The sequence below is a fragment of the Arachis stenosperma genome, chromosome 10, assembly GCF_014773155.1.
Source record: "Arachis stenosperma cultivar V10309 chromosome 10, arast.V10309.gnm1.PFL2, whole genome shotgun sequence".
Lineage (NCBI taxonomy): Eukaryota > Viridiplantae > Streptophyta > Magnoliopsida > Fabales > Fabaceae > Arachis > Arachis stenosperma.
In genome coordinates, this window is record NC_080386.1 from 68,667,411 (window position 1) to 68,739,499 (window position 72,089).

The 72,089-nt window shown below is 37.1% G+C and overlaps 1 non-coding gene across 1 annotated transcript; it reads right to left on the bottom strand.

Annotated features, from left to right (window-relative positions):
• Window positions 1–16,333: 16,333 nt before the first annotated feature.
• LOC130958638 (small nucleolar RNA R71) lies at window positions 16,334–16,441 on the bottom strand. Its single transcript, XR_009077750.1, has one exon. It is a non-coding gene; the product is annotated as a small nucleolar RNA R71 (small nucleolar RNA).
• Between the last annotated feature and the right edge of the window lie 55,648 nt (window positions 16,442–72,089).

Below are 72,089 nucleotides of genomic sequence, written 5' to 3' on the forward strand. Positions count from 1 at the left end.
ATACTTATGTAATTCATTGGTGAGAATTTCAGATAAGCGTGTGGAGATTCTTTGTCCCTTTCGTCTCTCTGCTTTCCTACTATCTTCATCCAATCCTTCTTACTCCTTTCCATGGCAAGCTGTATGTTGGGCATCACCGTTGTCAATGGATACAGTCCCGTCTTCTCAGTGAAAATGTTCAACGCGCTCTGTCACAGCACGGCTATTCATCTATCGGTTCTCAATCATGTCGGAATAGAATCCAGTGATTCTTTTACGTCTGTCACTAATGCCCCACAATCTCGAGTTTGAAGCTCGTCACAGTCATTCAATCCCTGAATCCTACTCAGAATACCACAGACAAGGTTTAGACCTTCTGAATTCTCAAGAATGACCGCCAATGGATTCTAGCTTATACCACGAAGATTCTGATTAAGGAATCCAAGAGGTACACATTCAAGCCTTGTTTGCATGTAGAACAAAAGTGGTTGTGAGGCACGCGTTCATAAGTGAGAATGATGATGAGCGTCACATAATCATCACATTCATCAAGTTCTTGGGTGCGAATGAATATTTTAGAACAAGAATAAGCTGAATTGAATGGAAAATAGTAGTAATTGCATTGATACTCGAGGTACAGTAGAGCTCCACACCTTAATCTATGGTGTGTAGAAACTCCACCATTGAAAATACATAAGAACAAGGTCTAGGCATGGCCGAGAGGCCAGCCCCCATGATCTAAGAACTAGACGTCCAAAGATATGATCTAAGATAGCATAGGACTGATCAAAGATATCCAAATACAATAGCAAATGGTCCTATTTACAGAGAACTAGTAGCTTAGGGTTTACAAAAATGAGTAAATGACGTAAAAATCCACTTCCGGGCCCACTTGGTGTGTGCTTGGGCTGAGTATTGAAGCTTTCATGTGTAGAGACTTTTCTTGGAGTTAAACGCCAGCTTTTGTGCCAATTTGGCCGTTTAACTCCAGCTTTTGTGTCAGTTATGGCGTTAAACGCCAGAATTCTTGAGCTGACTTGGAATGCCTTTTTGGGCCATCAAATCGCAGGCAAAGTATGGACTATTATATATTGCTGGAAATCCCAGAATGTCTAGTTTCCAACGCAATTGAGAGCGTGCCAATTGGGCTTTGTAGCTCCAGAAAATTCACTTCGAGTGCAGGGAGGTCAGAATCCAACCGCATCTGCAGCCCTTTTTAGCCTCTGAATCAGATTTTTACTCAGGTCCCTCAATTTCAGCCAGAAAATACCTGAAATCACAGAAAAACACACAAACTCATAGTAAAGTCTAGAAAAGTGAATTTTAAATAAAAACTAATAAAAATATAATAAAAACTAACTAAAACATACTAAAAATATACTAAAAATAATGCCAAAAAGCGTATAAATTATCCGCTCATCATTGGCATTCAACTTGCCTATGATGCAAGAATATGCACGCCCCTACACTAGAAGGGTCAACTTTGATCAAAGGTTGGACCAAGTTCTTTTGGACATATGTGTGGAAGGAGCTCAATGGAAAAGAGACTCAAAAGGCAAGCCGGTTCAATTAGGAAGACTGGACCTAAAGCCTGTGGCTAGAGGATGGTTGGAATTCATCCAACGCTCTATCATCCCCACTAGTAACCGATCCAAAGTTACTGTGGATCGGGCCATCATGATCAATAGCATCATGATTGGAGAGGAAGTAGAAGTTCATGAAGTCATCTCTCTTGAATTCTACAAAATAGCCGAAAAGTCCTCTACCTTGGCAAGGCTAGCTTTTCCTCATCTTATTTGCCATCTATGCTACTCAGCTGGAGTTATCATAGAAGGAGACATCCTCATTGAAGAGAACAAGCCCATCACTAAGAAGAGGATGGAGAAAATAAGAGAGCCTATTCATGAATCTCAAGAGACACATGAGGAAGCTCATCATCAAGAAATTCCTGAGATGCCTCAAGGGAAGCATTTTCCTCCAAACAACTATTGGGAACAACTCAACACTTCTCTAGAAGACTTGAGTTATAACATGGACCAACTAAGGGTGGAACATCAAGAGCACTCCATCATTTTCCATGAGATTAGAGAAAATCAAAGAGCAATGAGGGAGGAACAACAAAGGCAAGGAAGAGACATAGAAGAGCTCAAGGATATCATTGGTCCTTCAAGGAGAAGGCGTCACCATCACTAAGGTGGACTCATTCCTTGTTCTTATTTCTCTGTTTTTCGATTTTTAAGCATCATGTTTATCTATGTTTGTGTCTTTACTACATGATCATTAGTGTCTAGTAACTATGTCTTAAGGCCATGAATAATTCCATGAATCCTTCACCTCTCTTAAATGAAAAATGTTTTCTAATTCAAAAGAATAAGAAGTACATGAGTTTCGAATTTATCCTTGAAATTAGTTTAATTATATTGATGTGGTAACAATACTTTTTGTTTTCTGAATGAATGCTTGAACAGTGCATATTTTTGATCTTGTTGTTTATGAATGTTAAAATTGTTGGCTCTTGAAAGAATGATGAACAAGAGAAATGTTATTGATGATCTGAAAAATCATAAAATTGATTCTTGAAGCAAGAAAAAGCAGTGAAGAACAAATCTTGCGAAAAAAAAAGTGGCGAAAAAACATATATAAAAGAAAAAAAAAAGAAAAAGCAAGCAGAAAAAGCCAATAGCCCTTAAAACCAAAAGGCAACGGTAAAAAGGATCCAAGGCTTTGAGCATCAATGGATAGGAAGGCCCAAGGAAATAAATCCAAGCCTAAGTGGCTAAATCAAGTTGTCCCTAACCATGTGCTTGTGGCATGCAGGTCCAAGTGAAAAGCTTGAGACTGAGTGGTTAAAGTCGTGATCCAAAGCAAAAAGAGTGTGCTTAAGAGCTCTGGACACCTCTAGCTGGGGACTTTAGCAAAGCTGAGTCACAATCTGAAAAGGTTCACCTAGTCATGTGTCTGTGGCATTTATGTATCCGGTGGTAATACTGGAAAACAAAGTGCTTAGGGCCACGACCAAGACTCATAAAAGTAGCTGTGTTCAAGAATCAACATACTTAACTAGGAGAATTAATAACACTATCCAAAATTATGAGTTCCTACAGATGCCAATCATTCTAAACTTCAAAGAAAAAAGTGAGATGCTAAAACTGTTCAGAACAAAAAGCTACAAGTCCCGCTCATCTAATTAGAACTAATATTCATTGATATTTTGAGATTTATAGTATATTCTCTTCTTTTTATCCTATTTGATTTTTAGTTGCTTGGGGACAAGCAACAATTTAAGTTTGGTGTTGTGATGAGCGGATAATTTATACGCTTTTTGGCATTATTTTTAGGTAGTTTTTAGTAGGATCTAGCTACTTTTAGGAATGTTTTTCTTAGTTTTTATGCAAAATTCACGTTTCTGGACTTTACTATGAGTTTGTGTGTTCTTCTGTGATTTCAGGTATTTTCTGGCTGAAATTGAGGGACCTGAGCAAAACTCTGATAAGGAGGCTGACAAAGGACTGCTGATGCTGTTGGATTCTGACCAAATGGCGGGCTCTTAACGGCATTGGAAAATAGACGTCCAGAGCTTTCTAGAAATATATAATAGTGCATACTTTGTTCGAGCTTAGACGATGCAAACTGGCGTTCAACGCTAGTTCCATGCTGCATTCTGGAGTAAAACGCCAGAAACACGTCATAAACCAGAGTTAAACTCCAAAAACACGTTACAACTTGGCGTTTAACTCCAAGAGAAGCCTCTGCACATGTAAAGCTCAAGCTCAGCCCAAGCACACACCAAAGTGGGCCCCGGAAGTGGATTTCTGTACTTAGACTTTTTTCTGTAAACCCTAGTAGTTAGTCTAGTATAAATAGGACATTTTACTATTGTATTAGACATCGGAGATTTTGCATCTTTGATCACATTTGGGGGCTGGCCATTCGGCCATGCCTGGACCTTCATCACTTATGTATTTTCAACAGTGGAGTTTCTACACACCATAGATTAAGGGTGTGGAGCTCTACTGTACCTCGAGTTTTAATGCAATTACTACTATTTTCTATTCAATTTAGCTTATTCTTGTTCCAAGATATCCGTTGCACTTCAACCTGATGGATGTGATAATCCGTGACACTCATCATCATCCATCCTTATGAACGCGTGATTGACAACCATTTCCGTTCTACCTTAGAACGAGCGCATATCTCTTGGATTCCTTGATCAGAATCTTCGTGGTATAAGCTAGAATTATTTGCGGCCATTCCTGAGAATCCGAAAGGTCTAAACCTTGTCTGTGGTATTCTGAGTAGGATTCAAAGATTGAATGACTGTGACGAGCTTCAAACTCGCGATTGTTGGGCGTGATGACAAACACAAAAGAATCAATGGATTCTATTCTGACATGATCGAGAACCGACAGATGATTAGCCATGCTGTGACAAGAGCATTTAGACCATTTTCACTGAGAGAATAGGATGTAGCTATTGACAACGGTGATGCCCTACATACAGCTTGCCATGGAAAGGAGTATGAAGGATTGAAAGTAAGAAAGCTGTATGTTGCAGAGATTCAACAGGGACAAAGCATCTCCATACACTTATCTGAAATTCCCGCCAATGATTTACATAAGTATTTCTATATTTATTTTATGCTTTATTTATTATTAATTTCGAAAACTACTATAACCATTTGAATCCGCTTAACTGAGATTTGCAAGATGACCATAGATTGCTTCATACCAACAATCTCCGTGGGATCGACCCTTATTCACGTAAGGTATTACTTGGACGACCCAGTGCACTTGCTGGTTAGTTGTGCGATGTTGTGACAAAGTGTAATTCCTGTTTGAGAGCGGTACCAAGTTTTTGGTGTCATTGTTGATGATCATAATTTTGTGCACCAACATGCAATGCACTAACTACTAAGCAAGAGATAAATCCATGGGTATTGAAAGGAAGAGATTGTTACCCATGGAGATCGGTCGAACGACCTCCCCACACTTAAAGTTTAGCACGGTCCTCCATGCTACAAGCAATGCGCAAAGGACGGTCGGGACCGGAACCGTCACTATTCCCTTCATCAGGGCTCCCATCAATTGGGTTTGAGGTGGATGTGGATATTTCGGGTTCTTCCATGCTAGGGGTAACACAATGCAGAAGCTTTTTGATATGAGTGTATCGGCGGTGGTTGTGCCGCTCATATCTATCAATCTTCCGATGCAGATCTTCTATCCTTTGATGTATGGATCTTAGCAGTGGTGGTGATGATGAAGTAGAAGGGAAACTAAGTGGCGGGGCCATGTCAAGGCTTGAGTTGTTCATGGGAAGATGCAAGTATTTCCTGCTTGGGACCACGTCACCTTTAGTCGTAACTATAATCTTCATATCTGTGGGTTCCCAAGGAACACCCGCAGCAGCAACAAAATCAGTTACTAATGCTGGAAATGGCAAATTGCCCCGGTCGTGGATTTGACCCATCGCTTGCTTAACAAGAAGCGGAATATTCACCGGTCTCTCCGTAAGAACACACCAAACAAGCAAGGCGAGATCCGCCGTGAAGGACGACTTGTGGGTGCTAGGCAGCACATAATGAGATAGAATCTGGGCCCAAGCTCTAGCTTCTACAGTGAGATAGAGAGCGTCAACCGAACTGTCCTCACTGACATAAGACTTCTTGGTAGCCATCCATGTAGCTTGGTACCGGTAGGACATTAAGCACTTGCTGAATAGCCTCTTCTGAAACTGAGACTTGCTTCCAGCGTATGTATACCGACTGAAGAGAGGGAAGATGGTAATTAGTGTAGAATTCTTCCTCCCAATAGAGGTTGATCTCCCTTGGTTTTCTCAAAAGAAACTCCCATCCTCGCTTTTCAATGCGGGGTAGAATGCAAGGAGCAACCTTGTCCGGTGAAGCGAGTAAATGCTCAGGATGATAGTTCCTCTCAGTTATGAAGGAGAACATAAGTTCACAGTAGCGGTTGGGGAATCTTGAAGAATCTTTTGCCATTTTGCTCTTTTCCTTCTCATTAATAGGAGTGGGTGCCTTCACCTTCCTAGATAGGGGTTTGGCTCCTATTATAAGGTGCGCCTTAGAGGTTGACCCTTGGGGTGCCCTTTTTGTGGCAGGTTTTGTTGGAGCTTTCTCTTTGCCTTTCTTGGTGGCTATCCTGAAAAAGGGAGGGAAAGAGGAAATCATTAAACCCAAAGAATCATCTTAACAAAAACATGCAAGTGAAAGATAGTACTTAAAAGAAGTGGTAAAACAAAGTGATCATAGAAGCACGGGTGATACACTTGACATGGGATGCAAGAGGAAGTACAGCATGCAATGGCATGAGAAGAGTGATCTCAAGCATCCATAACAAAGAGCAAGTCAAGCAATTTCTAGGCAAGTGGCATTCATAATTGGCAAGTATACCTTCTAAGCAAATGAGGGTACGGGTTAAGAGATGGATTGGGATCTTGTGGGTCAAGGCGGATGCCAGATTATTTGACTGGAGCAATGAAGGGTGGTACCTGCAAAGAAACTCCGACGCTCAAGTCAGAATGGATCTGAGAGGTATAAAGTGTGAGGAATGAATGAATACCTGGAGGGACCTGGGTCCTCTATTTATAGATGATGGTGGCTATCTTATCTTAACTTGTTTGGCTAAGATAAGAGAGACATTTGAATTCGAAAGTTGGTTAGGGGATTTAGTGGGTCGGTTCCAGGCCTTCTAGAGGGGCGAAGCGGGTCGGACCCGGGTAACCGGGTTCGGGGACCATTCCGGGTGTAAGATCCGTGGGCCAGATCCATAACATATTCATTTTTTAAATAATTTATGTATGATAAAAAATATGTTTACTTGTTTAGAGTATAAATTTTATTATTATATTTGTAAGTTCATGATTTTAATTATACTTTTAAATACTCTGAATAGATTTATTTTATTATATTATATTTTACATATGAATATATGTTCCATCATGTAATTAAATAAAGATATGTTTTTTTAATGAAAATATTTAATAAGAAAACTAACCATGAATTATGTTGGTAAGGAGTGATCCACGGCAAAAGGAGGGATCGAGTGAAAGAACAGGAGATAGTGATGAGGTTGGCGCTGGCTATACTGGGAAGGACAGCGAAGTTACGCCCACAGAAATTTGATGACGTCGTTAAGGGGCAGTAGATCGCAACGACGTTGGCACTTCTTGTCAAGACCGCGACGGTGATGCTTGAAAGGATCGAAGCTACATGATGAAGAAAGAATGGAGGAGTGGAAATGTGCTTCCATTAACAACAGTGGAATTTTGACATTTTAAGAAATTATATCATTATCTATCTCAAATAATAAATTATAAAATAATCCAACTATGGTTAAAATAATGATAAATTAAAATGTGATACATCATGAAAGATAACTTACATATTATTTTAAAGGGGTAGATAGAATTCACCCTAAAAAATATGCATTGCACATGATATATATTTTTTGGAAATTTTTTTAGTCAAAAAATAAATTTCACTTTTTACCAAAATTTTCGTTTTCATTCTAGTATTATTCTGTTTAAATGTTTAAAAAAGATCCTCATGCCTCCCATTTATTTAAAAAGGAAGAAAGAAAAGAACACTAATTCCCCACCAAAACCTTTAACCCTTGGTTTCACTTGGAAAGATTTGGTATTGACTACTGGCTATCACTAAATTCAGGAGATGTTTTGAACTTTTCAATTTTTAACTCGGTGTATTCTTGAGTGAGCCTATCCACTCATTCTTTGAAACATTGTTTCAAGTTTGAACTTAAACTCTCTTACTATTATTCCCAAAATAAGGCTAACCCACTCATGCTACTTACTTTCTGTTTATATCTCTCTTTTGTAACAATCAAGGTGCTCTCATAATTCAATTTAGTTATTTTGACTCCCTCTCCTCTTATATGTGTAACTGAAAGGGGTATTTTTTTTGTGTTCTGAATCTTTTGGCTACTAAGGTGTGTCACATAAGATTTTGTCATTGTCTTAGAAGGTAAAAGTAAAGGTGAATGTGAAGATACAACACTAGAAATAGATAATGAACCAGACAAACATTACAATTAACAGCGTTGTTAGTGCAAACAAAAAGATGCAATAGAAACTCCACAGGTTTTGAACAATCCAAGAATCTCTAAACTAAAGTAAATATTTTACATAGCGTTGCCAAATTTTATTTTAAAAAACAAGTTTAAGCACCCAATCTCGTCCTCGATTTTCACTACACAAATGCATCCCTCACTGTCAAACAAAAAAGACATTAATCGTCACATATATATACATATTTTGCTAGTTCAACTCGCCTTTTTTTGCGAGTTAACTAATTGTTTTATGAGTTTCAACTCCTTTTAATGACTCTAATTATAGGCAAAAGTATACATATAAAAAACTTAAAATGATTGATCATAAAAGTTACTATTTTACTGGTCAAAATAAAAAATCTAATGCAACCTAAAGAGTGATAACATCTTAAAAAATAGTTAGAAATTAAAAAACTTGGGTATATCACATCATGACACAATCGACGATATCCTTGTATCAATTGTTTAACATGATATTACTTATCTCAATGGTATTACTTATGCAAGAATAAAACAATAATAAGGTTGTACTGTCAAGTTAAGCCATACCTGATTCATATTTGAAGTTGTAAAATTCATTCATCATGTCTCTAAACCAATCAAAGCATTTTTGCTCTCTTGTTATCAAATATATGCTTCGAGTGAATCCTTTGTTAAGTTATTGCATCATCTAAAACTACTTTATTACAAATATCAAAATTTGGGTGTTTACTTAATGGAAAAGATGGTATTCAAAATGAATTTTAGAATTATACACTCTAGGATCAAGAAAATAAAAAGCAGACTATATATATAAAATTCCCAATATGATCAATGTGTAGTAGTTACATATTTATGGATGCTAATGGAATTTGTGGCTCCAACACCAAAGTCAGTCAGTAGTCAGTTCCACAATGCCATACTCCACAACATGGTCTTGAGAAGCAGAACCAAAAGGACTATCTATACATAACTTTGGACAATGAACTGATCTCTTTACGGTATAATGGAGATATATCACATTCTTGAGGTCCATTCTCACCTTGAAAATAATCTTGATTTTATATTTTTTATTCAAATATACACATCAAAATATAAAAGAAGTAGAAAAATAGAATGAACAATGATCATCAACACTATAAGCAAGCACCTTGACAATAATTTGGCATAAGGTAGAAATCTAACCAAAAAAAAAATTGGAAAAAGATACAGAACAGGGTGTTAATTAAAGTGTGATCAAAGTCAACCCTAAACAAATTAGCTTTTTCTTAGTGGAAAAGTCACTATTTTTTTTTAGGAAAATCATAGTGTTTCTTTAAATCATTGGAGCTTGTGGCACATTCAGTAGGGAAGTTGCACCAAATTTTTTTCAAAATCCTAATAGTAACTATTGTTCAAATACAGATTTTCTTGTTTCAGGAGGCAAAACAAATTTTATCAAAAATTACTTGATAGATATCTTTTAGGAACACTAAAATGTAGGACCAGTGAAGGAAATGAAACGCCTGCTTGTACATTTTACCTTATGTATGTATTTGCTTTTAAAGGTTGGAAGTGATTCCAAAGTGACTTTTGATTATCCAATCTAAAGATTTCTTTACATTTTTTACCCACTCCTATTCTATCTTCTTCAACAGACACAACCTGGATGTCATTTACTTCCAGAATTATAGCGAGAAGTTTTAGAAAATTAAAAGGCAATAATAAACCTAGGAATGAAATCATTTTGGCAAGCACATATATACAAAAAAATGGTGATATATCAAAGACAAATGCAATGCACTGATCATAGTGAATATCTCATATCCTAGTTCGATATGTATTGATCTATATGATTAAAATGGAGACTCAGATCCAAAAGCATTATTACCTTATAAGTTTATGGGGACTCTCAAGCCATCATGAGCAAGCTGCACTCAAATTCCTTCCCTAATCCCAAAATAGAGGATTCAATTGTATCGATTGCTGAAATTCACAACATACCTTATAGTGCAAAGATAGATCTAAGAGAATCGCATACACCTTACTCAAACTACTACCAATCCATCAAATATGAAGTCTAAAAAAATTCATAAAAACAAAAATGCTTTTGTCCAATGCCCAGATAAGCAATGAACAAACCACTACAGCTGTAACATTTTCCTTCATTCAAGAAACCAATTTGCAAATAAAGTAGCATTTTTTCACAATAAAATTCACTTGAAAGAAGTCATAACATATTAACATATGAAGACAAAAGAATTATTTTGGAGCAGATCATACTACCTATCTGATTTTCTCATTTCCATCGGCAACAATGAAAGAGTCTATAGTTTTCCCACATCTATGAGAAGTTACCACTCTCCAATGTACTTTTTTTACCTACTTCACCACCTCAATGACCTCTGTTACAATTCTAACTTGGTTGATCTACATTATAATAGGGTATATAAAATGTATGAGCTTTAGATGTGAATATTACGATATGTGCTTTTGGTCACCACAATCATTATCACTATTATAAAACTGGAACTGGATGTATCAAGTCTCTGTAGACTTGATAAAAATTAGGTGAGAAAAGAATAAAAACAACAAAGGTCTAATTTGCTTTTAATATATACTTTTTGTGACACAAACTTACAGGAGAAACAGGAATTGCATGAAAGATTATATGTAAATTTAAGAAAACAGTAAATTCATACTTGCGCTTTTCTCTCATGATTTTTAATGGAAATAGAAGACATAAAGAAAAAAATAGCAAAAAATCAATTAAAAACAAACTTATCAACAGAGGTAGTAGCCATTACCACGAAATTAAAGTTTGAATGAAGGAAAGTGTTGCAGCCGCAGTGGTTTGTTTATTGCGTATCTGGACATTGGGTTTTTCACTTCTTCCTACAACCTTACAACGTACATCACAGCAAAGAGTAGTTTTTGTCTTCTGCCTAATTAGTTATTTTTGAATTTTGCTCTGTATTTATAGTTAATGTAAAAATTAAATTAAGTTTATGCAAGTTTAAAGAAAAAAATAAAAAGACAAATGTATTGATAAAAACAAAATGCATAAATAAAATACTATAGAAATCCATAGCATAGGAAGAACGGCAATAAAAAATAGCAAAATAGCAACTAAAGACATTTGCACAAAGAAGCAACTTTTTTCAAACTCCTAATATCCAAATACTTCTATTAACAAAATAGGATTAATTCTATAAAAAAAAGTAAGAACAATTTTAAACTAAACAAAGAAATCCCTTCAAAGTTCATTTAAATTATAATTCCCTACCTTAAGAAAAAGAGCATTACACGCATACTTTAGGTTTTTAAGTGCTCATTAACTCATCATTATTTAAGTGCACAATTTACTTGGCTTATTTTTCTATCTATTTTATAGAATAACTTTTACCAAATTATTCTAATTTGTATTCACATAATAAACACCCAATTGATTTTTCTTTAAAAAAATACAATAAAATTTAATATATGTATAATCAATTTTATATACTTCTTCTTAATAAATAAAATTTTTTATTATGTGAAATTCAGCCAAAAGAACATATATTATTTAAAACGTTAGATTGTTTATCATTATTGTTATTCTATTACTTTAATAATTTGTCTAAATTATTATTCAATATCTTCAAGTTATTCATAAACATAAAAAGAAAAAAAGTGTATGCAACTAATAGCTAATTAATTCTTTTATTCATTGTTTTAACATTCCAAACTCTAGGAACTTATTATTGATGCAGACATTTTTTCAAAAATATCCAACAATTTATTTTCTATGAAACAATGTAACTAATTATAAAATCTTACAATAAAAAACAACAATATTACTCTTTCAAGAGCTCTAATGTATACTAAACCCAATATAAATTAATTCATCACAAAAGTCATTGTCTCATTTTCGTTGAGAGTTTTAAAGCTTTGGCTATTGTTATTGATGAGTTAGTTATGCTTTAGTACATACATGAAAAAAATCAATCATAAAAAACAACACTTTCTAAGTTTTTTTTTTTACATGCGCTTGCTAAGCAGCTATGTACAATAAGGGAGTTAAACCTCAAAATGGTTCTTGAGATTGACGTCGTGTACTAAAATCGTCTCTGAGATTCCAATTGCAACAATTACATCCCTGAGATTGAGAAAGGTGCACCATATTAGTCCATAACCCATTTTCCCTTAACGACGTGATGACATGGCATGATGACATGGACGATAAGTGACACGTGTCACTCTATGATTTGGCCATGTGTGATGATATGATGATGTGATGACCAGTGACACATGGCATGCTGATGTGGATAGTTGTGCCTCGTGTCACAATGTTATTTGGCCACGTGTCCGTTTGTGACACGTGTTGCAACAGTATTCGTCCACGTGTCATCCATTATGTCATCGTTGTAGATGCACCAAATTAGTCCCTCACTTTGCCTTAAGTGACTTAATTTAGTCCCTAAAATTGAATGTTGATGAGTGGATAATTTATACGCTTTTTGGCATTTTTTAGGTAGTTTTTAGTATATTTTAGTTACTTTTTATTATATTTTTATTAGTTTTTATGCAAAAATAACAATTCTGGACTTTACTATGAGTTTGTGTGTTTTTCTGTAATTTCAGGTATTTTCTGGATGAAACTGAGGGACCTGAGCAAAAATCTGATTCAGAGGCTGAGAAAGGACTGCAGATGCTGTCGGATTCTGACCTCCCTAAACTCAAACAAGTTTTTCTGGAGCTATAGAAGTCCAATTGACGCATTCTCAATTGGGCTGGAAAGCTAACATCTTGGGCTTTGCAGAAATATATAATAGCTCATACTTTGTTCGAGTTTTGATGGCCTAAGCCGGTGTTAAACGCCAGCTAGAGACCCTTTTCTGGCGTAAAACGCCGGAACTGGCACCAGAACTAGAGTTAAACGCCCAAACTGGCATCTAAGCTGGCATTTAACTCCAGAAAAGGCCTATGCACATGTAAAGCTCAATGCTCAGCCCAAGCACACACCAAGTGAGCCCCGGAAGTGAATTTCTGCACTAGCTGCACTTAGTTACTTATTTTCTATAATCCTTACTAACTAGTTTAGTATGAATAACACTTTTTACTATTTCATTTGAATCATCTTATGCCATTTTTCACATTTGGTAGGCTAGCCATTCGGCCATGCCTAGACCTTTTTCTCTTATGTATTTTTCAACGGTGGGGTTTCAACACCTCAAAGATTAAGGTGCGGAGCTCTGCTGTTCTTCATGAATTAGAAAGTACTATTGTTTCTCTTTCAATTCACCCTTACTTCTTCTCCAAGATATACTCTCGTACTTAATTTAATTAAGTCAGAATGAAGGGGTGACCCGTGACAATCACCCACTATCTTCGTTACTCGCTAAGCCAAGATCTGCGTGCCTGACAACCACAAGCGGTCTACATGATGTTCAACGTAGTCAATGGATGACAGCCGGAGTATATTCTCTTGGGTCTCTGATCAACGGATTTGACTTGCCTCTCATTTCAACAGAGCATTCGAATCTGTAAGATTAGAACCTTCGTGGTAGAGTCTAGAACTAATTGGTAGCATTTCCGAGATCCGGAAAGTCTAAACGTTGTCTTTGGTAAATCGAGTAGGATCTAGGACGGGATGACTGTGATGAGCTTCAAACTCATGAATGTTAGGTGCTGTGATAGTGTGCAAAAGGATAGAGAGATCCTATTATGACACAAGTGAGAACCGACAGATGATTAGCCGTGTGGTAGCTGTGCATGGTATTTTTCATCCGAGATGAGAGATCCGATAGTTGATTAGCCGTACAAAAACCGTACCTGGACCATTTTCACTAAGAGGACGGATGGTAGCCATTGACAACGGTGATCCACCAACATACAGCTTGCCATGGAAGGGAGAACGCATGATTGGATGAAGACAATAGGAAAGCAGAGGTTCAGAAGCAACAAAGCATCTCCAAACGCTTATCTGAAATTCCCACCATAAGTATCTTTATTTTAATTTACGTTTTATTTATCTTTCAATTATCAAAACTCATAACCAATTGAATCCGCATGACTAAGATCTACAGGATGACCATAGCTTGCTTCAAGCCGGTAATTTCCGTGGGATCGACCCTTACTCGCGTAAGGTTTTATTACTTGGACGATACAGTGCCCTTGCTGGTTAGTTGTACCGGAGTTGTGAAAAGTGTGATCACAATTCCGTGCACCAAGTTTTTAGCTCTGTTACCGGGAATTGCTCGAGTTTGGACAACTGACGGTTCATCTTATTGCTTAGATTAGGTAACCTTCTTTCTTCTTTCAACCTTTATTTTCTTTTCAAAAAGTTTTAAAAAATAATAATAATAAAATAAAATAATACGAAAAAAATTTAATAAAATCATAAAAAAATTTTTGTGTTTCTTGTTTGAGTCTTGTGTCAAATTTTAAGTTTGGTGTCAGCTGCATGTTTTTTATTTTTCTTAGATTTTCGAAAATTCATGCATTGTGTTCCTCATTGATCTTCAAGTTTTTCTTGATGATTTTCCTTGTTTGATCTTTAATTTTTCTTGTTTTGTGTCTTTTTTTGTTTTTCTGATGCATTTTCGAATTGTTAGTGTCCCTAGTACAAAAGTTCTTAAGTTTGGTGTCTTGCATGTCTTTCTTTTCTTAAAAATTTTCAAAAATATGTTCTTGATGTTCATCATGATCTTCAAAGTGTTCTTGGTGTTCATCTTGATATTCAAGGTGTTCTAGCATGCATTATTTGTTTTGATCTTAAATTTTTATGTTTTGTTTCATTTTGTTATTTTTCTCTCTCCTCATTAAAAATTCAAAAGTAAAAAAATATCTTTTCCTTATTCTTCTCATAATTTTCGAAATTTTGAGTTGACTTGGTCAAAAATTTTTAAAATTTAGTTGTTTCTCATTAGTCAAGTCAAAATTTCAATTTAAAAACTTTATCTTTTCAAATCTTTTTCAAAATCAATTCTTTTTAATTTTTTTATGATTTTTGAATTTCATTCTTAAAATTTTTCAAAATCTTTTCCTTAATTTTATTTCATATTTTCAAAAAATCTTGCTAACAATTAATGTTTTGATTCAAAAATTTTAAGTTTGTTACTTTCTTGTTAAGAATGGTTTAATCTTTAAATTCTAGAATCACATCTTTTAGTTTCTTGTTAGTCAAGTCATCAACTTTAATTTTAAAAATCAAATATTTTTAATTTTTTTTTCAAAATAAATTTCAATCATATCTTTTTAAAATTTTAATTTCAAAATCTTTTTCTAACTTCTTATCTTTTCAAAATTTATTTTCAAATCTTTTTCAAGTAACTACTTGACTTGTTTGTTTTAATTTTAAAAAGTTTACTATTTCTTATCTTTTTCAAAACCACCTAACTACTTTTTCACTTCTAGTTTTTGAAAATCATTAACCACTTTTACAAAAATCTTTTTAATTAACTAATTGTTTTAGTTTTTAATTCTCTTGTATTTTTTTCAAATTTTTGAAACTAACTTAATTAATTAAATAAAAATATAAATATTTTTCTTTTCCCTCTTCTTAAAATTCAAATACTCTCTCTCATCTTTTTCTTTTTGTTTTATTTATTTACTAACATTTCTCTTCTACTCATCTAATAATTCGAACCCTCTCCCTCTCTCTGTGTTCGAATTCTTCTTATTCTCTCTCTACCTCATTCTTCTATTCTTCTTTTCCTCTAACACATAAAAGAATCTCTATACTGTGACATAGAGGATTTCACTACTCTCTTTGTTCTCTTCTTTTTCATATGAGCAGGAACAGGGATAAAGATATTCTTGTTGAAGCAGATCCTGAACTTGAAAGGACTCTGAAGAGGAAGCTAAGAGAAGCTAAATCACAACACTCTAGAGAGGATCTTACAGCAAATTTTGAAAAAGAGGCAGACATGGCAGCCGAACCTGAGAACAATGGTGGAGATGCAAGGTAGATGCTTGGTGACTTTACTGCACCAACTTCCAACTTCTATGGAAGAAGCATCTCAATACCTGCAATTGGGGCAAACAACTTTGAGCTTAAGCCTCAATTAGTTTCTCTAATGCAATAGAATTGCAAGTTTCATGGAATTCCCTTTGAAGATCCTCATCAGTTCTTAGTTGAATTCTTGCAAATCTGTGACACTGTTAAGACCAATGGGGTTGATCCCGAGGTCTACAGACTTATGCTTTTCCCTTTTGCTGTAAGAGACAGAGCTTGGATATGGTTGGACTCACAACCTAGAGAAAGCCTGAACTCTTGGGAAAAGTTAGTCAATGCTTTCTTGGCCAAATTTTTTCCACCTCAAAAGATGAGAAAGCTTAGAGTGGAAGTCCAAACCTTCAAATAGAAGGACGGTGAATCCCTCTTTGAAGCTTGGGAAAGATACAAGCAATTGATCAGAAGGTGTCCTTCTGATATGCTTTCAGAATGGTGCATCTTAGGTATATTCTATGATGGTCTGTCTGAATTGTCCAAGATGTCATTGGATCACTCTGTTGGTAGATCTCTTCATCTGAAGAAAACCCCTGCAGAAGCCCAGGAAATCATTAAGATCATTGCAAATAACCAGTTCATGTACATTTCTGAAAGAAATTATGTGAATAATGGGATGACTCAGAAGAAAAGAGTTATTGAGATTGATATTGTGAATGCCATATTAGCTCAGACCAAAATATTGACTCAGAAAGTCAATATGATTTCTCAGAATCTGACTGGATTGTAAGCTGCATCTGGTAGTACTAAATAAGCCTCCTTTGAAGGAGAAGCTTATGACCCTGAAAATCCTGCAATAGAAGAGGTGAATTACATAGGAGAATCCTATGGTAACACCTATAATCCTTCATGAAGAAATCATCCAAATTTCTCATGGAAGGATCAATAGAAGCCTCAACAAGGCTTCAATAATAATAATGGTGGGAGAAATAGGTTTGGCAATAGCAAGCCTTTTCCATCATCTTCTCAGCAACAAACAGAGAATTCTAAGAAGAGCCTCTCTGACTTAGCAACCATAGTCTCTGATCTATCTAAGACCACTCTCTGTTTCATGATTGAAACAAGGTTCACCAACAGAAATTTGGAGGCACAAGTGGGTCAGCTGAGTAAAAGAGTTACTGAAATCCCTCATAGTACTCTCCCAAGCAATACAGAAGAGAATCCAAAGAGAGAGTGCAAGGCCATCAATATATCCTAAGTGGCCGAACCTATAGAAGAGGAAGAGCCAGTGATTTCTAAGGAAGACCTCGATGGACATCCACTGACCACTAAGGAGTTCCCTAATGAGGAACCAAAGGAATATGAGGCTCATACAGAAACCATAGAGATTTCACTGAACTTACTGTTGCCATTCATGAGCTCTGATGAGTATTCTTCCTCTGAAGAGGATGAAGATATTGTTGAAAAGCAAGTTGCTCGGTGACGATTGGATTTTTGACGGTTTAGAATTCACAAATGAATTCTCGTTGCAAGTATAGTTTCTAAACCAATCACTAATCCTTTCATACAAAAAGTTGTTTGTCACTAAAACAAACCCCCTAAATTTATAAACCGAAGTATTGGAACCTCGGGTCGTTCTCCCTAGGAATTACAATAGAGTGTCTTGTTATTGGTTTGAGTTATTTTTGGGGTTTTGATAAGAAGCATGAAAGTAAATGGCAATGAAAATAAACTAACAACTATAAAAGGCTCTTGGCAAGGTATGAAAATTAGAAGTCCTATCCTAGTTATCCTTCTCAATTGTGATGAGAATTGTTCATTGCTACCACTTAGTTAACCCTTACTAAATAAAGGAAAGTCAAGTGGATGAATTGACTTGAGCCACAAGTCCTAGCCAACTCCCAAGGAAAGACTAGATTTAGTGCACTCCAAACCAATTAGCAATCTCTCCAATTACCAATCAACAAAGGAATTAGATAACTCAAGTGTCACTAATTACTCTACCTAGGCCAAGAGGAACAAAATCTATACTATATCTAGAAGAGGCATTTCAACAAACACATAAAAGGCAATAAAAGTAAACAACATAAATTGCAAGAATTAAAGAGAGATCTAACTACAAAGGCAAGAGATCAACAATAGAAAAGCAAAGAAGAACAATTATTATGAATTACCTCTTATTGAATTGAAAGAAAATGGAAGGAACAATACTAGATCTACAACAAAATGTAAGAACAACATAAAGGAAATTGCAATAAAAGAATGGAAGAAGAATGAATGTAACTACAAGGAATTGAGATGTAGAAGTAGAAGAAAGCAAAGATTAAAACCTAGATCTAAGAACTAATCCTAATCCTAATCCTAGAGAGAAGTGAGAGCTTCTCTCTCTAGAAACTACTTCTAAACTAAACTAAACTAATGGTAATTAGATTCCTCATCCCTCTTCAATCCTTGGCTTAAATAGCATCAGAAATGAGTTGGATTGGGCCCACAAGGCTTCTAAAATCGCTGGCCACGTTTTACTTTAAGTGGACCATATGGCAGCAACGGCGCGTGCGCGTACTTTGCGCGTGCGCGCCACCATACGTGTAGCAACTATGGCAAATCTTATATCGTTGCGAAGCCCCGGATGTTAGCTTTCTAACCCAACTGGAACCGCATCATTTGGACCTCTGTAGCTCAAGTTATGGTCGTTTAAGTGCGAAGACGTCGGCTTGACAGCTTTCCGGTTCTTTCATTTCTTCATGAGTTCTCCAACTTTTCATGCTTTCTTTCTTCATTCCCTTGATCCAATCTTTGCCTTCTAAATTTGAAATCACTTAGCAAACATATCAAGGCATCTAATGGAATCAAGGAGAATTAGATTTAGCTATTTTAAGTCCTAAAAAGCATGTTTTCACTCTTAAGCACAATTAAAGGAGAATATACAAAACCATGCTATTTCATTGAATAAATGTGGGTGAAAGGTGATAAAATCCCCTAAAATCAATACAAGATAAACCCTACAAATGGGGTTTGTCAACCTCCCCACACTTAAACCAAGCATGTCCTCATGCTTAAACCAAGAGAAAGCAAAAGGGATCAACATTTATTCAATGAAAACTAACTAAATGCATTCTATCTATATGCAACTATCTACATGAATGCAATTGCTTGGTCAAAATAAATCAATCCCCAAGAAGCATATATGCACTAGGGCTAAGGACTAGCAAGTCTAATCCACAATTGAATTGAGTTATTAAATATTTTTACAAACTTGCATGAGAAGAGATGATCATAGTTGGAAACATGTAATTGAGCATCAAACCCTCACCGATAGTGTTTGCACTCTATTCGCTCAAGTGTTTAGGGTTGAGTCTCTCAATTCTCCCCTAATCATGCTTTCCAAGATTTGTTCTTCTTCTAACAATCGACATATATTTCATGCATGCATACAAGTATCATGAGGTCTTTTCTTTGGTTGTAATGGGGCTAGGGTCAAGGTAGGATGCATATATGGTCAAGTGAGCTTGCAATTTGAATCTTTGATAAGCTTAGACTTCCCACCTAACCTATGACATCCTATACAATTAAGTTCTACTCTAACTACCCATTTTTCTCACTTTTTCACATACTCGTGCATTTTCTTTTCGTTTCACAACACTTATGCATTGACTTTATTGAGCTTCGCCTTACTTTGGGGCATTTTGTCCCCTTTTTATTTCTTTCTTTTTCTTCTTTTTCTTTCTTTTTCTATTTTTTTCTTTTTCCTTTTCCATATTGTTTTCCTTTTTCTTTTGCTTTTGTTTTTCTCATTTTTTATATATACAAGAATCTCAATGCATAAGGTTTTACATTTGATCAATACATGAGTATGTACCCAATTCCCAATGTTTTCAATAACAATACAAAATTACCCTTTTATTCACCCAATGTCCCAAGGTTCCCACACTTGAATGATACTCACACACTCTAGCCTAAGCTAATCAAAGATCCAAATAAGGACATTTATTGTTTTTCGCTTTAAGGCTTGTAATGTGCTAAAATTAAGAACAAGTGGGTTAAGCGTAGGCTCAAATTGGCTAACAAAGGAATATAAAAGGGTTGGCTATTTGGATAAGTGAGCTAATGAAATGATGGCCTCAATCATATAAATGCATGTATACACAAAATAATGGACATAAAGAATCAAACAAATCAAAGATTACAATCATAGAAAGAGAATAATGCACACAAGAAGGAAAAATAAGTGGTTATAAGATGTAACCACACCATTAGGCTCAAATCTCACTTGCTTGTGTTCTTAGCTCAAAAAAACATGATCCACAAGATATATATAATTCAAGCAAGTTCTATGAAAAGTTTTCACTCAAATCAATTGGTGCCCTATAGATAGAAATCTTGAAAAATTTCATTATTTTGACTAAGCTTATTGTGTATATGTATGCAAAAACAAGAAAATGCAAGTAAAAACCATAAAATCCTAGAATGAAATGCAAAAGTGTTGCGGTTAGAAATTTGTCACCCAAGATCGCCGAACGGTCGGACGACCTCCCCACACTTAAAAGTTTGCACCGTCCTCGGTGCACTCAAAGAAGAGCAAGGTGGATGGGTTGCTACAATTGATGAGCTACTTCAAAAGGTTGTGCGGATGACTTGTTTGTTGCCCCATTTAGAAACTTTCCTTTTTCTTCCGTATTGGTGGCCAACCCAAAAGGAAAGAAAGAAAGAAAATTAAGCCTATAACAAAGATATCAAGGCAATTAGAACATAGGCGGGGGTTAATGCCAAATAAAGGTATGGTTCTCTACTACATGGTAGCTACAACATGTAGAGGAGGAAACAATAAGAGAAAATGGCATATCAATGATACTTGATGCAAGAGTAAGGTCAAAGCATGAAGAGCATGATGAGCATCAAGTTCACATAAGAAGAAGTGGGTCATGAAAGACAATATGAGGTCATATCAATGCACAAAGACATAAGAGTCATACAAGATGAAGCATTGATTTAAAAGTTTCATCACCCAACAATATCAAACAAGTCAAGAAGCACCAAAATAATGCAAGAAAGTCTCAACAATTGAGTGTAAGAATCCAACACCATTATTGAAATGACTTAAAAAAAACGAAAACATGCTACAAAAACTAAATGAAAATGGGAAGAGTAGAAGTATGCGAATGTGATAAGCAAAAGAAAATGGAAGGGGAGAAAAAAAAACTCTTTTTTTTTTTTTTTTTTTTTTTTTTTTTTTTTTACCGACGCGTGCGCGTCATGCACGTTTATGCGTCGATGGGTATATTGGTTGAAGGACGCGTACGCGCCAGGTGCGCGCACGCGTGCGTCGAGTTAGGCCGGAGGCATAATGTCGGCCCAAGTCTGGCACAACTCTCGGGTAAAAATACCGGGGTGCAGATTGTGCAATCGACGCGCGCGCGCACAGTGCGCGTGCGCGTGCATTGCGAATTTTTAAGATCATGTGCGCGTACGCGCCAAGTTCGCGCACGCGTGCATAGACTTGTGCCTGAGGCCCAATGTTCGCACAGTGCAGGCCTAACTCTCGGGTTTTTGGCTGGAGGTGAAATTTTGCATCCACGCGTACGCGTACAGTGCGCGTCCGCGTGGGTGGTCGAAAAATGCTCAGGTGCGCGTACGCGTTAGGTGCGCGCACGCGTGGATGGTGCTCTGTTTTTCAAAAATTTTTGCTATGTTTTTGCACCAATCCAAGCATTCCAACCCCCAAACAACTACCAAAATACCATAAAACCTTATTTAACATACTAAAATACCAATTAAACTCATCAAATCAATCAAAACAAGGATTTAAACTAATTCTACCAATATGTACAAAAAGAGAAAATGAAAAGAAGTTACCATGGTGGGGTGTCTCCCACCTAGCACTTTTATTTTAAGTCCTTAAGTTGGACTTATGGGGAGCTTCTCTCAAGGTGGCTTGTGCTTGTACTCATCTTGGAACTTCCACCAATGCTTGGACTTCCAATAAGCTCCATCATGCAAGATTAATATCTCCAAGCTTTGATGGCGTTCTTCACAAACCATGGGCTCCCAATGTTGATCCTCATGTGTTCCCGGATCCCATATTTTGTCTTCACACCCATCTCCAAGTTTATTATCATTAATCCATGTGGGTGGTGAGCAAGGTGAATTCTCAACAAAGTGACCAAACATCCTTCTAGGCCCATGTATTCTAGTTATACACCAACCTTTACAATTAATCTTTGAGCATGCAACCATAATGAACCTAGAATGGTATTTCAAACCACTAACCATTTCCTTTTTACTCTTAAAGCCACAAATATGTCTTAGTTGACCATCCGTCTCAAGCAAACCATATTCAAGGGGAATAATAAAGCTTGAGCATAAGGAATTTACCCACTTGAATGAGAGAGTGGATGGTGGTGGCTTGGGGAGAGGTATCTCCAATGTGCTTGCAAGCTCTACTCCCTTGTTTGCTTCTTTGTCAATCTCCACCTCTTCATAAACTTCTTCATTCCCAATCCTTTGTTCATCAACCTCCTCTAACTCTTCTCCATCACTCAAGTCATAAATGGGAGGTTGAGAGAAATCTACCTCCACATCACTTTCAAATTCATTGGGAGAAGGTTCTTCAAATTTAAAGGATTTTCCACCAAGAAAATTGGATGCATGATCTTCATTACCAAGGGAACTCAATTCTTGCTTCATTCCTTCCAAGTCTTCATTCAAAAATTGTTTTGGAGATTGTGCACTTTCCTCCTCAACATCAAATTCAATCTTCTTGGAAGGGTTTTCTTCAATTCTAAGTTCCCAAGGGGGTTCCGCATCTCCTAAGTCTTCAACCACTTCTTCCTCTTCTTTAATGACCATAGGTTCCTCCAATTGTTCTAACACAAAGTAGCATTCCTCATTCTCCACCGGAGTTTCCAATCTCTCCTTCATGCTATGCTTTTCAATTGATTCTCCACATGTAACCATGGGAGTGCCTTGAGTACTCAAATATTGGGAGACTAAATTGCTTACTACCTTGGTCAAAGTAGCCATAAATTCTAGTGTCTCCCTTTGCATTTCTCCTTGCCCTTGAAGTATAAGGCTAAGGATTTCATCCATTGAAGATTGGAGTGGATAAGAGGGTTCATTGTCTTGGAGGAAGGGTTCATTATAGGAAGGTGGTTCTTCTTGGTAAGGTGGTGGTGTGTATTGAGGTGGTTCTTGGGAGTAGTAATCTTGGAATTGTGGTTCCATGTATGGCTCATATGGTTCAAAAGGTGGTTGGTGTAGTGGATATGAATCATGGTCATATGGAGGTGTTTGGTGAAAATAGGCTTGAGAGTGTGGTTGAGGCTCATGTTGAGGATATGACTCATAGGCATATGGTGGTGGTTCTTGAAAGTCACAAGGAGATTCACCATAGCCATTGGATTGGTATGCATCATAGAATGGCTCTTCTTCATAGTGCATTGGTGGAGGTTGTTGCCACGAGGATTGATCATAAGCATATGGCTCCTCCCACCTTTGATTATCCCATTCTTGATACACATTCTCATCAAAGTTCTCATCACCTACAACATAGTTGTAATCACACTCATAGCCAAAGTGAGAATTCATGATAGCAAGAGAAAATAAGAATCAAAAGCTAATAGAAAACAAGAGAAACAACTCTACAACTAGCAAATAAAGCAAAAATCAAGCTATTCACAATATTCACATATATACAATAACCAATAACATAACACCATTGCAACTCCCCGGCAACGGCGCCATTTTGACGATTGGATTTTTGACGGTTTAGAATTCACAAATGAATTCTCGTTGCAAGTATAGTTTCTAAACCAATCACTAATCCTTTCATACAAAAAGTTGTTTGTCACTAAAACAAACCCCCTAAATTTATAAACCGAAGTATTGGAACCTCGGGTCGTTCTCCCTAGGAATTACAATAGAGTGTCTTGTTATTGGTTTGAGTTATTTTTGGGGTTTTGATAAGAAGCATGAAAGTAAATGGCAATGAAAATAAACTAACAACTATAAAAGGCTCTTGGCAAGGTATGAAAATTAGAAGTCCTATCCTAGTTATCCTTCTCAATTGTGATGAGAATTGTTCATTGCTACCACTTAGTTAACCCTTACTAAATAAAGGAAAGTCAAGTGGATGAATTGACTTGAGCCACAAGTCCTAGCCAACTCCCAAGGAAAGACTAGATTTAGTGCACTCCAAACCAATTAGCAATCTCTCCAATTACCAATCAACAAAGGAATTAGATAACTCAAGTGTCACTAATTACTCTACCTAGGCCAAGAGGAACAAAATCTATACTATATCTAGAAGAGGCATTTCAACAAACACATAAAAGGCAATAAAAGTAAACAACATAAATTGCAAGAATTAAAGAGAGATCTAACTACAAAGGCAAGAGATCAACAATAGAAAAGCAAAGAAGAACAATTATTATGAATTACCTCTTATTGAATTGAAAGAAAATGGAAGGAACAATACTAGATCTACAACAAAATGTAAGAACAACATAAAGGAAATTGCAATAAAAGAATGGAAGAAGAATGAATGTAACTACAAGGAATTGAGATGTAGAAGTAGAAGAAAGCAAAGATTAAAACCTAGATCTAAGAACTAATCCTAATCCTAATCCTAGAGAGAAGTGAGAGCTTCTCTCTCTAGAAACTACTTCTAAACTAAACTAAACTAATGGTAATTAGATTCCTCATCCCTCTTCAATTCTTGGCTTAAATAGCATCAGAAATGAGTTGGATTGGGCCCACAAGGCTTCTAAAATCGCTGGCCACGTTTTACTTTAAGTGGACCATATGGCAGCAACGGCGCGTGCGCGTACTTTGCGCGTGCGCGCCACCATACGTGTAGCAACTATGGCAAATCTTATATCGTTGCGAAGCCCCGGATGTTAGCTTTCTAACCCAACTGGAACCGCATCATTTGGACCTCTGTAGCTCAAGTTATGGTCGTTTAAGTGCGAAGACGTCGGCTTGACAGCTTTCCGGTTCTTTCATTTCTTCATGAGTTCTCCAACTTTTCATGCTTTCTTTCTTCATTCCCTTGATCCAATCTTTGCCTTCTAAATTTGAAATCACTTAGCAAACATATCAAGGCATCTAATGGAATCAAGGAGAATTAGATTTAGCTATTTTAAGTCCTAAAAAGCATGTTTTCACTCTTAAGCACAATTAAAGGAGAATATACAAAACCATGCTATTTCATTGAATAAATGTGGGTGAAAGGTGATAAAATCCCCTAAAATCAATACAAGATAAACCCTACAAATGGGGTTTGTCACTCGGTATCTAGGAGCAATCACGAAGCTGAATGCCAAGTTATTTGGTAATGAGACTTGGGAGGATGAACCTCCATTACTCAACAAGGAATTGAATGCCTTGGTTCAGCAGAAATTACCTCAGAAGAAACCGGATCCCAGAAGGTTCTTAATACCTTGAACCATAGGCACCATGACCTTTAAGAAGGCTCTGTGTGACCTGGGGTCAGGTATAAACCTCATTGGTGCACGAAATTGTGATCATCAACAATGGCACCAAAAAACTTGGTAGCACTCTCAAATATGAATCACACTTAGTCACAACTCCGCACAACTAACCAGCAAGTGCACTGGGTCGTCCAAGTAATACCTTACGTGAGTAAAGGTCGATCCCACAGAGATTGTTGGTATGAAGCAAGCTATGGTCATCTTGTAAATCCCAGTCAGGCGGATTCAACTATATTAAGAAATTATAGTAAACGAAAATAAATAAAATAGGATAGAGTTACTCATGTAATTCAATGGTGGGGATTTCAGATAAGTGTATGGAGGTGCTGTGTTCCTTCCGAATCTCTGCTTTCCTAGTGCTTTTATCCAATCTTTGTCACTCCTTTCTATGGCAAGCTGTATGTAGGGCATCACCGTTGTCAATGGCTGCATCTCATCCTCTCAGTGAAAAAGGCCCAAATGCTCTGTCACGGCACGGCTAATCATCTGTCGGTTCTCGATCATGTTGGAATAGAATCCATTGATTCTTTTGCGTTTGTCATCACGCCCAACAATCGCGAGTTTGAAGCTCGTCACAGTCATTCAATCCCAGAATTCTACTCGGAATACCACAGACAAGGTTTAGACTTTCCGAATTCTCATGAATGCCGCCATCAATTCTAGCTTATACCACAAAGACTCTGATCTCACGGAATGGAAGGCTCGGTTGTCAGGCGAGGGGCAACCATGCGTCGTGTATCAGGAATCCAAGAGATACGTATCCTAGCTCTCGCTTATAGAACGGAAGTGGTTGTCAGGCACGCGTTCATAAGGATAGATGATGATGAGTGTCACGGATCATCACATCCATCAGGTTGAAGTACGAATGGTATCTTAGAACAGGAATAAATCGAATTGAATAGAAAATAGTAGTAATTGCATTAAAACTTGAGGTACAGCAGAGCTCCACACCCTTAATCTATGGTGTGTAGAAACTCCACCGTTGAAATAACATAAGTGATGAAGGTCCAGGCATGGCCGAATGGCCAGCCCCCAATGTCTAAGATCGCATAAACTGATAAAAGATATCTAATACAATAGTAAACTATCCTATTTATACTAGACTAGCTACTAGGGTTTACAGAAGTAAGTAATTCATGCATAAATCCACTTCCGGGGCCCACTTGGTGTGTGTTTGGGCTGAGCTTGATCTTTACATGAGCTAAGGCTTCTTTTGGAGTTGAACGCTAAGTTGTAACGTCTTTTTGGCGTTCAACTCTGGTTCGTGACGTGTTTCTGGCGTTTGACTCCAAAATGCAGCATGGAACTGGCGTTGAATGCCAGTTTACGTCGTCAAATCTCAAATAAAGTATGGACTATTATATATTGCTAGAAGTTCTGTAGCTCCAGAAAATCCATTTCGAGTGCAGGGAGGTCAGATTCCAATAGCATCAACAGTCCTTTGTCAGCCTTCTATCAGAGTTTTGCTCAGGTCCCTCAATTTCAGCCAGAAAATACCTGAAATTACAGAAAAACACACAAACTCATAGTAAAGTCCAGAAATGTGAATTTAGCATAAAAACTAATGAAAACATCCCTAAAAGTAACTAGATCATACTAAAAACTACCTAAAAACAATGCCAAAAAGTGTATAAATTATCCGCTCATCACAACACCAAACTTAAATTGTTGCTTGTCCCCAAGCAACTGAAAATCAAATAGGATAAAAAGAAGAGAACATATTATAAATTTCAAAATATCAATGAATATTAGTTCTAATTAGATGAGCAGGACTTGTAGCATTTTACTTCTGAATAGTTTTGGCATCTCACTTTATCCTTTGAAGTTTAGAATGATTAGCTTCTATAGGAACTTAGAATTTCAGATAGTGTTATTGATTCTCCTAGTTAATTTTGTTGATTCTTGAACACAGCTACTTTTATAAGTCTTGGCCGTGGCCCTAAGCACTTTGTTTTCTAGTATTACCACTAGATATATAAATGTCACAGACACATGACTGGGTGAACCTTTTCAGATTATGACTCAGCTTTGCTAAAGTCCCCAGTTAGAGGTGTCCAGAGTTCTTAAGCACACTCTTTTTGCTTTGGATCACGACTTTAACCACTCAGTCTCAAGCTTTTCACTTGGATCTGCATGCCACAAGCACATGGTTAGGGACAGCTTGAATTAGCCGCTTAGGCCTGGATTTTATTTCCTTGGGCCCTCCTATCCATTGATGCTCAAAGCCTTGGATCCTTTTTACCCTTGCCTTTTGGTTTTAAGGTCTATTGGCTTTTTTTGCTTGCTTCTCTTTTCCTTTCTATTTTTTTTTGCCACTCTTCTTTGTTTTTTTTCTTTTATCAAGCTTTTGCTTTTTCACTACTTTTTCTTGCTTCAAGAATCAATCTCATGATTTTTCAGATTGTCAATAACATTTCTCTTTGTTCATTATTCTTTCAAGAGCCAACAATTTTAATATTCATACATAACAAGATCAAAAATATGCACTGTTCAAGCATTCATTCAGAAAACAAAAAGTATTGTCACCACATCAATATAATTAAACTAAATTCAAGGATAATTTCGAAACTCATGTACTTCTTGTTCGTTTGAATTAGAAACATTTTTCATTTAAGAGAGGTGAAGGATTCATGGAATTATTCATATCCTTAAGACATAATTACTAAATACTAATGATCATGTAATAAAGACACAAACATAGATAAACATATAACATATAAAAAAAACGAAAAGCAGAAAAAAAAATTAAGAACAAGGAATGAGTCCACCTTAGTGAAGGTGGCGCCTTCTTGAAGGACCATTGATGTCCTTGAGCTCTTCTATGTCTCTTCCTTGTCTTTGTTGCTCCTCCCTAGTGATTTTGGTGCTCCTAATAATTATGTGGAGGAAAATGTATCCCCTGAGGTATCTTAGGGATTTCTTGATGAGGGAATTCCTCATGTTCTCTTGATGTGCAGTCAAATGCTCTTCTATGAGCTATGGACCCTTGAGATGAATCTCTCCATCTCCCATGACTTGGAGGTGGAAGCTTTTTGTCTTCCCTTTTCTCTCTTTTTTTTCTTTTTTTTTTCTTTTGAGGTTTCTCTGGCCTTAGGTGTAGTATAATCACCAAGCATCCTCCTTGCATTGTTATTATTTTCGGCTGCCATCTCCTCTTCTTTTTCGAAAATTTCTGTAAAGTTTTCTCTGAATTGTTGAATTTTAGTTTCTCTTGACTTCCTCTTCAGAGTCCTTTCAGGTTCAGGATCTGCTTCAATAAGAATGTTCTTGTCCTTGCCCCTGCTCATATGAAAAAGAAGGGAACATAAAATAATAATAGGGATTCTCTTTGTCCAGATATAGAGGTTCCTTTATGTGAGTAGAAAAGAAGAAGAATAGGAAGGAGAAGAGGAAAATTCGAACTCAGAGAGAGGGGGGTTCGAATTTTAGGATGAAGAGAAGTGTTAGTAAATAAATAAAATAAATAGAAAGAGGTGAGAGGGATAGAAATTCGAAAAATAAATTTTGAAAAAGGGTAGTAATTTTTGAAAATTAAAATGAAATAAAATTAAAATTAAAATTTGAAATAATTAGTTAATTAGAAGAATTTTGAAAAAGAGGAAGGTAATTTTTGAAAATTAGAGAGAGAAAATTAGTTAGGTGGTTTTGAAAAAGATAAAAGATAAAACAAACAAATAAATCAATTAGTTAGTTGAAAAAGATTTGAAAATTAATTTTGAAAAGATAATAAGTTAGAAAAGATTTTTGAAATTTAAGTTTGAAAAAGATATGATATGAAAAGATATGATTAAAAAGATATGATTTTGAAAAGATAAGATTGAAAAGATATTTTTGAAAAGATATGATTTTAAAAGATATGGTTTTAAAAAGATATGATTGAAATTAGTTTTGAAAAAGATTTGAATTTTAAAATCACAATTAATGACTTGACTCATAAGAAATCACAAGATATGATTCTAGAACTTAAAGTTTGAATCTTTCTTAACAAGAAAGTAACAAACTTGAAATTTTTGAATAAAAACATTAATTGTTGATGATATTTTCGAAAATATGATGTAAAGATAAGGAAAAGATTTTGAAAATATTTTGAAAAAGATTTTTGAAATTTTAGAATATGATAAAAAAATGGAAAAGATATGATTTTTGAAAGAGATTTTAAAAAGATAAGATTTAAAAAGATAAGATATTTATTTATTTATTTATTTATTTTTTTGATTTTTAAATTTTTTATGATGAGAGAGAAAAACACTAAAAATATTCAATGCATGAAAATTTTGGATCAAAACACATGATGCATACAAGAACACTATGAATGTCAAGATGAACACCAAGAACACTTTTAAAGATCATGATGAACATCAAGAATATATTTTTGAAAAATTTTCAATGTAAAGAAAACATGCAAGACACCAAACTTAGAAATCTTTCATGTTTAGACACTATGAATGCAAAAATGCACATGAAAAACACCATACAACACAAAACAAGAAAATATGAAGATCAAACAAGAAAGTTCATCAAGAACAACTTGAAGATCATAATGAATGCAATGCATGAATGCAATTTTCGAAAAATGCATGATGAATATGCAATTGACACCAAACTTAAAACTTGACACAAGACTCTAACAAGAAACACAAAATATTTTTGATTTTTATGATTTTCTAATTTTTTTGTATTTTATTTTTATATTTTTTCGAAAACATATAGGAAAAATAAAATAAGAAATTATAGGAATCATGCAATGTTTGTCTAAAGCTCCGGTCCAAGAATTAGACATAGCTTAATAGCCAGCCAAGCTTTATGTGAAAGCTCCGGTCCAAAACACTAGACATGGCCAATAGCCAACCAAGCTTTAGCATATAGCTAATATTCCAATTAACTTGCCTCTATGAAGATGGTTTTGAAGCCTCAGTCCAAAAGAATTTAGACATGGCTTTACAGCCAGCCAAGCTTCAACATGCTTCATGAAACTCTAGAATTCATTCTTAAAATATTCTGAAGAACAGGATAAGTAATATACTTTTTTTTTCGAAATTTAAGAACAATAAAACAAAATAAAATAAAATAAAATTCCCCAATCTGAGCAACAAGATTAGCCGTCAGTTGTCCATACTCGAACAATCCCTGGCAACGGCACCAAAAACTTGGTGCACGAAATTGTGATCATCAACAATGGCGCCAAAAAACTTGGTAGCGCTCTCAAATGTGAATCACACTTAGTCACAACTCTGCACAACTAACCAGCAGGTGCATTGGGTCGTCCAAGTAATACCTTATGTGAGTAGGGGTCGATCCCATAGAGATTGTTGGTATGAAGCAAGCTATGGTCATCTTGTAAATCCCAGTCAAGCGGATTCAACTGTATTAAGAAATTATAGTAAACGAAAATAAATAAAATAGGATAGAGTTACTCATGTAATTCAATGGTGGGGATTTCAGATAAGTGTATGGAGGTGCTGTGTTCCTTCTGAATCTCTGCTTTCCTAGTGCTTTTATCCAATCTTTGTCACTCCTTTCTATGGCAAGCTGTATGTAGGGCATCACCATTGTCAATGGCTACATCCCATCCTCTCAATGAAAAAGGTCCAAATGCTCTGTCACGGCACGGCTAATCATCTATCGGTTCTCGATCATGTTGGAATAGAATCCATTGATTCTTTTGCATTTGTCATCACGCCCAACAATCGCGAGTTTGAAGCTCGTCACAGTCATTCAATCCCAGAATCCTACTCGAAATACCACAGACAAGGTTTAGACTTTTCGGATTCTCATGAATGCCGCCATCAATTCTAGCTTATACCACGAAGACTCTGATCTCACAGAATGGAAGGCTCAGTTGTCAGGCGAGGGGCAACCATGCGTCGTGTATCAGGAATCCAAGAGATATGCATCCTAGCTCTCGCTTGTAGAATGGAAGTGGTTGTCAGGCACACGTTCATAAGGATGGATGATGATGAGTGTCACGGATCATCACATCCATCAGGTTGAAGTACGAATGGTATCTTAGAACAGGAATAAATTGAATTGAATAGAAAATAGTAGTATTTGCATTAAAACTTGAGGTACAGCAGAGCTCCACACCCTTAATCTATGGTGTGTAGAAACTCCACCGTTGAAAATACATAAGTGATGAAGGTCCAGGCATGGCCGAATGGCCAGCCCCCAATGTCTAAGATCGCATAAACTGATCAAAGATATCTAATACAATAGTAAGCTATCCTATTTATACTAGACTAGCTATTAGGGTTTATAGAAGTAAGTAATTGATGCATAAATCCACTTCCGGGGCCCACTTGGTGTGTGTTTGCGATGAGCTTAATCTTTACACAAGCTGAGGCTTCTTTTGGAGTTGAACGCCAAGTTGTAACGTGTTTTTGGCGTTCAACTCTGGTTCGTGACGTGTTTTTGGCGTTTGACTCCAGAATGCAGCATGGAACTGGCGTTGAGTGCCAGTTTACGTCATTAAATCTCGAATAAAGTATGGACTATTATATATTGCTGGAAAGCTCTGGATGTCTACTTTCCAACACTATTGAGAGCGCGCCATTTAAATTTCTGTAGCTCCAGAAAATCCATTTCAAGTGCAGGGAGGTCAGATTCCAACAACATCAGCAGTCCTTTGTCATCCTTCTATCAGAGTTTTGCTCAGGTCCCTCAATTTCAGCCAGAAAATACCTGAAATTACAGAAAAACACACAAATTCATAGTAAAGTCCAGAAATGTGAATTTAGCATAAAAACTAATGAGAAACATTCCTAAAAGTAACTAGATCATACTAAAAACTACCTAAAAACAATGCCAAAAAGCGTATAAATTATCCGCTCATCACTCATGCCATTCTCTGTAAAGGAAAACCAATGATCTTTGAGATACAAGCGGCAAGAATCTCACTAGAGATGGCAGAAAAATCAATAAAATAGGCTTATAGACTTGTAGAGGACGTCTTAGTGAAGGTTGAAGGCCTTTACATCCCTGCCGACTTCATAATCCTAGATACTAGGAAGGATAAGGATGAATCCATCATCCTTGGAAGACCCTTCCTAGCCACAGCAAGGGCTGTGATTGATGTGGACAGAGGAGAGTTAGTCCTTCAATTGAAGGAGGACTACCTTGTGTTTAAGGCTCAAGGATCTTCTTCTGAAAACATGGAGAAGAAGCATGAAAAGCTTCATCAAATTCTCTCCATACAGAGTCAAGAAGAGCCCCCACATTCAAACTCTAAGTTTGGTTTTGTGAGGCCACAATCATGCTCTTAGTATCTGTGAAGCTCTGTAAGAGCTTACTGTCAAGCTATTGACAATAAAGAAACACTTATTGGGAGGCAATCCAATCTTATTTATCTATGTTAATTACTTTTTCATTTCATTTTCCACTGTTAGTTTATGTTCTCTTTAGGTTGATGATCATGAGTTGTCACAAAACAGTTGCAGAATTAAAGCGGAATCAAAAACAGCATCAAAAATAGCACACCCTGGAGGACAGGCTTACTGGCATTTAAACGCCAGTAAGGATAACAAAATGGGAGTTTAACACCCATTCTGGTAGTATTCTGGGTGTTAAATGCCAGAATCGACAGACAGACTAGCGTTTAGCGCCAGAAAAGGGTGTCTGGCTGGCGTTAAACGCCAGAAAGGGGCATCATCCTGGTGTTTAACGCCAGGAAAGGCAGCAGAGCTGGTGTTAAACGCCAGAAACGGCACACAGAGGGCGTTTTAATGCCAAAAAGGTGCAGGGACCAGAATTTCTTGACACCTCAGGATCTGTGAACCCCACAGGATCCCCACCAACCCCAACTCTTTTTCTCTCCTTTTTACACCTTTCCATAACACTCTTCCCCAAAATAACCTCCACCAATCACCTCCATTTCTCCTCCAAAACCATCATACAACCACCTACCGCCACCCATTCAAATTCAAACCATCTCCCTCCCAAACCTAACCCCTATTACAAGGATTCCCTCTCCACTCCACTCCTACATATGCCCCTAATCACTCCTTCATTTTCACACATCATAACCACCTAAAACCCCCCTTGGCCAAACCATTCACACACCTCCATCTCCTCCATCTCTTCTTCCTCTAATCCTTTCTTTCTTCTTTTGCTCGAGGACGAGAAAACCTTTTAAGTTTGGTGTGGAAAAAAGCTCTGTTTTTTGTTTTTCCATAACCATTAATGGCACCTAAGGCCAGAGAAATCTCTAGGAAGAGGAAAGGAAAGGGAAGGCAGTTACTTCCAACTCTGAGTCATGGGAGATGGAGAGATTCATCTCAAAAGCCAATCACTAGAAAGAGGATGGAGCAAACAAGAGAGCCCACTCATGGACCTCAACAAGATCATGAGGAAGTCCCTCATCAAGAAATTCCTAAGATGCTTCAAGGGATGTATTTCCCTCCACACAACTATTGGGAGCAACTCAACACCTCTTTAAGAGAATTGAATTTCAACATGGAGCAACTAAAAGTGGAGCACCAAGAGCACTCCATCATCCTCCATGAAATCAGAGAGGACCAAAAGGCTATGAGAGAAGAGCAACAAAGGCAAGGAAGAGACATAGAGGAACTCAAGAACTCCATTGGTTCTTCAAGAGGAAGAAGAAGCCACCATCACTAAGGTGGACCCGTTCTTTAATTTCCTTGTTTATTTTCTTTTCTGTTTTCGGTTTTTATGCTTTCTGTTTTGACTATGTTTGTGTCTTTATTACACGATCATTAGTGTTTAGTGTCTATGTCTTAAAGCTATGAATGTTCCATGAATCTTTCATCTTTCTTAAATGAAAAATATTTTCTGAAAAAGAAAAAGAAGTACATGAATTTAGAATTCTATCTTGAAAATAGTTTAATTATTTTGTGGTGGCAATACTTTTTGTTCTCTGAATGAATGCTTGAACAGTGCATATTTTTGATAGTGAAGTTCATGAATGTTAAAATTGTTGGTTCATGAAAGAATAATGAAAAAAGAGAAATGTTATTGATAATCTGAAAAATCATAAAATTGATTCATGAAGCAAGAAAAAACAGTGAAAAACACAAAGCTTGCGAAAAAAATGGCAAAAAATAAAGAAAAAGAAAGAAAGAAAAAGAAAAAGCAAGCAGAAAAAGTCAATAGCTCTTTAAACCAAAAGGCAAGAGCAAAAAGCCAGTAACCCTTTAAACTAAAAGGCAAGGGTAAAGAGGATCCAAGGCTTTGAGCATTAGTGGATAGAAGGGCCCAAAGGAATAAAATTCTGGCCTAAGCGACTAAATCAAGCTGTCCCTAACCATGTGCTTGTGTCATGAAGGTCCAAGTGAAAAGCTTGAGACTGAGTGGTAAAAGTCGTGATCCAAAGCAAAAAGAGTGTGCTTAATAACTCTGAGCACCTCTAACTGGGGACTCTAGCAAAGCTGAGTTACAATCTGAAAAGGTTCACCCAGTTATATGTCCGTGGTATTTATGTATCCGGTGATAATATTGGAAAACAAAATGCTAAGGGTCACGGCCAAGACTCATAAAGTAGCTGTGTTCAAGAATCAACATACTAAACTTGGAGAATCAATAACACTATCTGAATTCTGAGTTCCTATGAATGCCAATCATTCTGAACTTCAAAGGATAAAGTGAGATGCCAAAACTGTTCAGAAGCAAAAAGCTACTAGTCCCGCTCATCAAATTGAAACTAAGCTTCATTGATATTTTAAAATTTATTGTATTTTCTTTTCTTTTTATCCTATTTTGTTTTTAGTTGCTTGGGGACAAGCAACAATTTAAGTTTGGTGTTGTGATGAGAGGATAATTTACACACTTTTTGGCATTATTTTTAGGTAGTTTTTAGTATGTTTTAGTTACTTTTTATTATATTTTTGTTAGTTTTTATGAAAAAATCACAATTCTAGACTTGACTATGAGTTTTTGTGTTTTTCTGTAATTTTAGGTATTTTCTGGCTGAAACTGAGGGACCTAAGCAAAAATCTGATTCAGAGGCTGAGAACGGACTGCAGATGCTGTTGGATTCTGACCTCCATGCAGTCAAACGCATTTTTCTGGAGCTACAGAAATCCAATTGGCGCGTTCTCAACTGAGCTAAAAAGCTAATATCTTGGAATTTCCAGCAATATATAATAGTCCATACTTTGTCCGAGATTTGATGGCTCAAACTGGCATTAAATGCCAGCCAGAGACCCTTTTCTGGCATAAAACGCTGGAATTGGCACCAAAACTGGAGTTAAACGCCCAAACTGGCATCTAAGCTGATGTTTAACTCCAAAAAAGGCCTATGCATGTGTAAAGCTCAATACTCAGCCCAAGCACACACCAAGGGGGCTCCAGAAGTCGATTTCTGCACTAGCTGCACTTAGTTACTTATTTTTTGTAATCCTTAGTAACTAGTTTAGTATAAATAGCACTTTTTACTATTGTATTCGAATCATCTTATGCCATTTTTCACATTTGGGAGTCTGTCCATTCAGCCATGTCTAGACCTTTTTCTCTTATGTATTTTCCAACGGTGGAGTTTCTACACCTCATAGATTAAGGTACGGAGCTCTGCTGTTCTTCATGAATTAATGCAAGTACTATTGTTTCTCTTTCAATTCACGCTTACTTCTTCTCTAGATATACTCTCGTACTTAATTCAGTTAAGTCAGAATGAAGGGGTGACCCGTGACAATCACCCACTATCTTCGTTACTCGCTTAGCCAAGATCTACGTGCCTGACAACCACAAGTGGTCTACATGATTTTCAACGTAGTCATTGGACGACAGCCGGAGTATAGTCTCTTGGGTATCTGATTCATAGATTTGACTTGCCTCTCCTGACAACAGAGCATTCGAATCTGTGAAATTAGAACCTTCGTGGTAGAGGCTAAAACCAATTGGCAGCATTCTCGAGATCCGGAAAGTCTAAACAACCTTGTCTGTGGTATTCTGAGTAGGATCTAGGATGGGATGACTGTAACAAGCTTCAAACTCACGATTGTTGGGCGCAGTGACAGTGTGCAAAAGGATAGAGAGATCCTATTTCGACATAAGTGAGAACCGACAGATTGCTTCAAGCCGGCAATCTCCGTGGGATCGATCCTTACTCGCGTAAGGTTTTATTACTTGGACGACCTAGTACACTTGCTGGTTAGTTGTACCGGAGTTGTGAAAAGTGTGATCACAATTCCGTGCACCAAGTTTTTGCCTCCGTTGCCGGGGATTGTTCAAGTTTGGACAACTGACGGTTCATCTTGTTGCTTAGATTAGGTAACCTTCTTTCTTCTTTCAACCTTTATTTTCTTTTCAAAAAGTTTAAAAAATAATAAAAAAAAATAATACGAAAAAAATTTAATAAAATCATAAAACAAGAAAATTTGTGTTTCTTGTTTGAGTCTTATGTCAAATTTTAAGTTTGGTGTCAACTGCATGTTTTTTATTTTTCTTAGATTTTTAAAAATTCATGCATTGTGTTCCTCATTAATCTTCAAGTTTTTCTTGATGATTTTCCTTGTTTGATCTTTAATTTTTCTTGTTTTATGTCTTTTCTTGTTTTTCTGGTGCATTTTCGAATTGTTAGTGTCCCTAGTACAAAAGTTCTTAAGTTTGGTGTCTTACATGTCTTTCTTTTCTTAAAAATTTTCAAAAATATGTTCTTGGTGTTCATCTTGATATTCAAGGTGTTCTAGCATGCATTATTTGTTTTGATCTTAAATTTTTATATTTTGTTTCATTTTGTTGTTTTTCTCTCTCCTCATTAAAAATTCAAAAGTAAAAAAAAATATCTTTTCCTTATTCTTCTCATAATTTTTGAAATTTTGATTTGACTTGGTCAAAAATTTTTTAAATTTAGTTGTTTCTTGTTAGTCAAGTCAAAATTTCAATTTAAAAACTTTTATCTTTTCAAATCTTTTTCAAAATAAATTCTTTTTCATTTTTTTTATGATTTTTGAATTTCATTCTTAAAATTTTTCAAAATCTTTTTCTTAATTTTATTTCATATTTTCGAAAATCCTTGCTAACAATTAATGTTTTGATTCAAAATTTCAAGTTTGTTACTTTCTTGTTAAGAAAGGTTCAATCTTTAAATTCTAGAATCATATCTTTTAGTTTCTTGTTAGTCAAGTCATCAACTTTAATTTTAAAAATCAAATATTTTTAATTTCTTTTTCAATTCTTTTTCAAAATAAATTTCAATCATATCTTTTTAAAATTTAATTTCAAAATCTTTTTCTAACTTCTTATCTTTTCAAAATTTATTTTCAAATCTTTTTCAACTAACTACTTTACTTGTTTGTTTTAATTTTAAAAAGTTTACTATTTCTTATCTTTTTCATAACCACCTAACTACTTTTCCACTTCTAATTTTCAAAAATTACTAACCACTTTTTCAAAAATCTTTTTAATTAACTAATTGTTTTAGTTTTTAATTTTCTTGTATTTTTTTTTCAAATTTTCGAAACTAACTTAAATAATTTAATAAAAATAAAAATATTTTTCTTTTCCCTCTTCTTAAAATTCGAATACTCTCTCTCATCTCTTTCTATTTATTTTATTTATTTACTAACATTTCTCTTCTACTCATCTAATAGTTCGAACCCTCTTCCTCTCTCTGTGTTCGAATTTTTCTTATTCTCTCTCTACCTCATTCTTCTATTCTTCTTTTCATCTGACACATAAAAGAATCTCTATATTGTGACATAGAGGATTCCACTACTCTCCTTGTTCTCTTCTTTTTCATATGAGCAGTAACAGGGATAAAGACATTCTTATTGAAGCTGATCCTGAACCTAAAAGGACTCTGAAGAGGAAGTTAAGAGAAGCTAAAGCACAACACTCCAGAGAGGACCTTATAGCAAATTTTGAAAAAGAGGCAAACATGGCAGCCAAACTTGAGAACAATGGTGGAGATGCAAGGAAGATGCTTGGTGACTTTACTACTCCAACTTCCAACTTCTATGGAAGAAGCATCTCAATTCCTGCAATTGGAGCAAACAACTTTGAGCTTAAGCCTCAATTAGTTTCTCTAATGCAGCAGAATTGCAAGTTTGATGGACTTCCCTAGGAAGATCCTCATCAGTTCTTAGCTGAATTCTTGCAAATCTATGACACTGTTAAGACCAATGGGGTTGATCCCGAGGTCTACAGACTTATGCTTTTCCCCTTTGCTGTAAGAGACAGAGCTAGGATATGGTTAGACTCACAACCTAGAGAAAGTCTGAACTCTTGGGAAAAGTTAGTCAATGCTTTCTTGGCCAAATTTTTTCCACCTCAAAAGATGAGCAAGCTTAGAGTGAAAGTTGACATGCGAAATTGTGATCACTACTTTTCACAACTCAAATAATCCCTAGTAATGGCCCCAAAGACTTGGTGCTCAATACCATGGCATAAACACAACTTCGCACAACTAACCAGCAAGTGCACTGGGTCGTCCAAGTAATAAACCTTACGCGAGTAAGGGTCGATCCCACGGAGATTGTTGGTATGAAGCAAGCTATGGTCACCTTGTAAATCTCAGTCAGGCAGACTCAAATGGTTATGGATGATATATGAATAAAACATAAAGATAAAGATAGAGATACTTATGTAATTCATTGGTAAGAACTTCAGATAAGCGAATGGAGATGCTTTGTCCCTTCCGTCTCTCTGCTTTCCTACTGTCTTCATCCAATCCTTCTTACTCCTTTCCATGGCAAGCTGTATGCAAGGGTTTCACCGTTGTCGGTGGCTACCTCCCATCCTCTCAGTGGAAATGTTCAACGTACCCTGTCACGGCACGGCTATCCAGCTGTTGGTTCTCGATCATGTCGGAATAGAATCCAGTGATTCTTTTGTGTCTGTCACTAACGCCCCACAATCGCGAGTTTGAAGCTCGTCACAGTCATTCAGTCATTGAATCCTACTCAGAATTCCACAGACAAGGTTTAGACCTTCCGGATTCTCTTGAATGCCGCCATCAATTCTAGCTTATACCACGAAGACTCTGATCTCATGGAATGGCTGGCTCGGTTGTCAGGCGAGCGCTCGTTTGTCAGGCGAGCAGCAACCATGCGTCATGTATCAGAAATCCAAGAGATATCCACCCAATCTAAGGTAGAACGGAGGTGGTTGTCAGTCACACGTTCATAGGTGAGAATGATGATGAGTGTCACGGATCATCACATTCATCAAGTTGAAGAACAAGTGATATCTTGGAATAAGAACAAGCTGAATTGAATGGAAGAACAATAGTAATTGCATTAATGCTCGAGGTACAGCAGAGCTCCACACCTTAATCTATGGTGTGTAGAAACTCCACCGTTGAAAATACATAAGAACAAAAGTGATCATTGGCTTCGGCCCCAGAGAGGGAACCAGAAAAACCAAGATGAAAATACAATAGTAAAAGGTCCTATTTATAGAGAACTAGTAGCTTAAGAATTACAAAGATGAGTAAATGACATAAAAATCCACTTTCGGGCCTAACTGGTGTGTGCTTGGGCTGAGCATTGAAGAATTTTCGTGTAGAGACTCTTCTTGGAGTTAAACGCCAGCTTTTGTGCCAGTTTGGGCGTTTAACTCCCACTTTGGTGCTAGTTCCGGCGTTTAACGCTGGGAATTCTGAAGGTGACTTTGAACGCCGGTTTGGGCCATCAAATCTTGGGCAAAGTATGGACTATCATATATTTCTGGAAAGCCCAGGATGTCTACTTTCCAACGCCGTTGAGAGCGCGCCAATTGGGCTTCTGTAGCTCCAGAAAATGCACTTCGAGTGCAGGGAGGTCAGAATCCAACAGCATCTGCAGTCCTTTTCAGTCTCTGGATCAGATTTTTGCTCAGGTCCCTCAATTTCAGCCAGAAAATACCTGAAATCACAGAAAAACACACAAACTCATAGTAAAGTCCAGAAAAGTGAATTTTAACTAAAAAATAATAAAAATATACTAAAAACTAACTAAATCATACTAAAAACATACTAAAAACAATGCCAAAAAGCGTACAAATTATCCGCTCATCAAAAGTCAAACCCATCAGATAGAAGGAAGGTGAATCCCTCTATGAAGCTTGGGAAAGATACAAACAATTGATCAGAAGGTGTCCTTCTGACATGCTTTCAGAATGGTGCATCTTAAGTATATTCTATGATGGTCTGTCTGAATTGTCCAAGATGTCATTGGACCACTCTGTTGGTGGATCTCTTCATCTGAAGAAAACCCCTGCAGAAGCCCAGGAACTCATTGAGATGGTTGCAAATAATCACTTCATGTATACTTCTGAAAGAAATTCTATGAATAATGGGATGACTCAGAAGAAAGGAGTTCTTGAGATTGATACTGTGAATGCCATATTGGCTCAGAACAAAATATTGACTCAGCAAGTCGATATGAATTCTTGCAAATCTATGACACTGTTAAGACCAATGGGGTTGATCCCGAGGTCTACAGACTTATGCTTTTCCCCTTTGCTGTAAGAGACAGAGCTAGGATATGGTTAGACTCATAACCTAGAGAAAGTCTGAACTCTTGGGAAAAGTTAGTCAATGATTTCTTGGCCAAATTTTTTCCACCTCAAAAGATGAACAAGCTTAGAGTGAAAGTCCAAACCATCAGATAGAAGGAAGGTGAATCCCTCTACGAAGGTTGGGAAAGATACAAACAATTGATCAGAAGGTGTCCTTCTGACATGCTTTCAGAATGGTGCATCTTAAGTATATTCTATGATGGTCTGTGGTGCACAAAATTGTGATCACTACTTTTCACAACTCAAATAATCCCCGGTAATGAATCCAAAAACTTGGTGCTCAATAACATGGTATAAACACAACTTCGCACAACTAACCAGCAAGTGCACTGGGTCGTCCAAGTAATAAACCTTACGCGAGTAAGGGTCGATCCCACGGAGATTGTTGGTATGAAGCAAGCTATGGTCACCTTATAAATCTCAGTCAGGCAGATTCAAATGGTTATGGATGATATATGAATAAATCATAAAGTAAAGATAGAGATACTTATGTAATTCATTGGTGAGAACTTCAGATAAGCGAATGGAGATGCTTTGTCCCTTCTGTCTCTCTGCTTTCCTACTGTCTTCATCCAATCCTTCTTACTCCTTTCCATGGCAAGCTGTATGTTGGGCATCACCGTTGTTAATGGCTACAATCTCGTCCTCTCAGTGAAAATGTTCAACGCACCCTGTCACGACACGGCTAATCATCTGTCGGTCCTCAATCAGGTTGGAATAGAATCCATTGATTCTTTTGTGTCTGTCACTAACGCCTAGCCTTCAGGAGTTTGAAGCTCGTCACAGTCATTCAATCATTGAATCCTACTCAGAATACCACAGACAAGATTTAGACCTTCCGGATTCTCTTGAATGCCACCATCAATTCTAGCTTATACCACGAAGATTCTGGTTAAAGAATCCAAGAGATAAACATTCAAGCCTTGTTTGCTTGTAGAACGGGAGTGGTTGTAAGGCACGCGTTCATACGTGAGAATGATGATGAGCGTCACATAATCATCACATTCATCAAGTTCTTGAGAGCGAATGAATATCTTGGAATAAGAACAAGCTGAATTGAATAGAAGAACAATAGTAATTGCATTCATACTCGAGGTACAGCAGAGCTCCACACCTTAATCTATAGTGTGTAGAAACTCCACCATTGAAAATACATAAGAACAAGGTCTAGGCATGGCCGAATGGCCAGCCTCCCAATGATCTAAGATAGCATAAAACTACTCAAAGATAGCTACCAAGATGAAAATACAATAGCAAAATGTCTTATTTATAAAGAACTAGTAGCCTAAGGTTTACAGAAATGAGTAAATGACATAAAAATCTACTTCCGGGCCCACTTGGTGTGTGCTTGGGCTGAGCATTGAAGCATTTTTGTGTAGAGACTCTTCTTGGAGTTAAACGCCGGCTTTTGTGCCAGTTTGGGCGTTTAACTCCCATTCTTGTGCCAGTTCTGGCGTTTAACGCCGGGCAGTTTTGAGCTGATTTGAAACGCCAGTTTGGGCCATCAAATCTTGGGCAAAGTATGGACTATTATACATTGCTGGAAAGCCCATGATATCTACTTTCCAACGCCATTGAGAGCGCCATATTGGCCTTCTGTAGCTCTAGAAAATCCACTTCGAGTGCAGGAAGGTCAGAATCCAACAACATCTGCAGTCCATTTCAGTCTCTGAATTAGATTTTTGCTCAGGTCCCTCAATTTCAGTCAGAAAATACCTAAAATCACAGAAAAATACACAAACTCATAGTAAAGTCCAGAAAAGTGAATTTTAACTAAAAACTAATAAAAATATACTAAAAACTAACTAAAACATACTAAAAACAATGCCAAAAAGCGTACAAATTATCCGCTCATCAGTCTGTCTGAATTGTCCAAGATGTCATTGGACCACTCTGTTGGTGGATCTCTTCATCTGAAGAAAACCCCTGCAGAAGCCCAGGAACTCATTGAGATGGTTGTAAATAACCACTTCATGTATACTTCTGAAAGAAATTCTATGAATAATGGAATGACTCAGAAGAAAGGAGTTCTTGAGATTGATACTGTGAATGCCATATTGGCTCAGAACAAAATATTGACTCAGCAAGTCGATATGATTTCTCAGAATCTGACTGGATTGCAAGCTGCATCCGACAGTACTAAAGAAGCCTCCTCTGAAAAAGAAGCTTATGACCCTGAAAATCCTGCAATGGAAGAGGTGAATTACATGGGAGAATCTTATGGAAACACCTATAATCCTTCATGGAGAAATCATCCAAATTTCTCATAGAAGGATCAACAGAATCTTCAACAAGGCTTCAATAATAAGAATGGTGGGAGAAATAGGTTTGGCAATAGCAAGCCTTTTCCATCATCTTATCAGTAACAGATAGAGAATTCTAAGCAGAGACTCTCTAACTTAGCAACCATAGTCTCTGATCTATCGAAGAGCACTCTCAGTTCCATGACTGAAACAAGGTCCTCCATCAGAAATTTGGAGGCACAAGTGGGTCAGCTGAGTAAAAGAGTTACTGGAAACCCTCATAGTACTCTCCCAAGCAATATAGAAGAGAATCCAAAGAGAGAGTGCAAGGCCATCAATATATCCAAAGTGGCCGAACCTATAGCGGAGGAAGAGGCAAAGATTTCCAGTGAGGAAGACCTCGATGGATGTCCACTGACCACTAAAGAGTTCCTTAATGAGGAACCAAAAGAATCTAAGGCTCATACAGAGACCATAGAGATTCCACTGAACTTACTATTGCCATTCATGAGCTCTGATGAGTATTCTTCCTCTAAAGAGGATGAAGATATTGTTGAAGAGCAAGTTGTTCGGTATCTAGGAGCAATCATGAAGATGAATGCCAAGTTATTTGGTAATGAGACTTGGGAGGATGAACTTCAATTTCTCAACAAGGAATTGAATGCCTTGGTTCAGCAGAAATTACTTCAGAAGAAACCGGATCCCGGAAGGTTCTTAATACCTTGTACCATAGGCACCATGTCCTTTGAGAAAGCTCTGTGTGACATGGGGTCAGGTATAAACCTCATGCCATTCTCTGTAATGGAGAAACCAAGGATCTTTGTACAAGCTGCAAGAATCTCACTAGAGATGGCAGAAAAATCAATGAAATAGGCTTATGGACTTGTAGAGGATGTCTTAGTGAAGGTTGAATGCCTTTACATCCCTGCTGACTTCATAATCCTAGACACTGGGAAGGATGAGGATGAGTCCATCATCCTTGGAAGACCCTTCCTAGCCACAGCAAGGGCTGTGATTGATGTGGACAGAGGAGAGTTAGTCCTTCAATTGAAGAAGGACTACCTTGTGTTTAAGGCTCAAGGATCTTCATCCAATTCTCTCCATACAGAGTCAAGCAGAGCCCCCACATTCAAACTCCAAGTTTGGTGTTGGGAGGCCACAACTATGCTCTGAGTATCTGTGAAGCTCTGTAAGAGCTTACTGTCAAGCTATTGACATTAAAGAAGCGCTTATTGGGAGGCAACCCAATCTTATTTATCTATGTTAATTACTTTTTCATTTCATTTTCCACTGTTAGTTTATGTTTTCTTTAGGTTGATGATCATGAGGTGTCACAAAAATAGCTGCAGAATTAAAGTGGAATAAAAAATAGCATTAAAAAAAGCACACCCTGGAGGACAGGCTTACTGGCTTTTAAACGCCAGTAAGGATAGTAGAATGGGTGTTTAACGCCCAGTCTGGCAGCATTCTTGGCGTTAAACGCCAGAATTGGCAGACAGACTGGCATTTAACGCTAGAAAAGGGTGTCTGGCCGGTGTTAAACGCTAGAAAGGGGCATCATCCTGGCGTTTAACTCAAGGAAAGGTAGCAGAGTTGTTGTTAAATGCCAAAAATGGCATACAGAGGGCGTTTAAATGCCAGAAAGGTACAGGGACCAGAATTCCTTGACACCTCAGGATCTGTGAACCCCACAGGATCCCCACCTACCCTAACTCTTTTTCTCTCCTTTTCACACCTTTCTATAACACTCTTCCCCAAAATAACCTCCACCGATCACCTCCATTTCTCTTCCAAAACCATCATACAATCCACCTACCCCCACCCATTCAAATTCAAACTATCTCTCTCCCAAACCCAACCCCTATTACAAGGATTCCCTCTCCACTCCACTCCTACATATGCCCCTAATCACTCCTTCATTTTCAAACATTATAACCACCTAAAACCCCCTTGGCCGAACCATTCACACACCTCCGTCTCCTCCATCTCTTCTTCCTCTAATCCTTTCTTTCTTCTTTTGCCCGAGGACGAGCAAACCTTTTAGGTTTGGTGTGGAAAAAAGCTTTGCTTTTTGTTTTTCCATAACCATTAATGGCACCAAAGGCTAGAAAAACCTGTAGGAAGAGGAAAGGGAAGGTAGTTACTTCTAACTTCGAGTCATGGGAGATGGAGAGATTCATCTGAAAAGCCCATCACTAGAAAGAAGATGGAGCAAACAAGAGAGCCCACTCATGGACCTCAACAAGATCATGAGGAAATCCCTCATAAGAACAAGGTCTAGGCATGGCCGAATGGCCAGCCTCCCAATGATCTAAGATAGCATAAAACTACTCAAAGATGGCTACCAAGATGAAAATACAATAGTAAAATGTCCTATTTGTAGAGAACTAGTAGCCTAGGGTTTACAGAAATGAGTAAATGACATAAAAATCCACTTCCGGGCCCACTTGGTGTGTGCTTGGGCTGAGCATTGAAGCATTTTCGTGTAGAGACTTTTCTTGGAGTTAAACGCCAGCTTTTGTGCTAGTTTGGGCGTTTAACACCCATTCTTGTGCCAGTTCCGACGTTTAACGCCGGGCAGTTTTGAGCTGATTTAGAACGCCAGTTTGGGCCATCAAATCTTCTGGCAAAGTAAGAACTATTATACATTGCTGGAAAGCCCAGAATGTCTACTTTCCAACGCCGTTAAGAGCATGCCAATGGGGCTTCTGTAGCTCCAGAAAATCTACTTCGAGTGCAGGGAGGTCAGAATCCAACAGCATCTGCAGTCCTTTTCAGTCTCTGAATCAGATTTTTGCTCAGGTCCCTCAATTTCAACCAGAAAATACCTGAAATCACAGAAAAACAGACAAACTCATAGTAAAGTCTAGAAAAGTGAATTTTAACTAAAAACTAATAAAAATATAATAAAAACTAACTAAAACATACTAAAAACATACTAAAAACAATGCCAAAAAGCGTATAAATTATCCGCTCATCACAACACCAAACTTAAATTGTTGCTTGTCCCCAAGCAACTGAAAATCAAATAAGATAAAGAGAAGAGAATATGCAATGAATTCCAAAAACATCTATGAAGATCAGTGTTAATTAGATGAGCGGGGCTTTTAGCTTTTTGCATCTGAACAGTTTTGGCATCTCACTCTATCCTTTGAAATTCAGAATGATTGGCTTCTATAGGAACTCAGAATCCAGATAGTGTTATTGATTCTCCTAGTTAAGTATGATGATTCTTGAACACAGCTACTTTATGAGTCTTGGCCGTGGCCCAAAGCACTCTGTCTTCCAGTATTACCACCGGATACATACATGCCACAGACACATAATTGGGTGAACCTTTTCAGATTGTGACTCTGCATTGCTAGAGTCCCCAATTAGAGGTGTCCAGGGTTCTTAAGCACACTCTTTTTGCCTTGGATCACAACTTTATTTCTTTCTTTTTCTTTCCTTTTCTCTTTCTCTCTTTTTTTTTCGTTTTTTTTTTCGCTTCTTCTCTTTTTTTTTTGTATTCACCGCTTTTTCTTGCTTCAAGAATCATTTTTATGATTTTTCAGATCCTCAGTAACATGTCTCCTTTTTCATCATTCTTTCAAGAGCCAACCATTCATGAACAACAAATTCAAAAGACATATGCACTGTTTAAGCATACATTCAGAAAACAAAAGTATTGCCACCACATCAAAATAATTAATCTGTTATAAAATTCAAAATTCATACAATTCTTCTCTTTTTCAATTAAGAACATTTTTCATTTAAGAGAGGTGATGGATTCATAGGACATTCATAACTTTGAGGCATAGACACTAAGACACTAATGATCACAAGACACAAACATAGATAAACATAAGCATGAAATTTCGAAAAACAAGAAAATAAAGAACAAGGAAATTAAAGAACGGGTCCACCTTAGTGATGGCGGCTTGTTCTTCCTCTTGAAGATCTTATGGAGTGCTTGAGCTCCTCAATGTCTCTTCCTTGTCTTTGTTGCTCCTCTCTCATGATTCTTTGATCTTCTCTAATTTCATGGAGGAGGATGGAATGTTCTTGGTGCTCCACCCTTAGTTGTCCCATATTGGAACTCAATTCTCCTAGGGAGGTGTTGATTTGCTCCCAATAGTTTTGTGGAGGAAAGTGCATCCCTTGAGGCATCTCAGGGATTTCATGATGAGTGGGATCTCTTGTTTGCTCCATCCTTTTCTTAGTGATGGGCTTGGCCTCATCAATGGAGATGTCTCCCTCTATGTCAACTCCAACTGAATAACAGAGGTGACAAATGAGATGAGGAAAGGCTAACCTTGCAAAGGTAGAGGACTTGTCCGCCACCTTATAAAGTTCTTGGGATATAACCTTATGAACTTCTACTTCTTCTCCAATCATGATGCTATGAATCATGATGGTCCGGTCTAGAGTAACTTCAGACCGGTTGCTAGTGGGAATGATTGAGCGTTGGATAAACTCCAACCATCCCCTAGCTACGGGCTTGAGGTCATGCCTTCTCAATTGAACCGGTTTCCCTCTTGAATCTCTCTTCCATTGGGCGCCCTCTTCACAAATGACTGTGAGGACTTGGTCCAACCTTTGATCAAAGTTGACCCTTCTAGTGTAAGGGTGTTCATCTCCTTGTATCATGGGCAAGTTGAATGCCAACCTTACATTTTTCGGACTAAAATCTAAGTATTTCCCCCGAACCATTGTAAGCCAATTTTTTGGGTCCGGGTTCACACTTTGATCATGGTTCTTGGTGATCCATGCATTGGCATAGAACTCTTGAACCATTAATATTCTGACTTGTTGAATAGGGTTGGTAAGAACTTCCCAACCTCTTCTTCGAATCTCATGTCGGATCTCCAGATATTCACTCCTTTTGAGTTTGAAAGGGACCTCGGGGATCACCTTCTTCAAGGCCACAACTTCATAGAAGTGGTCTTGATGCACCCTTGAGATGAATCTCTCCATCACCCATGACTCGGAGGTGAAAGCTTTTGCCTTCCCTTTCCTCTTTCTAGAGGTTTCTCCGGCCTTGGATGCCATAAATGGTTATGGAAAAAAAAAAGCAATGCTTTTACCACACCAAAATTAAAAGGTTTGCTCGTCCTCGAGCAAAAGAAGAAAGAAGAGAGTAGAAGAAGAAGAAGAAATAGAGGAGATAGAGGTGGCTTTGTGGTTCGGCCAAAGGGGGAGAAGTAGTCTTTAGGTTGTGTGAAAATGAAGGAGTGAAGATAGGTTTATATAGGGGTGGAAAGAGGGTTAGGGTTCGGCTATGGGAGGGTGGGTTTAGGAGTGAAAGTGTTTTGAATTTGAATGGTGAGGTAGGTGGGGTTTTATGAAGGATGGATGTGAGTGGTGAAGAGAATAGTGGGATTTGATAGGTGAGGGGTTTTTTTGGAGAAGAGTGGTTGAGGTGATTGGTGAATGGGTGGAGAAGAAGAGAGAGGGTGATGGGGTAGGTGGGGATCCTGTGGGGTCCACAGATCCTGAGGTGTCAAGGAAAAGACTTCTCTGCACCAAGTGGTGAGCAAAAATGCTCTCTGTGCCAATTCTGGCGTTAAACGCCGGGCTGGTGCCCATTTCTGGCGTTTAACGCCAACTTCTTGCCCTTTCCTGGCGTCTAACGCCAGTCTGGTGTCCCTTTCTGGCGTTAAACGCCTAGAATGGTGCCAGACTGGGCGTTAAACGCCCATTTGCTAGCTTCACTGGCGTTTAAACACCAGCAAGTTCTCCTCCAGGGTGTGCTGTTTTTCTTTCTATTTTTCATTCTGTTTTTGCTTTTTCAATTGATTTTGTGACTTCCCATGATCATCAACCTACAGAAAACATAAAATAACAAAGGAAAATGGATTAAATATAACATTGGGTTGCCTCCCAACAAGCGCTTCTTTAATGTCAGTAGCTTGACAGTGGGCTCTCATGGAGCCTCAAAGATACTCAGAGCAATATTGGAACCTCCCAACACCAAACTTAGAGTTTGAATGTGGGGGTTCAACACCAAACTTAGAATTTGGTTGTGGCCTCCCAACACCAAACTTAGAGTTTGACTGTGGGGGCTCTGTTTGACTCTGTTTTGAGAGAGGCTCTTCATGCTTCATCTCCATGGTGACAGAGGGGTATCCTTGAGCCTTAAACACAAAGGATTCTTCATTCACTCGAATGATTAATTCTCCTCTGTCCACATCAATCACAGCCTTTGCTGTGGCTAGGAAGGGTCTGCCAAGGATGATGGATTCATCCATGCACTTCCCAGTCTCTAGGACTATGAAATCAGCAGGGATGTAATGGTCTTCAATCTTCACCAGAACATCCTCTACAAGTCTATAAGCTTGTTTTCTTGAATTGTCTGCCATCTCTAGTGAGATTCTTGCAGCTTGTACCTCAAAGATCCCTAGCTTCTCTATTACAGAGAGAGGCATGAGGTTTACACTTGACCCTAGGTCACACAGAGCCTTCCTAAAGGTCATGGTGCCTATGGTACAAGGTAGTGAAAACTTCCCAGGATCTTGTCTTTTTTGAGGTAATTTCTGCCCAAACAAGTCATCCAGTTCTTTGGTGAGCAAAGGAGGTTCGTTCTCCCAAGTCTCATTACCAAATAACTTATCATTTAGCTTCATGATTGCTCCAAGGTATTTAGCAACTTGCTCTTCAGTGACATACTCATCCTCTTCAGAGGAAGAATACTCATCAGAGCTCATGAATGGCAGAAGTAAATCCATTGGAATCTCTATGGTCTCAGTGTGAACCTCAGATTCCCATGGTTCCTCATTAGGGAACTCATTGCAGGCCAGTGGACGTCCATTGAGGTCTTCCTCAGTGGCATTCACTGCCTCTCCCTCCTCTCCAAGTTCGGCCATGTTGATGGCCTTACATTCTCCTTTTGGATTCTCTTCTGTATTGCTTGGAAGAGTACTAAGAGGGAGTTCAGTAATTTTCTTGCTCAGCTGTCCCACTTGTGCCTCCAAATTCCTAATGGAGGACCTTGTTTCAGTCATGAAACTTTGAGTGGTTTTGACTAGATCAGAGACCATGGTTGCTAAGTCAGAGTGGCTCTGCTTAGAATTCTCTGTCTGTTGCTGAGAAGATGATGGAAAAGGCTTGCCATTGCTAAACCTGTTTCTTCCACCATTATTGTTGTTGAAACCTTGTTGAGGTCTCTGTTGATCCTTCCATGAGAGATTTGGATGATTTCTACATGAAGAATTATAGGTGTTTCCATAGGGTTCTCCCATGTAATTCACCTCTTCCATTGAAGGGTTCTCAGGATCATAAGCTTCTTCTTCAGATGAAGCATCCTTAGTACTGCCAGGTGCAGCTTACATTCCAGACAGACTTTGAGAAATCAAATTGACTTGCTGAGTCAATATTTTGTTCTGAGCCAGTATGGCATTCAGAGTATCAATCTCAAGAACTCCTTTCTTCTGATTTGTCCCATTGTTCACAGGATTCCTTTCAGAAGTGTACATGAATTGGTTATTTGCAACCATTTCAATTAGTTCTTGAGCTTCTGTAGGCATCTTCTTCAGATGAAGAGATCCTCCAGCAGAGCTATCCAATGACATCTTGGACAGTTCGGACAGACCATCATAGAAAATACCTATGATGCTCCAATCAGAAAGCATGTCAGAAGGACACTTTCTGATCAATTGTTTGTATCTTTCCCAAGCTTCATAGAGGGATTCTCCTTCCTTCTGTCTGAAGGTTTGGACTTCCACTCTAAGCTTACTCAATTTTTGAGGTGGAAAGAACTTTGCCAAGAAGGCATTGACTAGCTTTTCCCAAGAGTTCAGGCTTTCTTTAGGTCGTGAATCCAACCATATCCTAACTCTGTCTCTTACAGCAAATGGGAATAGCATAAGTCTGTAGACTTCAGGGTCAACCCCATTAGTCTTGACAGTGTCACAGATTTGCAAGAATTCAGCTAAAAACTGATGAGGATCTTCCAATGGAAGTCCATGGAACTTGCAATTCTGTTGCATTAGAGAAACTAATTGAGGCTTAAGCTCAAAGTTGTTTGCTCCAATGGCAGGGATAGAGATGCTTCTCCCATAGAAGTCGGGAGTAGGTGCAGTAAAGTCACCCAACACCTTCCTTGCATTGTTGGCATTGTTGTTGTTTTCGGCTGCCATGTCTTCTTCTTTGAAGATTTCTGTTAGATCCTCTATAGAGAGTTGTGCCTTAGCTTCTCTTAGCTTTTGCTTCAAGTTCCTTTCAGGTTCAGGGTCAGCCTCAACAAGAATGCTTTTGTCTTTGCTCCTGCTCATATGTAAAAGAAGAGAACAAGAAAATATGGAATCCTCTATGTCACAGTATAGAGATTCCTTGAGGTGTTAGAGGAAAAGAAAAATAGAAGGAAAAAGTAGAAGAATTCGAACTTATCAAGAGAGATGGAGTTCAAATTGTGCATTAAGGAATAGTGTTAGTCCATAAATAGAAGGATGTGAGAAGAGGGGAAGAAATTTTCGAAAATAATTTAAAAAGATTTTAAAAACATTTTGAAAAACTTTAATTGATTTTCGAAAACTAAGAGTGGAAAAGAAATCAAGTGATTTTTGAAAAAGATGTTGAAATTAGAAATCAAAAGGATATGAATGAAAACTATTTTGAAAAAGATGTGATTAAAAAGATATGATTGAAAAGTTATGATTTTAAGAAGATGTTATTGAGAAGATATGATTTGAAAAACAATTTAAAAAGATTTGATTTTTAAAAATTAATGACTTGGCTAACAAAGAAAGATATGATTCAAACATTAAACCTTTCTCAACAGAAAAGGCAAGATACTTGAAATGTTGAATCAAATCATTAATTGATAGCAAGTATTTTTGAAAATGGAAAGAAATTGATTTTGAAAAAGATTTGATTGAAAATATATGATTTGAAAAAGATTTGATTTTGAAAAATTTTGAAAACTTGAAAAAAATCTCTATTGAAAACAGAATCTTCCATCTTGTGCCATCCTGGCGTTAAATGCCCAGAATGGTGCACATTCTGGTGTTTAACGCCCAAAGCACTACCCTTTTGGGCGTTAAACGCCCAGCCAGGCACCCTGGCTGGCGTTTAAATGCCAGTTTGCCTTCCTCACTGGGCGTTTTGAACGCCCAGCTTTTTCTGTGTAATTCCTCTGCTGAATATTCTGAATCTTCAATTCTCTGTATTATTGACTTGAAAAGACACAAATTAAAATTTTTTTGGATTTTTTGATGATGAGGAATAGTCAAAATACAACTAAAATCAAATAACAATGCATGCAAGACACCAAACTTAGCAGTTTGTATACTACTGACACTAACAAAATGAGAATGCATATGAGAAGCAACAAAGCACTCAAGTCAAGAGAATTTAAAGATCAGAGCAAGGAAATCATCAAGAACAACTTGAAGATTAATGAAGACACATGAATGAATGCAAGAAGAACAGAAACATGCAATTGACACCAAACATAAAATGAGACTCTAGACTCAACAAGAAACACACAATATTTTTGGTTTCTTTTTGATTTTGTAATTTTTTTTTGAATTTTTCGAAAATTAAGTGGAAAAGAAAATAAAGATATCAAAATTCTTAATGAGAATTCCAGGAATCATGCAATGTTAGTCTAAAGCTTTAGTCTAAAGAAATTAGACATGGCTAGCCAAGCTTCAGCAGGACATTGCATTCAAGAGCTAAATTGATGAGAATCAATCAGCTTTGGTGATGATAAGAACATCACCTTGAAACACTAGAATTCATTCTTAAGAACTCTGAAGATAAATACCTAATCTAAGCAACAAGATGAACTGTCAGTTGTCCAAACTCAACAATCCCCGGCAACGGCGCCAAAAACTTGGTGCACGAAATTATGATCTCTACTTTTCACAACTCAAATAATCCCCGGTAATGAATCCAAAAACTTGGTGCTCAATACCATGGTATAAACATAATTTCACAACTTCGCACAACTAACCAGCAAGTGCACTGGGTCTTCCAAGTAATAAACCTTATGCGAGTGAGGGTCGATCCCACGGAGATTGTTGGTATGAAGCAAGCTATGGTCACATTGTAAATCTTAGTCAGGCAGATTCAAATGGTTATGAATGATTTATGAATAAGACATAAAACAAGGATAGAGATACTTATATATTTCATTGGTGAGAATTTCAGATAAGCGAATGGAGACGCTTTGTCCCTTCCGTCTCTCTGCTTTCCTACTGTCTTCATCCACTCCTTCTTACTCCTTTCCATGGCAAGCTGTATGTTGGGCATCACCGTTGTCAGTGGCTATAATCCCGTCCTCTCAGTGAAAACGTTCAACGCATCCTGTCACGGCACGGCTAATCATCTGTCGGTTCTCAATCAGGTTGGAGTAGAATCCATTGATTCTATTGCGTCTGTCACTAACGCCCAGCCTTCAGGAGTTTGAAGCTCGTCACAGTCATTCAATCATTGAATCGTACTCAGAATACCACAGACAAGGTTTAGACCTTCCGGATTCTCTTGAATGCCGGCATCAATTCTAGCTTATACCACGAAGATTCTGATTAAGGAATCCAAGAGATAAACATTCAAGCCTTGTTTGCTTGTAGAACGGGAGTGGTTGTAAGGCACGCGTTCATAAGTGAGAATGATGATGAGCGTCACATAATCATCACATTCATCAAGTTCTTGAGTGCGAATGAATATCTTGGAATAAGAACAAGCTGAATTGAATAGAAGAACAATAGTAATTGCATTAATACTCGAGGTACAGCAGAGCTCCACACCTTAATCTATGGTGTGTAGAAACTCCACCGTTGAAAATACATAAGAACAAGGTCTAGGGATGGCCGTGAGGCCAGCCCCCAAAACGTGATCAAAAGACTCCAGATGATCAAGGATCCAAAGATTCAAAGATCTAAAGATCTGATCTAAGAACTAGATGTCCAAAAATGAAAATACAATAGTAAAATGTCCTATTTGTAGAGAACTAGTAGCCTAGGGTTTACAGAAATGAGTAAATGACATAAAAATCCACTTCCAGGCCCACTTGGTGTGTGCTTGGGCTGAGCATTGAAGCATTTTCGTGTAGAGACTTTTCTTGGAGTTAAACGCCAGCTTTTGTGCCAGTTTGGGCGTTTAACTCCCATTCTTGTGCCAGTTCCGGCGTTTAACGCTGGGTAGTTTTGAGCTGATTTGGAACGCCAGTTTGGGCCATCAAATCTCGGGCAAAGTATAGATTATTATACATTGCTGGAAAGCCCAGGATGTCTACTTTTCAATGCCATTGAGAGTGAGCCAATTGGGTCTCTGTAGCTCCAGAAAATCCACTTTGAGTGCAGGGAGGTCAGAATCCAACAGCATCTGCAGTCCTTTTCAGTCTCTGAATCAGATTTTTGCTCAGGTCCCTCAATTTCAGCCAGAAAATACCTGAAATCACAAAAAAACACACAAACTCATAGTAAAGTCCAGAAATGTGAATTTTAATGAAAAACTAAAAAAAATATAATAAAAACTAACTAAAACATACTAAAAACATACTAAAAACAATGTCAAAAAGCGTATAAATTATCCGCTCATCAGTGGCCAAATCTTAGAGTGACACGTGTCACTTACCGTCCACATCATCAAGCCATGTCATCACGTCGTTAATGAAAAATGGGTTAGGGACTAATATGGTGCACTTTTCTCACTCTCAGCGATGTAATTAGTGCAATTGGAATCTCAGGGATGTAATTAGTGAAATTGGAATCTCAGGGACGATTTTAGTACACGACGCCAATCTCAAGGACCATTTTGGGTTTAACTCTACAATAAGGCGATAAATGATTATACTCTTATCTAGTGATGCATGAGTGTACTGAATAAGAAATCTAAAAAGGAATATAAACGATACATTTGAAAAGAAATTAGAAAATTACCAAAATATCGGTAGGAAGCTTCCTTAGATGGGGAATGGATTCTTGAAATTGCTCAATTTTTTTTGGTTTCCTACGGTATCTCCCAACCCGACAGGTGAAGGACTAATCCGTCGCGGATTAGAGCTCCATTTAAGGGTCTGCCGCTAGCCAATGGGTTGCTGCATGCACAAGGCGGGATTCAAACCCCCGACACTTGCTTAAGCGGACGAGTGAGCTAACCACTCAAGTTGGTTTTGAAATTGCTCAATTAGTATTGCGATACATGAAACTTAATTCAATAGATGCTGGTCCTAACCTAGTGGTTTACTTTTTTTTAGAAAAAAAATCCAAATTTATAGATGCCAATTAACAATAAGATAGTAAGAAATGAATTGGGCATAGAATTTGGGTTTACCATTGTACAAAGGCTCTGGATGGTTACTTGTTGCTACAGTTCTTTTCAACTAATAACATAGCAACGATTGCTTCCCTACCAAGTGTCATCAAGGCAGATTTAAGCTCTTTCAACCTTGTTTATGCGGTTTAAAAACTCATGAAACTGTCTGCAGATATAGAAGTATCGTTCAACTTTGATCGACGCCTCAAAACTTCAGCAACCTGATAAGAAGATTCTTATGGTAAATACCTTGCACTGACACCATTATATACATGCCATTGTGGTAGTAAATTATTTCCTGGGCTTCTACTTCTCGACAAAATTTCTCAGTCATGTGTGAAGTGGTGTGCATCCTCTAAAAAGGTGCCTATTATTTATGCACACAGTGGCTAAGAGATCTACGAACAAAAAAAAACTGAAGCAGAATTAGGAGCATAAAATTTGAGAGCTAGGTGGAATGAGGAAAAACAATGGTGAATGAGGAAAAGCAATGGTTGAATATCTCCATTTCTTTCTTCTTCTTATTCTTCTCGGTTTTAGAATACAATTTTGGACTCAATATGCATATATGCGATATAATTGATAAAAGACAAAAACTCGCAAGATAAATGATAATTCAGTAAGAGGTCCCAAAAGACTACCTGATTATGCACAGTTGTTAAAAGTTTCCAATATACAAATCTTAAAATTACAATGAAACTATCTCATCAAAGCATCACATGTTTAAACTACAAACAAAAAATAAACTACTCTATATTTTTCAAAATTTAATTTAATTAAACAAAAATTTTTTTTGTTCTTATTAATACTTTTAAATGATGAAGTAACTATTTTTAGAGATATATACTTCGTAAAATAATCTTTAAGCTTCAATTATATTTTTAAAACAAATAAAATAGATAAAGAAATAATGAATAACTGCAAAAGAAAATAAAATATTAATTATATCATCATGAAAACAAACCAACCCATGAATAAATTGTAAAAAGTGAACTAAGATAGGAAAAAGAACTCAAAAATCACCTCACCTGGCCAAAAAGAATATAATGAACAATGAAGGCAGTCACAATTCTTAGCTTCCTTCATCACCAAATGGAGCATTGAATCGATCAACTCAGCATATTCCATGTAGTGTCCTTTCGTCCAGCTCATCAAGTGCATAGTTCTTAGGTTTAGTTTGGTAAAGTTTTTACTTTTTAAAAGTAGCTTATAAAAGCTAATTTTTAAAAGATGGCTTTTTAAAAGTTGTAGTATTTTTATTTGGTAAATGAAATTAAAAATAGTTTTCAATAAACATAAGCAACAATAACTGCGTTTGGTAAAATAGCTTTTAAATTTTAAAGATACTATAATAAATATAAATATAAGCGTTAAATTTCAAAATTAGTTAACATATGAGATTATATTAGACTTTTAAATTTTGAAAAGTACAAGCCAACATTGAAAAGCTCTACCTTAGGTGCTTTCAAAAGTACTCCGGTCTTTTAAAAGCTGCAAGCACAAGCATATGGTCTTTTTGACTTACCAAACACAACATGAAGAGCTTGAACTTTTTAAAAGTACAAGCACCTCTTCGAAAAGCTTTACCAAACTAAGCCTTAGTATTTGTAACACCCTAACTATCAAAATATTAGGCTTCCGACTGTGCCACTCTGATAGCTCGGGTATTACAACTACTCTTGTATTATTTAATACAAAAATATGAGACTGTTTAAAATTTTAAACCGTATTTTTACCGCTCAAAAGACTTTTTAATAGATAACTTATATCCATACAAATATCAATACTTACAAAGGATACATACATACATATATATATATATATATATATATATATATATATATATATATATATATATATTATTGATTTTACAAGCATTACATAATCAAAATCCTATCCCTCTTATAAAAACTTGTAAAGATAAAGGCGAAGGGAAAGTAACTAATACAACACAAAATATTGTTTAAACAGAAACGAAATGAATAAACTCTTCCAAACTTCGTCGTCCAAAAACCTAAAAAGAAAAGACCTATAGGGGAGTGAGAACATCGTCCTTGAAAGGGTTCTCACTATATGGTTGCAGAATTATTATAATAGGATACGTGAAAAAAAAAACTATTTTTAAAGTACAGTGATTGTTACCCGCCTTATGTATCTTTTCAAAACCATAGATCCACATTCAAAATTTGAAATCCTTTTTTTTTTAAGAGAAACCCATTAATTCTCCAAAAATCCAAACCTTTTTAAAAGAGCTTTTCCAAGGTAGTATGAATGACCAAACTATTCCAAGCATAGGTTCATTAAGTCTATGCTAAACCAGTTTAGCTTTTCATACTTTACTAAACTAAAAACAAAAACCATTCATGGCCTTCGACCCATCACATAATCAATCATGCCCATAGGCCCAAACATTTCAATCAACAGTCAATCCACCACAAACCAACTAGTTTTTAGTCACAAACACAAGATGGTTCAAACACAATCAAGCAGTAATATCAAGTAGAGCAATTAGCAATTAGCAATTAGACATAATTATTCACGTAGGCAAACCAATTACAATATGCACACCCAAACAATGTCACATAGATGCATATGATGAATGCCTGTCCTATGGCTGATGAGTCTCATCTGTTGGTTATCAATCCAGCACGGCAAGTCCGGTTTGCTGAACCCTTGGACTGTCCCCTGTCGCGCAATGGAGGTTACCATTCTCGGAAATTTAAATGTGCCCGATCACCCTTACGACGTAAGGTCAACAGAGTATCGAGTCTCAACCTGGAACACGTGGTGGCAAGCCACGATACCTTACCCTGGAAAACTCGTATCTCAGATAAAAGTGCAGAAGCCACATATTTGTTTGTAATCATTCATCCATCATCATTTTCGCACTTCATTAACAATTCATATCAAACCAATCATCGTTCAAGCCATAAGTAACTTTTTTTCCTCAAATCTCTTTATTTTGAAACCAAGGTCAATCCAATTCAGTCTTCACTTTAAAATCCTCAATTTCTTTAAAATCCTCAATTTCTCAAATCATTTCAAGCTCATAATCCATATCTCTTTTAAAAGTTAGTCACTTTAAGTGACATTTCCCAAAACTTCCAAAAACCTTTCAAATATCACCTCAAAATGGAATTTTCTTTGAAAAGACTCAATCCTTCAATTTTAAATTGTTCGTTTGACCATTTTAAATCAGAGTTATTAATTAACAACCCTGGCAAAGACTCAAGACTCTAGGGAAGAATAACTTGCCTCATTTCCTAAACTCTTTAAAAGTTCTTGAAATTGTTTAGTAAAAGAATACTTCAAAAGCAATACAAAATTAATTAATCAAAATTTAATTTCTTTCAAAATCTACTAAAACTCTTCCCAAAAGTACTTCTTTAATCAAACTTCAAAACATAGATTCTTTCATATTTAAATCAATCTTAGAACATATACTTTCCGTAAACAGATTAAACTCAAAACATCTATTTCTTAATAAACCAAGATCCAAGTAATAGAACCTCTCAAATTCATTCCTTTTCTAAATCAACTTTTAAAACAAAATCTTATAGTAGAATTAGGGTAATCTCTCTTAGATAACCCTAAATCTAAGAGAGATTAAAATTATCAAGAGAGATAACCCTAAATCTAAGAGAGATTAACCTAATTCTACTCTAATTCTAGAGAGAAAATGGAGCTTCTCTCTCTAGAAAACTACATAAAGCATGATACCTAAGCTACACAAATTGCTCCCGCCTTCATCCTTCTTGATTTTGCCTCTAATAGCTTCAGAAATTAGTTGGATTTGGGCCTGATGCAGCTCAGAAATCACCAGTCACATTTTCTTTAATAAAGTCACGTGACGAGTGTCATGCGTACGTATGGCCGGGCAAGTTTCCTTCCTCACGTGTATGCGTAAGTCATGCGTACGCGTGGCCATGATTTCCACCAATTCATCATTTCTTCATGAATTCTCCATTTGGCATGCTTTTTCTTCACTTCCTCAATCCAATCTTTGCCTTCTAAGCCTGAAATCACTAAACAAACACATCAAGGAATCGAATGGAATTAAAGAGAATTAAATTTAGCAAATTAAGGGCCTAAAAAGCATATTTTCACTCTTAAGCACAATTTAGGAGAAATTCACAAAACTATGCTCTTTCATTGCATAAATGTGGGAAAAGTTGATAAAATTCACTAAATTCAACAGAAGATAAACCATAAAATTGGGGTTTATCACATTCTCTATGATCTTGCATATCTGTTTTACGTGTAGTTATGCGAGTTTGATGCGATCTTTTGTTATACGCTTTTGCATAACTTCTTCTTCATGGCTCCTAGTTATAACTCATTTCAACTATATATGTATACGTTTTTAATTTTAGAGGTCGTAATACCTCGCCACCTCTAATTTATGACTTAAGCATAAAGCTCTATGTGGTAGGGTATTACGTTATGGTATCAGAGCAATTTGTTCCTATAGAGCTTGGAGAATGGATTGATTATGATTCTGGGCATAATCTGGTGTGTATACATGCTAGTTATGATATCTAATTGATATATGTGGCATATTTGTTCATGAGGATGCATTTGGGACTTTCAAACACTAGACTTAAGATATTGCGACTGATAACCTTGATATCAATTGTTTGGTGTGAACTGGAGCCAAATAGCGACTCATGGACGTAGACGCGATTGAGGGAGAGGTCAGAATAGTAATGAAAAACCCAAAATGACTGTGAATAACCCTGTGAACTTCATAAGTGCCCCAAAGAATATGGCTGCTGCTATGCAGGCAGCGGGGGTGACGACGGAAATAGGCCAATGACATTAGCGACTTTTCTGAAGATAAATCCATCGATCTTTAGAGGAACCATAAATTCAACGGAAGCTGATTATTGGTTTCAGGAGATGGAATAGCCTTGCAATTACAACAAGTGCCTGAAGACTAGTGTGTTGAGTTTGCCACTTATTAGTTGATGGGTGAAGCTCAGTATTGGTGACAGGGAACGCGGTCTTTTGCAGCAAAACAATGCTACGATACCCTGGGATGCCTTTCAATCAGAATTTATAAGAAGTATTTCCCCAACTCAGTCAGGACGGTAAAGGATCTTGAGTTGTTACAGCTAAAACAGGGTCTTAAGATAGTGGTAGAGTACACCAATTGATTTGAGGAGTTGTGCTGGTTTTCTAGGGTTTGTCAGGGTGCTCTGGGGGATTTCAAAGAGTGGAAGTTCATATAGTACAGAGGTGGACTGGAGAGCAACATTCTGAGTACAGTAGGATTGATGGAGATTATAACTTTCTCTGAACTGGTAAACTAGAGCAGAATTACTGAGGATTGTGCGAGAAAGGCCATGTTGGACAAGGGTGACCACCGAGCTTTTGTTAGGAGAAATAAAGGGAGGAACTTTGCACCTAGAGGTCAGAATTTCAAGCAAGGAGGCTATGTTCCACAAACACATTAGGGTCAGAATCATTTCCGAAGGCTCAACAATAATAAAAATAACCAAGACCGAGGCAAAGGAATGTAGGTTCAAAATCCTCCAAACAACTTAACATGTAGGAGATGTGGGGCATATCATCTAAAGACTCCTTGCCGTGCTGGTTTGAATGTATGTTATTTCTATGGTGGAGCCGAGCATCTATCCTGGAATTGTCCAAAAAGGAAGAGACAAGAAGTTCTAAGAGTTTAGTAACTGGGACGTGTGTTCACTATGACAACGGACGGTGTTGAGGGATTAAACACTTTGATTAGAGTTAATTGTGAAATCGGTGACAAAATCTTAATTGCTTTGTTTGATACTGGAGCATCACATTCATTCATATCGTTTGAGAAAGCTGGTGAGTTAGGATTGAAAATATCCATGTTAGCTTATGATTTGCAAGTACACACTCTTGCCTTTGAGGCTATCATGACTAGGTTAGATTGTCAGCAAGTTTTGTTTAGAATTTAACATCGAACTTTTGTCCATGACTTGATTTGCTTGTCGATGACTGGACTCGATCTAATTCTAGGCGTGGATTGTGTAACACCCTACGATACAGAGTCTTATGATTAAGTCATAAAACTGAGGTGGCAAGGCATTACGACCTTTAAAAGTAAAAATATATATAATAATAGTTGAAAGGAATTTTATAACGAAGAGCCTTTGAAGGAAAGTTTAAAACAAAGGGGCATCACTCTCGTAAATGGAAAACTTGCGTACTAAGAAACATATATATATATATATATATATATATATATATATATATATATATATCAATAATAAAAAGAGAGTGTCAAAAGATACAAAATATTCAAGCTCCAGGCTCAACCTGCGAAGCCAAGGTTGGCCGGAGAATATTTACATACATACTTACATATAATCCCATATCTAAAGTCCTTAAAATAAACCCTAATTCTCCAAAAATAGCCTCTATGAGGCACCAAGGTATAATACATAAAAGGAGAAGCCGATGCATATTTATATACATAACAAAATATAAAAGTCCAAACTCCCATCTTCGCTGTAGAAAAACTTCAGACGCCTAGCGAGTCACATCTTGACCTGCATCTGAAAAATAACAATATCGTATGGGATGAGAACCGAGGGTTCTCAGTATGGTTAAGGTACCATATATATAATAAAAAAGTTCTTGGGAAAGAGAAAGGCAATCGTAGAACTCCGATACCCAGATTAAAAGCTTAAAGATTAAACTGGAAACTATAGACAGGGTAATCGTCTAAGGCTCTTAATTTTAACTCGCTCACTGACTTAACCCAATTTACTCTATCAATCTCTTGACTTTTTCCAAATTCCTCCAGAACTCGCCCTCATCACTCCTTCACCGGACGAGGGGCATCTCAATTGCACAGACAAGAAAAGCAGACAAAGAAAACACAAGTAGGGTATAATTATAACAGATAGCAAGAATAACAGGTAACATAATAATCACAAAGGCAAACCCTAGTAAAGCATAGAAAACAAAACAAACATATACAGATGATGTATGCCTATCCTATGGCTGATGAGTCTCATATATCAGTTACATAGTAAGCCCGACATGTCCTAGTAGATAACCGCGGCAGTCCCTCTGTACGCACATCCCCAAGCTCAAAAGTTAACCATGGGACGAAACCCAAGCTGACATGAGGGAGACAACACCACAAGCTCAACAATGTCCATGGAAAGAATTCCAAGCTGACATGGGGGAGAGAACACCCCAAGCTTAATAATGTTTCATGGGAAGAATCCGAAGCTAACTTGGGGAGACAACACCGCAAGCTCAACAATATTCCTTGGGAAGAATCCCAAGCTGACATGGCAGGGACAACACTCCAAGCTCAATAATATATATATATATATATATATATATATGTATATATATATGCATGCCCATGGGGGGAACCCGTGAGTTAGAGTGCCCGGTCATATCTTACGTACAGGGGTCAGCAAACGTCTCAATAATAGTCAATTATATCTCATAAATATCATTTTCATTCTTAATAATAATTCATAACTCATCTCATCGTTCTTAATTAATTTACATCATCAATTGTTTCATACATCATTCTCAATATTACATTACTCTCTTAACTGCCTCATATACCACTTTCGTCATCTTTATCAACTCAAGTACCATCTTCTCCAACCACATATTACCTTTTAAATGTCTTTCTTCATCTCAAAGTTACCATCTTTTCCTAGCTTTATCTTATTACTAGACATACCACTAATGTCTAAGGGCTAAAAGGGTAAAAATAGAGGTTTATAGGTTTAAAATCATGTTTAAAACACTAAAATTTCATTTGCTGAAAATAGGGGTCAGGCATACGTGTAGGCGTACAACTTTCTATGCTCGTGCACACAAGTACCCTGCTCGCGTACGCGAGATACCCAACCCGAATAGGTTGGTCGCATCACGTACAGTGGTCGCATACGCAAGTTATGCAGAACAGCAAAAATGCTTAATGCTACACAATTTTCAACTTTGTACTCCAAACTTCCAACGCACATAACTTTTCCGTTTTAAAATTTTTTTCATCTATTCTTTGAACGGCATAAACTTCACGGACATATTTTTATTTGAAATAAGTTTTAAATAATTTAGGGATCCCGAAGCCAAGTTATAGCTAGCCAAAGGTTCGCCAAAAGTCAATTTTGCACAAAAACATCAAACCTCAATTTTCATAAAAAATCAAACTCAATCCACAATTTATGCCTACAAACTACCCACCAATACACCATATCACAGCCACACAGCCACAACATCCTACCATAATCAACCATACCTCAATTTTACATAATTCTCATACATGGACTTCTCAATTATACCAACAAATCATCAACAATCCAACATCTATTCATATTCATCATTATCAACATATTAAGCATCATTAATCCATCATTCATCACCCTACTCTCATCATGAACAATAATCATCAACAGATACTCAATTCATATCAACAATCATCATTAAAGGTGCTAGGCAATTATCTTACTCATGCATTCACACCTATCCTATGGTCATCTAGCCTATGTTTTCACACGACATTATATACTAAATACGAGAAACCTAAACCATACCTTGGCCGATTCCTCGTAAAGTTCGTAACACTTCAACTAGCACTGTTCCACAAACTTGAAGGTCCCAAAATATGCACCAAATAGAAAACTCATCTACCATAGCCCAACATCTAGCTTTCCGATATCACCAATTCCATCAACAAGCCTCAAATAACACACAACTCAATCTAATACCAATGAAAATTACTAAATCAATATAAATTTCACTTAAATTCAGATATCACAAGGGTTATAATTATCCTCACCTTTCCAATGGGAAATTGGAACAAGACCTGGCAAGTCCATGAAGCTAATTCGGTCCTAAATACCGAAATTACACAATTTTTCAACACTAAACCCAATTAAATTCGAAATTAAGGGATGAGTTTTATGGAGTGAGAATGAGGCTTACCTATGAATTTTTTGATGGCATGTAGAGCTCGTCGAGATGAACGCGTGGACGCAAACGGTGCGGCGATCGGAGCTCTGGATTGAAAGTTATGGGGTTTTGAATGTTTGAGTGGGGGTTTGGGAATGTTCTTCCCCCTTGGCTGAGTATTTCAGCGTTCCATGCATGAATGGGGAGAGAGAAGATGGCTGAATCCATCTTTATTAGGTGGTCAAGTTGGGCCCAGGCCCAATACGGGCCCAGTTCATCCGGTTCGACCCGTTCGGCACAATCTTGGGCCAAATTCTTTAAAATTAGTGTTAAAATTTTTATTTTAATTAGTTCTACCTCGCTAAATCATAAAATTCAATTTTTTCTTTTATTTGATTAATAATTAATTTATTAACTAATTATTCACTAATTACTCGAGGTTTACATTCTACCCCCTAACAGAAATTTTTGTCTTAAAAAATTTGCTCTCAATTCTCCATATACACTCCATCAGATTCAACCGATCTCTTACCATTCATTTTGTTATTCTCCAACATCAATTTAACACCCTATTTCCATTTCAGGCCTAAGCTAAACCACTTTATTTCATTCTTAGTTTTGTCTAACTCTTTCTTGTTGACTACAAACTCCCTTATCCTCCAAGGATCCTATCTAAACCTAATCGATCCCTAAACCTTCTCAACTATCTCACTTTTCCAACCTCTTAGTCTAATTCAATCTGTTATAGCCTAAATCACACACACTTTTCACTCTTCGATCCTACACTGATTCCTCAAGATGCCCTCATATCCTAAAATTTATTTCTCACGTCGATACAATTCTAGAGCCACGAAAATCATTGCGCTTCTGCAGCGTCACTCTAATTATCAACTACTTAGAACTTAATCCTTCTCATGCTTCTACCAAACAACTTCTTATGTCATTTTACCTTTCTAACTAATGCCATTGACTTTACTCTAGCTGCACAAGTTCTGAGTCCTTGGTTTTCTCCATTACGAGGTTCATTACCATCTCTGTCACCATTTCTAGATTGTTCGCTCCATTTCTTCAGCAGAAGCTTGCACAGCAGCAACCAAGGATCAACCATATTATCTCACTCACGTTCATGAGACACCATTTGGGTCTTGTCCACACCGAATAATTGATATTAAGGTGATCAACCTTAATATCGAAAGTCTAGTACTTCGAATCTCCAAAAGTAATGCTTATGAATATTTATGATATATATGTCAAGCAAACATCCTAAATAGCATGTACACACAAATAGAGTATGCTCAGAAGCATAGTCAGTCCATTCCCCAAGTTCTATAGGAACAAACTACACTGATACCATGATGTAACACTCTACCACACAAAGTCTTATGATTAAGTCATAAAATTGAGGTGGCAAGGTATTACAACTTCTAAAAGTAAAAATGCATATAATAATAGTTGAAAGGAATTTTATAATGAAGAGCCTTTGAAGGAAAGTTTAAAACAAAGGGCGCATCGCTCTCGTAAACGGAAAACTTGCGTACGATGAAATGTAATATATATATATATATATATATATATATATATATATATATATATCAATAATAAAAAGAGAGTGTCAAAAGATGTAAAATATTCAAGCTCCAGGCTCAACTTACGAAGCCAAGGTTGGACGGAGAATATTTACATACATACTTACATATAATCCCATATCTAAAGTCCTCAAAATAAACCCTAGTTCTCCAACAAAAGCCTCTTTGAGGCACCAAGGTATAATACATAAAAGGAGAACTCCGATAAGTTATGGGGTTTTGAATCTTTGAGTGAGGGTTTCGGAATGTTCTTTCCCCTTGGCTGAGTATTTCAGCATTCCATGCATGAATCTAGAGAGAGAAGATGATTGAAGCCATCTTTATTAGGTGTTTAAGTTAGGCCTTAGACCCAATATGGGACTAGTTCGCCTAGTTCAACCCGTTTGGCCCAATCTTGGGCCAAATTCTTTAAAATTAGTGTCAAAATTCTTATTTTAATTAATTCTACCTCACTAAATCATAAAATTCAATTTTATATTTTATTTGATTAATAATTAATTTATTAACTAATTATTCACCAATTATCTATGGTTTATAGATTGGTTGTCAAAACATCACATATTGTTGGATTGTTTTGAACAATGAATGCAATTTATGTCTGAAGGGTCAGAAGGACCTGTGGTGGCAAAGGGATATTATCTGATTTCTGTTGTGGTAAACTGTAGTGGGAGTAAGTGTTAGGGTTTCATGCTGTTAGCTGTAACTGTGTTGAATAGAGAACAGAATTTGAATCTGATTCCAGTTGTGAATGAATTTTTTGAGGTATTCCTTGAAGACATACCTGAATATCGTCCTTCTTGAGAAATTGAGTTTGTGATTGAGCTGGTGCCTGGAGCAAGACCAATTTCAATTGTGCCCTACCAAATGTTGTCTTTGGAGTTGGCTGAATTTAAAGCTTAGTTGGATGAGTTAATGAGCAAGAATTTCATCTGTCCAAGCATTTCTCCGTAGGGAGCGCCAGTGTTACTGGTGAAAAAGAAGGATGGAAGTATGCAGCTGTACATGGATTATAGACAACTGAATAAAGTGACAGTAAAGAATAAATATTCATTGCAGAAAATTGATGATCTGATGGACCAATTGCAAGGAGCTGGAGTCTTTTCTAAGATTGATTTGAGGTCTGCTTATTACTAGATAACGATGAGAGATGAAGATATCCCAAAAACTACTTTCAAAACTCATTATTGTCACTACGAATACATTGTAATGTCCTTTGGGTTAACCAATACCCCTGTAGTGTTCATGGACTATATGAATCAAATATTTCATACTTTTATACATAAATTTGTTGTTGTCTTTATTGATGACAGCCTAATCTACTCTAAAATCGAGGAGGAGCATGGGGAACACTTGAGGACTGTATTGCAGATTCTGAAAGAGAGAAAACTCTATGCAAAGTTGTCTAAGTGTGAGTTCTGGAAAGAGGAGATGAAGTTCTTGGGTCATGTAGTGAGCAAGTAAGGGATAGCTATGGATCCTTCAAAGATTGAAGCAGTGACTGAATGGGGACGACCTACATCAGTGACGGAGATAAAGAGTTTTCTAGGTTTAGCAGGATATTATCGGAGATTTATCAAAGAATTCTCTCAAATCACGTTACCTCTAACGAAATTAATCCGAAAGGATGTGCCATTTGTCTAGACATCAGAATGTGAGGAAAGCTTTCAAGCTTTGAAACAGAAGTTAACTACAGTGCATGTGCTTGTGTTACCCGAATCCAATGAGCCTTTTGAGGTGTATTGTGAATCTTTGTTGAAGGGACTAGGGTGTGTGCTGATGCAATACCCAATGTTGTGGCGTATGCCTGATGAGCGGATAATTTATACGCTTTTTATCACTGTTTTTAGTATGTTTTTAGTACATTTTAGTTAGTTTTTAGTATGTTTTTATGAGTTTTTATTTAAAATTCACTTTTCTGGGCTTTACTATGAGTTTGTGTGTTTTTCTGTGATTTCAGGTAATTTCTGGCTGAAATTGAGGGACCTGAGCAAAAATCTGATTCAGAGGCTGAAAAAAGGACTGCAGATGCTGTTGGATTCTGACCTCCCTGCACTCGAAGTAAATTTTCTGGAGCTACAGAAACCGAATTGGCGCGCTCTCAATTGCTTTAAAAAGTAGACATCCTGGGCTTTCCAGCAATGTACAATAGTTCATACTTTGTCCGAGATTTGATGGTCCAAACCGGCGTTGCAAATCAGCTTCAGAATTCCCGGCGTTTAACGCCGGAACTGGCACAAAAGTTGGAGTTAAACGCCCAAACTAGCACAGAAGCTGGCGTTTAACTCCAGGAAAAGTCTCTACACATGAAAGCTTCAATGCTCAGCCCAAGCACACACCAAGTGGACCCCGGAAGTGGATTTTTACGTCATTTACTCATTTCTGTATATCCTAGGTTACTGGTTCACTATAAATAGGATCTTTTGACATTGTATCTGGACCTCATGACACTTTACACGTTTCATATTGTACCTTTTACGGCATGAGTCTCTAAACCCCATGGTTGGGGGTGAGGAGCTCTGCTGTGTCTTGATGGATTAATGCAATTACTACTGTTTTTCATTCAAACACGCTTGTTTCCATTCTAAGATATTACTTGCTCCTCAACTTGATGAATGTGATGATCCGTGACACTCATCATCATTCTCACCTATGAACGTGTGCCTGACAACCACCGCCGTTCTACTTTAGATTGAGTGGATATCTCTTGGATTCTTTAGCCAGAATCTTCGTGGTATAAGCTAGAATATACTAGCGGCCATTCTTGAGAATCCGGAAGGTCTAAACCTTGTCTGTGGTATTCTGAGTAGGATTCAGGGATTGAATGACTGTGACGAGCTTCAAACTCGCGATTGTGGGGCGTTAGTGACAGACGCAAAAGAATCACTGGATTCTATTCCGACATGATCGAGAACCGACAGATGAATAGCCGTGCTGTGATAAAGCGCGTTGAACATTTTCACTGAGAGGATGGGAGGTAGCCATTGACAACGGTGAAACCCTACATACAGCTTGCCATGGAAGGAGTCTTGCGTGTATGAAGAAGAAGACAGTAGGAAAGCAGAGATTCAGAAGATAGAGCATCTCCAAAACCTCAACATGTTCTCCATTACTGCAAAACAAGTATTTATTTCATGTTCTTCTACTTTTCACAATTAAACCTGTGAATTATTGATATCCTGACTAAGAGTTACAAGATAACCATAGCTTGCTTCAAGCCGACAATCTCCGTGGGATCGACCCTTACTCACGTAAGGTATTACTTGGACGACCCAGTGCACTTACTGGTTAGTTGTGCGGGGTTGCAAAAGTGTGATTGCAATTTCGTGCACCAAGTTGTTGGCGCCGTTGCTGGGGATTGTTCGAGTTTGGACAACTGACGGTATATCTTGTTGCTTAGATTAGGAATATTTTATTTTTATTGGTTTAGAGTTTTTATTTGAGTTTAGTTTCATATTTTAAGTTTGGTGTCAATTGCATGCTTTTGTTTTCTTTTAATTTTTTGAATTTGCATGTTCTTAGTCCTTTCTTGATCTTTAAAAATTCTAAGTTTGGTGTCTTCCTTGTGTTTTCCCTTAGGTTTTCGAACATTTGTGTGTGATTTTCTAAAAAAATTTCTAAGTTTGGTGTCTTCTTTGTGTTTTCCTTTAAATCTTCAAAATTTTGCACTAATTTTCGAAAATCAAATCTTTTTAATTTCTTCAATCATATCTTTTCAATCATATCTTTTTAAAAATAATTTTCAATCATATCTTTTTAATTGCTAATTCCAAAATCTTTTTAATTACTTAATTAATTTACTTTTCAATTTGCTTTGATTTTATTTTCTTTCAGTTTTCAAAATTTTATTTTATTTTCTTTTCCATTTATTTTAGTTTATTATTTTTGGTCACTTTTAATTAAATAAAAAAAATAATAAAATAATCTACTTGCAATCCATATCATCTCCCTTTCTCCATCATGGACCTAAGTAGAATTGAGCAGTCCAGAAGGACTCTGGGGTCCTATGCTAACCCCATTACAACTGCATATGGGAGTAGCATCTGTATACCTCCCATTAAAGCAAGCAGCTTTGAGCTAAATCCTCAACTCATTATCATGGTGCAGTAAAATTGCCAGTATTCCGGTCTTCCACAGGAAAAACCTACTGAGTTTTTGGCACAGTTTTTACAAATTGCTGACACAGTACATGATAAAGAGGTAGACCAGGATGTCTACAGATTATTACTGTTTTCATTTGCTGTAAAAGATCAAGCTAAGAGGTGGTTGAATAACCAACCCACAGCAAGTATAAAAATATGGAGACAGTTATCAGACAAATTCCTGAATCAATTTTACCCTCCAAAAAGGATGACACAGCTGAGGCTGGACATCCAAGGCTTTAAATAAGAGGATAATGAATCCCTTTATAATGCCTGGGAAAGGTATAGAGGTATGCTAAGGAAATGCCCCTTTGAAATATTTTTAGAGTGGGTACAGTTGGACATCTTCTACTATGGGCTTACAGAAAAAGCTCAGATGTCTTTAGACCACTCAGCTGGTGGATCTATACACATGAGAAAGACGATTGAAGAGGCTCAAGAACTCATAGATACTATTGCTAGAAATTAACATTTGTACTCTAGCAGTGAGCCCTCCACAAAAGAAGAAGCCATGGCAGTAAATACTGATCCTAATCCTCATGAACAGGTTGTTAATCTTAATCAGCAATTACTCCTGATGACAAAACAGTTAGCAGAATTTAAAGAGATGCTCCAAGAAACTAAAATTGCTGACAAGAATATAGAATCAGAGTTGAATCAGACAAAACAGCAGTTATCTAAACAGATAACAGAAGAATGCCAAGCAGTTCAACTAAGGAGTGGGAAGATATTAAATAACACTGCTCAAAGTGGCAAAAATCCATGAAAGGAACAACTGACAGAAGATAACCAAACCACAGCCCAAAATCCCTCTGAGGACAGTAAGAGCCCAGAGAGGAATACTCTTGGCGTTCAAACGCCAGAAAGGGGGGAAAAGTTGGCGTTAAACGCCCATTCCTTGCCCAGTTCTGGCGTTCAAACGCCAGAAAAGGGTGGAAAGCTGGCGTTAAACGCCTATCCTGCACCCAGTCCTGGCATTCAAACACCAATGAGGAATCAGACATCTGAAAGTGCTGAAAGTAACCCCTCTAAGAAGGCTTCTCCAACCACCTCTGTAGGGAATAAACCTGCAGCAACTAAGGTTGAAGAATATAGAGCCAAGATGCCTTATCCTCAGAAACTCTGCCAAGCGGAACAGGATAAACAATTTGCCCGCTTTGCAGACTATCTAAGGACTCTTGAAATAAAGATTTCATTTGCAGAGGCACTTGAGCAAATACCTTCTTATGCTAAGTTCATGAAAGAGATCTTAAGTCATAAGAAGGATTGGAGAGAAACCGAAAAAGTGTTTCTCACTGAAGAATGCAGTGTAATCATTCTAAAAAGCTTACCAGAGAAGCTTCAAGATCCAGGAAGCTTTATGATACCATGCAAATTAGAAGGTGTTTGTACCAAGACAGCCCTATGTGACCTTGGAGCAAGTATCAACCTAATACCTGCATCCACTATCAGAAAGCTTGGGTTGACTAAAGAAGTCAAACCAACCCGGATATGTCTCCAACTTGCTGATGGCTCCATTAAATATCCATTAGGCATAATTGAGGACATGATTGTCAAGGTTGGGCCATTTGCCTTTCCAACTGACTTTGTAGTGCTGGAAATGGAGGAGCACAAGAGTGCAACTCTCATCCTAGGAAGACCCTTCCTAGCAACTGGATGAACTCTCATTGATGTACAAAAAGGGGAAGTGACCCTGAGAGTCAATGAGGATGAGTTCAAGTTGAATGCTGTCAAAGCTATGCAGCATCCAGACACATCAAATGACTGCATGAGTGTTGATATTATTGACTCTTTAGTGGAAGAGATCAATATGACTGAGAGTCTTGAATCTGAGCTTGAGGATATCTTTAAAGATGCTCAGTCTAACCTGGAGGAACCAGAGGAAATAAAAGAACCTCTGAAAATTCCTCAGGAAGAGGATAAACCTCCTAGACCCGAGCTCAAGCCACTACCACCATCCTTGAAGTATGCATTTCTGGGAGAAGGTGACACTTTTCCAGTGATCAGAAGCTCTGCTTTAAACTCACAGAAAGAGGAAGCACTAATTCAAGTGCTAAGGACACATAAGACAGC